The 72,089-nt window shown below is 37.7% G+C and overlaps 1 pseudogene; it reads right to left on the reverse strand.

The window, feature by feature from the left end:
• Positions 1-4,427: 4,427 nt before the first annotated feature.
• On the reverse strand, positions 4,428-58,649 carry LOC101334788 (acyl-protein thioesterase 2 pseudogene; annotated as a pseudogene).
• Between the last annotated feature and the right edge of the window lie 13,440 nt (positions 58,650-72,089).

Raw genomic sequence — 72,089 nt, forward strand, 5'->3', positions numbered from 1 at the left:
CCAATCAAACAAATGGGCAGAAGACCTAAATAGACATTTCTCCACAGAAGACATACAGATGGCCAAAAAGCACATGAAAAGATGCTCAGCATCACTAATTATTAGAGAAATGCAGATCAAAACTACAAGAAGGTATCACCTTATGCCAGTCAGAATGGCCATCATCAAAAATTCTACAAACAATAAATGCTAGAGAGGGTGTGGAGAAAAGGGAACCCTCTTACACTCTTGGTGGGAATGCAAATTGGTACAGCCACTATGGAAAACAGTATGGAGGTTCCTTAAAACACTAAAAATAGAGCTACCATATGACCTAGAAATACTACTCCTAGGCATGTATCTGGAGAAAACCATAATTCGAAAGGATGCATGCACCCTGATGTTCATTGCAGCTCTATTTACAACAGACAGGCCATGGAAGTAATCTAAATGTCCATCAACAGAGGAATGGATAAAGATGATATAGTACATATATACAATGGAATATTACTCAGCCATAAAAAGGAAAGAAATAGTGCCATTTGCAGAGATGTGGATAGACCTAGAGACTGTCATAAAAAGTAAGTCATAAAGAGAAAAATAAATATCATATAATATCACTTATATGTGGAATCTAGAAAAATGGTAGAGATGAATTTATTTGCACAGCAGAAATAGAGTCACAGTGGTAGAGATCACACTTATGGTTATCAAGGGGGGAAGCAGGGGTGGGATGAACTGGGAGATTGGAATTGACATATATACACTAGTATGCATAAAATAGATAACTAATGAGAACCTACTGTATAGTACAGGGAAGTCAGGGCTCTGTGGTGACCTAAATGGGAAGGAAATTGAAAAAAGAGTGGATATATGTATATGTATGACTGATTCACTCTGCTGTACAGCGAGAAACTAACACAACAGTGAAAAGCAACTATACTCCAATAAAAATTAATTTTCAAAAAAATAATTTTAAAAAATGAGACTCTTCAACTTTGTCTAGTACTCCCTATCCTCAATCAATGTCAAAAGAAATTCTTCAGCTTCCAGATAGAGAGGTATCTGGAAAAAAGTATCCCTGCTTTATTACTTTTCATAGCATTTATCACCTACTAACATATCACGTAGTTTATTTATCTATTTGCTGTCCATCTCTTCCCATGAGAACTTAGGCAGAGATTTTATTTTTCTGCTCTCTTTACTCTTCTATCTCCAATCCCTACAGCAGTACCTAAGACACACTAAAGAGTCAATAAATATCAATATTTGTTGAATGAGTAAGTAAATGAGTGAATCTTGAAATCAATGATAGCTATGAGCTAGGGGAGTAAAATAGTCTCTTGGAGATTCACAAAGTTCATCAGTAAATTAAATTCTCTGAGGCAATGCTGTTTTTAAAAAGCCATTTCATTTTGATGAACACTTTGTTTCCCAAAGTTAGTTGACTATGGCACGTTATTTTCCCATGTAACATCAAAAATAGAATTAATATCCTATGTAAAATATTTTAGAAAAAAGGAAATACTCTAAAAATCACATTAAATTCTGTAATTAATTTTTTAAAAAATATTGTACGCTTTGGGTCCTTTTCACTCTTTCTTTCCCCTCTATCCTCTTGCTATTTTCTTCTTTACCTAGGTCTTTTTGGTTCTAGTACAATATAGTATTACTCCAAGACACAGGAGTGATGGCATCTGGCACTCCAGGCAAAAGATATAAATTGTAAACACATTTAAGCTAATTTTAAAAGTATGTAAACAAAAAATAAACTTACAATAACACTGATACATCTAAAACTTCCATGCTAAGTGTATTCTATGCTAAATCTTATAAGTTAGTCAAGGTCCACCAGGAAAATAGAAACCATTTTAAATTTTTATAACAGAGAATATGTAATGCAAAAATGTTACACAGGTGATTGAGAAACCAAAGGACAGTGAGGCAGCCCAGAGACGAGAGGCAGCAAGAAGCCCCTGCGACACTGTGGGCTGCAGGTAAACCCCAGGAGTCCAGGAGCCAACCATACCTGGCAGAAGGGGGACCCGCCACAAAAAAGATTCAGCCAGTGCCAGAGACACTGCCCAAAGAAGAGATGGGGGCATATTCTTCCTTCTTCACCCCCATTTGAGCTTCCACTAGTGCCTCCCACTAGCTGAATGTGTTGACATGGGAGCCTGGGAAACTCACCCTGCAGGAGTCAGCCCCTCCACTACATAGACTAGGAAGAGTGGGGAGAGGCAAAAAGTCCCAGGATCGGCTCAGCTGATAGAGGGCATTTACTATACCCAACACATAAACACTTGCCTTGATTTTCTGTTATGACAGTAAGTCCAACCAAAGATTAAAAACAAAAAGAGAATCACATTAAATTCAACTCACCCCCAAAGTCATATGACTAATTTTAATATTCAATTACAAGTCTATCAGCATCTCTTTGCAATCAAGTAGATATAAATTCTCAACAGCATTATGTAGAAGCAATTATTGGTAAAATGTTTTAATCACATGTGTCAACACAACTAGTACCCTACCATAGAAATTTAAATTTCCATACATGTATTCTAAAAAAGCTAGGATCCAATACTGTCGTAATAGATATTACTTTAATAATAAAGTTTTAGTTTCTTTCTATAATATACAATTACTTTTAGTCATTGTGGCAATACAGATGATTGAATCTTGGCTTTTCTTTCTTTTTTTTTTTTTTTTTACTTCAAACTGGCTAAAAGTGCTTCATATGGAATTCTCATGAACCATATGTAACCCACTGGCAACAGACCATTAGCTGGAGCAAAATGACTAAAATACAGCAATTGAAAAACATGTTAAAGAAAACAAACTGAAAACAATTTTATTGAAAGATACCCTAGATGTGGATATTTTGTTTTCAAAATATAGCTTAGCTGAGAAATAGCAAGCAGTCGTCTTGCACCAATAAAAGACTAAGATGGCTTTCATGCTATGGTGGTTGCTATGAAAATTTGTGCTGTAGTCTACAGGTAGAGCCGCAAACCATCACAGCAAAGAATGGCTGTAATTATTATCCAGAGTGATCACAGTTTCATTGCATTCTTGAACTTAAATCACATGTATCTCCAAAAGAAATTCAATGTGGATTAAAATGAAAGTACAATGTAATGGAACTGAACCATTAGCCCAGAATTAAAGATAGGTTAATAGTGAAAGGTTGAAAAATAAAACATTCATGAAATTTACTGAAGACAATTAAGCCTGAGCTTCCTAGGATCTGAAACAAAGAGTTGTATAGCTCTCAATGTCCAATAAAAAGAAATGTATATACTCTTGATGAAAAGGGCTGTAGAGTTTCAGACACATTTTCAGCTTTGCTCAGATTAGACAGTGACAGCATCGCACTGAACTCTGACACAAAAAAGTTGGCCTGATCTCAATCAAAGTGCTGAAGGCCTATGCAATAAATTCAAGGGATACTGACCCAATTCCTTACTTAAAGATTCAGTGATCTGTCTGAGTATTAATCATCATAATCTTATCAAATTCCCATTTTAATTCATTCCTTGTGGGTTTTGAAAAATTTCTGATTGTATGTCTAGATTTTTTTTTTTTAATTATGTTTTTGCTTCCAGGAGAGCAAAATGATTATTTTTGGGTCTTTGGAAAGCTGTCATGACAACGCTTTCGGTAAAAATCAAGCTGTGCATGATTAGAAACAACTTAATAATTCAAGAATTTAAAATGGGTAATTTTGCACTGGAAAACAGAATTGGAAATCCCAATCATTTTGGTACTCAGTTTCATTTTGGTAGAATGAGCTCCTTTGTAAGGCTTAACATGGAAATAGATCACTATTGCCATCTCCTGGCAAATAAACCACATGACCACCATTTCAGTCTTTTTGAACAGCCATATATTGGGGGAAGGCAAGATTACCTCTTAAATAGGCAATAAAGTATTGAATATTTATTGTAAGACCATCACTGGATTTTTATTCTTTACTCCTGTAAGACCCTTACAAAAATCCATTAGTTGATAAATAGTAGCATTTGTTTTATGAGCTCTTTATACTGAACAGAAATTCTGCTTGTTATGACTTTTTAAATTAAATGCATACGATGGATCTACCTGTGATTGAAACAAGTATTAGAGCCACTTCGAAGAGAAAACCTAGAAAATATTTGCAAGGCATTGGGGAAAAGGAGCCAGGATTATACCACCGCATGCAGCCAAGAAAGTGACAGGTAGCTTTCTACCATGTAATAAAGCTGATGGAATGGATAACAGCTCTGACAGCATTAATCCATCTTTCTGCTGTAGGGGCTTTCACAGGAGATGAATGATACTCCCCCCTCCAACCTACCTTGTCATCTTGCTGTGTTTTTCTTCAATCTCTCTCTTGCTATTGTTCTTTAGAATCAGCTGTTGCTGATGCTTTGAACTCCCTTTTCTCCCTTCCTCACATCTGGACATCAGATCATCAGCTGCATCTGAGGCTGGTCCATATACTCCTTGCCTGAGATGCCAGCTGAGCCATTTATGAGTTCGGGGTCACTGAAGTCTGCAAGCTGTACTCCAGGGTGCCGGTGCAAACTCTTGCTGCAACTGAGTGAAAAAGGAGAATGAGATATGGCTTCAAGTCATTACCCTCCAGATCAGGATGTTACATCACACATGGTTCTGAGACTTGACATGTCATCCTCTCAAACTAATCATTTCTTCAAGGATGAACATGATGACTAACTTCCCCAAGATAGGTTGAAAGCATCGAGACGATTCACATTTTTTCAAAAACTCTTCTGAAGTCATTCCTTGGAGGAAGGAGAGAAATCCTTTGTTGCTGCTGTTGTTGTTATTGTTGCTTCACTTTTATCTCATTTTAACAGATATTTTACCTAACCTAAATTCCATTCCCTCTCACTAGCTCAAGATCACTAAACTTTTATACTAAAATAAAAAAGGAATGAATGTTTGGGACATCAGCCCAGATGTGAGCTTTGAAGCATGAAATCACTCCAGTTAAGCAGCTGGATGGTCCTGTATAAAAGTTTCACATTGCCTGCCTGCCTGCCTCATCCCTAGCTAAGCCAAATTCTTGAAGAACGAGCTGGGAGAACAAGAGGAGATGACCTTCTGTACCTATACTTAGATCACCTGATGAAGCCAGATACCGAGGGCAGATCAAAGGGAAAGACCCTTCAAAAACACTCCATTTCTGTATTTCAGCTGACCACTAGCCCAGAAACCTTCCCCCTTCAAAGTGAATCCCAGATAAATCTATGAGAAGAAAATTCTCATGGATAAGAAATGAATTTTGAATGGGGGAAAGGAGGTCAGGGTAAATAAATTATAGTAAAAATAAGAAGTTAAAATCACAAAATGAGAAGATCCAAACAGACATTTAAGTAAACAATCCAAGCAATAATGGCATTGAAAGTTCACATATATAGGCCATAATCATTTTATATAAATTAATGCATTCAGTTCTCACAACAATCCTATTATCTCCATGTAACAGTTCAGGAAATAGAGCACAGAGATTTGGAAACAAAGTCGTACAACCAATGAGAGCGGACTCGAGATTCCAGCCAAGGTAGTCTGGCTCTTAACCACCATGTTCTCTTATTGCTCTTAAACTTACTTATGCCTTTGGCTGGATCTTAGAAGTTTCAAAACTCTTTCTCTCTCCCCTCCCCCCCATGCCCTTTCAAAGGTTTAACTATTACAATGAATGGAATACGCAGTAATTTCCCCATTATACACTTAGATTAACCAAAGCTGTCTAAGGTCGGAGAACTGCCAAGTGGCAGAGCCAGGGAGTAAACCCAAATCTCGCCCTCTTCCCTGGACACCTCACTGCCTCCCAGCATGTGGTGGCCATGAAAATGCACTGCTCAGACCTCCTGCTGCAAGAACATGTTATTCTGACAGCCTCAGCTCTTTGCTCTGGATCCAGCACCACCATGTCTGCACCAAGGTCACACTTCTGAGTTGCCTTCCACAAAGACTGATCACAGCAGAGGTACTAGTGTAGGCTCCTTCCCATGGTGAAATAGGACTACTCTATTGGGAGCTGGCTTAAAGGCTCCCCACGATTCTGGTTGAAACTTCCTCTGAAGAGTCTTAGCATCCTCCTATGTAATCTTCTTTCCTTCCCCCTCTCCTTTACAAGCTAGAGCTTCTCTCAGATAAAAATAAACAAGAGGCTACAATACAAGGGCTTACAACCAATAACAAACAGACTATCTCAAAATGGAATTGATCAGGGCTTCCCTGGTGGCGCAGTGGTTGAGAGTCTGCCTGCCGATGCAGGGGACGTGGGTTCGTGGCCCGGTCCGGGAAGATCCCACATGCCACGGAGCGGCTGGGCCCGTGAGCCATGGCCGCTGAGCCTGCGCGTCCGGAGCCTGTGCTCCACAACGGGAGAGGCCACAACAGTGAGAGGCCCGCGTACCAAAAAAAAAAAAAAAAAAAAAATGGAATTGATCAGGAGTCCCCAGGCGAACTTCACATATTTCTATCAACCTTTAAATGATAATAAGACTAGGAAAAGAACACTAATATCCTTTCTCAAAGGAAAGAAGGTTAGAGTTCTCTGACTGTACACATCTTAGTATCCTGTAAGCTGGTTTAAATAAGAACTAGTAACATATTTTTCTCATGATAGTCTATGATTTATGATGACCTGAAGTACTTAGCTCTTCCTACTTATATCTTTCAAAACTTGTTCTCTTTTTGATGCTCTATTCTCTTATTTGCCAAATGGCTCATCTTGAATTTTCTTTCAGGATTACATGATCCTGTGAACTTAGTGGCAATTTCAATTCCCAGCCCCCAGAATGAGTAGCACATAGGAGAAATGGAAACACTAGAAATGTGCCTTGTGAAGCAGTACCATTAGGCTGATGAGTCACATTGGGAATCAAGGATGTAAAAGGCTCTTGTGAGTTAAGCTTCAATAGCACTGATCATGGCCATTGAATATACAAAGCATTTAAAATCAATATGACATCTTTATCAATCAACACAATTGTACTTGAATAGGATACAACTTTGTCATAAAGATCTGGTGCCATCACTACAGCATGGGTGCAGGTTAGCACTAGTTAGGAACTAGCCTCTGTGACAATGGAATAAAATGCTCTAATATATCTGTGCTCTGTTTCAATGACCTAGGCAGCAATAAATCGCTGGCTAAGTAATTGCAAAACCAAATTATGTGGTATTGAAGAAAAATACAAACACAAGGATATAAACAAAGTGTTATTTTGTTGGAAAAATTACCCTACCTAATTCATACTGCTAAAAATTCATCACATACTTGTGCAATTACACTACAGATGATGGCATTAGAGTAGATAATGATACAGTAGGAGAACGGCATGCTATGATGAACTATAGGGTGCTACACTAAGGGAAGATCAGTATGGTATACATCACATCACTGTGTCTGGAGTGATCAGTATGGTATACATCACATGGCCCTCACTTTCGTGAGCCATGGCCGCTGAGCCTGCGCATCCGGAGCCTGTGCTCCACAACGGAAGAGGCCACAGCAGTGAGAGGCCCGCGTACCGCAAAAAATAAAAAATAAAAAAATAATTGAAAATTATTTCTGCTGTCTTACTGTCAAAGTGAGACAGAAAAGCATAAAATTATCACAGGCATACTCCCCCCACCCATTTCTCATCCCTTTACATTGAAAGGCATTCTATCTACTCTTTATAGCACTCTGAGCATCTCTCTTTTTTCTAACATTCTTAAAAATAATTAACTCAAATCTACAACATTTTTTAATTCCTTAAAAATTCTATAAGAATCATTCCTCTGCATCTGCTGACCTGAATATAGCCTAATTTTCAGGCTACGCAATTAACTGTGTTCTTAACTTTTCTAATTTAGCTTTTCACCTTCCTTCCATGGACTAACTCCCTCTGTATAATTAGAGTTGAGCTTTTTCAAAAAGACAGGAGTTTTCAAAAGCATGAAAAGCTTCCACTGTTTTTCCCTTTGGGTACCTCCTACTGGTGAACTACGGTTTGCATATACATATATATGATTTTTTAATAAAATTCAATGTCTTCATCATGCTGAATTTTCTTCTTTTCCATTGACTCCTAACTGCTATCGTCTTAAAATTATCTCCATCAAGGCTATCCTTGAAATTCCTTTTTGTTTATGGAAATCAAGGTAAGAAGGATCCCTTTCCTATTGATATTTCTTCTTCCACATAGATGTTTCTTCTTCTAACAACCTCTTAAGAACAGGCCAGAAGTATTGTCAATCACCAGGAGGAGGCTGGAGAGGGAAGAGTTCCTATGAAAAAAGCCTTAGAGGGGTAGGATTTCAAGCGTTGATAGGCTAAATTTAAAAACATGTCATACAGTTCTTCATAACATTGTTTTCTGGCCTATGGCTGTGAGTTTGTATGACAAAGACCTCAAGACTGCAAAAACACTTCTTTTTCTCCAAAATGTCATACTTTGCTGCTCTTCCTTACACAAGTGGTTTTCAGTAAATGACACAAAGTATGAGGGCATGTAGACATATTACATCTCTAATAAAAACATTATCAAATTATCACTCTCTGAAAATTTGCTTTGACCTTTTTCAGATTACATATCATATGCTGAGATGACAGGTTGTCATTTCTGTTTCCAGTTGGGGTGGGATCTCCAGCAAAGCAGTCGTGTTGCTTTTATCTATCCACCCCCAGCACAGTTTGTTTATTAACGTCCTTTTCTGGCTCAAAATACAATGTTTGTATCAAGACTAATGCTTACTGTATTTACTTTTGGGGAAGAAATTTGGGGGTTAGAATGAATTTCAACACTTTTAATGGTCCCCTGTTGACCAAAAGTGAAATCCAAACTCTGTACAATGACGTGCAAAGCCTCTGAGGCTCTTGATGGTTTTCAGTTCTCCAAAATGTCATACTTTGCTGCTCTTCCTTACACAAGTGGTTTTCAGTAAATGACACAAAGTATGAGGGCATGTAGACATATTACATCTCTAATAAAAACATTATCAAATTATCACTCTCTGAAAATTTGCTTTGATCTTTTTCAGATTACATATCATATGCTGAGATGACAGGTTGTCATTTCTGTTTCCAATTGGGGTGGGATCTCCAGCAGAGCAGTCGTGTTGCTTTTATCTATCCACCCCCAGCACAGTTTGTTTATTAACGCCCTTTTCTGGCTCAAAATACAATGTTTGTATCAAGACTAATGCTTACTGTATTTACTTTTGGGGAAGAAATTTGGGGGTTAGAATGAATTTCAACACTTTTAATGGTCCCCTGTTGACCAAAAGTGAAATCCAAACTCCGTACAATGACGTGCAAACCCTCTGAGGCTCTTGATGGTTTTCAGTTTTATATTCTCATTTATTCCACAGTGACATCAGGGCTGCAGAACCCCGCACAAACACTCCAGCCACTCAAGAATACTTCTTGGTTCTTTTCACTTCACATCTTTTGTTCATGCCTGAAATGCCTTCTTTGCTTTTATGCTTGATGGATACCTAATCCACTTTTCCTTCCCAACTTAAAGCAAATGACCTCCCTTCTAAGGGTTCCTTGAAACTTCCTCAAAGTTATATTTGCTCCCTATTTGCAATACCATATATTTTGAATTTATTTTCACATCTAGCTTTTATCACATTTCATTATAATTGCTTATAGATTTCTATCTCCCCCGCATGTGCACGAGCTGTCTTGAAAACACAAACACTTGTCTGGTAGCTCCACCAAGGCAAATATTGTATTGTATTCTGTTCTGCAGTCTCTTCACTTTGTACAAAGCCTAAAAAGTGGTTTAAAAATTCTTTTGAATAAAATTACAGAGCAATTATTTTCAGGTTAGAATTTACTCTTCCCCTTACAACTGTATGCCATTGGTGAAATCGCTTAACCTCTCTGAACTTCAGTTTCCTCATCTATAAAAAGGAGAAAAACTCTTCATGATTGATGTGACTATTATATTAAATGTTTTCCATGGAGCACAGTGGAGAGTTCTTTCAAATGCGTTATGTTAACTATTCATATTATTAAGTATATAGCCAGAGGGGATTAATAAAAAGATGCTTATGTTATGGTTTCTTTGAAATGCTAGAGTGAATGAGAAAAAAGGATTCAGCTGTCTTAATGATTTAGTTATAGAGGACAATCTAATTTGCTCCCAATAGACTTTTTATTTTGGAAACAGCAACAAAAAGAAAAAAAAATTTAAAAAGTAGAATTATCTCAAGATACAATTGTATTTTTTCCCAAATACTGTAATGAGAAACAATATTAGGTGTCGCAGTTATACTTTAGCAGAGGATTTGTTTATATTCATCAAGTTTAAAACCTGACTATACTAATTTCATTAGCATCTTATTTTTGCTTGGTTCACTTAATGTTATTCAAATACTCTATTTGAAATGTATCTCCTGAGATGTTTTTCCCCTTGAAGATGAACTTACTTTAATGTTTGCACAGGGGCTCAAGTGTGGGTATAGTAGATAGTTAATGGGAATGAAAAACTGCAGTAGAGCATGAAGCAGAGAATAAGCGCCTGCTTATTTATATAAATGCCTCCATTCCATACTCAGAAGGTGTCTGTAGTGTAAGAACACTCCCATCAGACACCCACCCACAGTCCTCATTGCATAAAAGAGGCATAACAAATGCGGGGGAGGACACCCCAGTCAGGAAGCCAAACACCTCTATGCGTCCATCTATTAATCTATTTACTGATTACATCTAAAGGGAGTAGGAGCTTTAATTTAGAACTATGCTTTGGCTTGTTGAAGACCCTTCACATGAGCCATTTCATTTGGGAGTTACATGGGCTGGAGAAGAACTTGGTAGTTTGCCCTAAATCCCCAACCACCAGTGGAGGATGTGACTGAAGCTGACTAGCTGGATGGCTCTGGGTTTGCCCAACTTTGCAGACCCAGTCATTAGCGTAGTCAATATGCCCCGAGGTAAAAAGATCTTGACTCAAGCCCACTTTAGTAAGAAAGTCAAAGAAAACGTCATTCATTTAATTATTTCTCAGGGCAGTTAATATTCCAAGGGACTTCAGGTTCCAAGACAGGAATATTTTAGTATTGTGTTTGACTATGATAATTTACAGTTCATTGGGAGTAGGAAAACATCTCAGTAGAATTGGCTTTGCTTTCTTAAAAGATTCCTGCAAGAGGATCATCGTCTATGACTTACACAAGTATTGATCTGTGTGTACTCCGCAGAGACTCTTACAGTGATTTTAACATTGATCTTTGTTTCCTTACACTGCCATACCACGCACTCACAAAATCAGTGTTAGCACTGTGTAACCTAACTGTTGTCTTCTGTAATAGGTAACTAGATGGTTTACAGATTTGGCAGTCCAATCTCTCACTGCATATAAAAATATCTACTTGGGGCTTCCCTGGTGGCGCAGTGGTTGAGAGTCCGCCTGCCGATGCAGGGGACAAGGGTTTGTACCCCGGTCCGGGAAGATCCCACATGCCGCGGAGGGCTGGGCCCGTGAGCCGTGGCCGCTGAGCCTGCGCGTCCGGAGCCTGTGCTCCGCAATGGGAGAGGCCGCGGCGGTGAGAGGCCCGCGTACCGCAAAAAAAAAAAAAAAAAAAATCTACTTATCTACGTCTTTAACTATTAAAAGTAGTCTTAAACTCTTAATATGCTTGTGTTGCCTTTACCCAAAGTTAGATACTATCAGTTCTTTTCTACATGAGTTTCATCCTTTCCTATTTGGAAAAACGTTTTTTTTTTCTGTCTATGGTTTTTATATTCTACAAGCCGACATGGTTTTATTTATGCTGTGTTTTAGCCCAAAAGCCATCAAATATGTCAATTGTCTGTGGGAACACTGGACTTTAGGGTTTGCCTCTGCTGTACAAGTAGTCAAAGACTATCAAACAATGAACTGTGTAAGTTCAACCCAGACATGAACCAAACCTCTTCTATTCCACCCTCCTCTGCCCAGGTTACAGAAGGAAGTTCGATGTATGTGATCTGGATCTAGACTAGGTTTGTTTAGGATTTTCTGCTTGAGTCAAAGCTTACCTATCTTACTCCTCAGTCTTCACCAGCTCTTAATCAGACAGACCAGACCTTTAGCAGCCTGATGTCTTGGGATATGGGGCATACGGGTAGATAGAGGTAGTGTGATTTGTGGCTAATGTCCTTTTTTAGTGATCAAGAATTACGACTTATATAGATTGAATAACTTCTCCATGCAGTACTTCACACTCTGGAATAGGCTGGATGTTTGGAAGCCCTCACTAGCATTTTTAATAAAAGTGTCAGGTAGTGATACTGTTGACAAGAGCAACTGTACTGTATTTTATTTACAGTACAGTTTCCAATTATGCCCTGAAGATAATGAGACTGAACAAACAAGCCTTCACTGATTCACTGGCACTCAGAATTGTAGTCAGATGTATGTTGAATGATGTTTCTTTGGGAAGAAATGTGAGCAATTTTTATTTCAAGTAATAGGGAGATGGTAAATGGAAAGATCTTCAGACAGAGAAAGTGAGTTTAATAGCACCAGTATTATCGGCAATGTCTACACTTCCACTGTTGTTAATGTTTCACTGTTGTTTCCATTATATTGATAAACTGATATATTTACAGAATTAAAGTTCCTACACAAATGTTGCTGTAGGCTTAATCATAGCAAGCAGGGTGCCTATGCTAAAAAATGAAATAATTCAATAGGAGAGGCTCACTAAATTTCAAAGGAAAAATAAATTTACAGTAAGTTAAGTAAAACAAAAATTACCTTGACGTTTTCAAATTGTCTCTTAAAAAGAAAAAACGCTCACATAAATTCTTCACTGTTTACAAGGGTTAAGTACAGGAAGTCAGATTTAAATAAATTTTAAATAAGCACAGATAATCTTTTAAAGAGGTATCACAGAAACGCAAAAACAATGCAATTTAAAGCAAACGTTTAGTTTCTAATATAATTTCTTTCCAATATATTTATGCTTTTCATCTGACCTAGAGTAGAAAATTTACTTGTCATTTCACCTTTCTTTTTGCAGTTGGTTTTATTTTCTGCTTCTGACGCTTGTTTTTTCTTTCATATTCTGACATTAGATTTGGCAATTCATAGGCTAAAAGCAACAAAGAATGACTTCTCAACACATTGAAATTTTACAGAAGATCTTCTTGTTAGGCTTTACAAGCATTTTACAAAATAACTGTAAAATATACGATGGAAAAATAAATACAAAGTTTTTGCAAAGCAGGTTATATTTTGCAGTTTTCAAATGTCATTATATTTTTTTCTATTTCTTACAAGAGCAAAGTGGATGATCATCTCCCAAACATGGAAAATAAAGTGCGATCACTACTTCAAATGAATTATTTAGGACCTCTTATCTACCTTTCTGTTCAAGGGTAATTTGCAAAAGAGTCAAACAATATTAGCCAAATATAGTTTAATTAAGAGGATCAAAGTTGTTTTTTTCCTTCAAATATGCTGCATGAGTGTCAATATTATATGCCAAGTATAAATACTAATAAAATTTTTTTCTCACAAATACAGATCTTCAATAATAACTGTGTCATTATGTTATTAATAAGAGATGATAATTATTCAGTAATGTGATGTTTCTGGAACTGTTAGAAGTGTTTTGCATAGATTTACTCATTTCATCTTTACCACAGTCCCATGGGTAGGAACTGTTATCTCCAGCTTCCAGATTAGGAAACTTGGACACAGAAAATGTAAACATTTTGACAAAAGTCACAATATGACAAACTGAGATGAGAACTGAGTAGGTCCAACTCCAGAGGCAACACTCTTCATCATTATTTCTATAAAACTGCCCCTTTGTACACTTTGCATTTCATAGTCTTTTATATTAAGATTTAGTTCTCCCAAAGACAAATAATTTACAAGCAAAACTTGGAAATGTCTAATAATTAGCAAAAACACTAGCAGAAACTCTGTAAAAGGGGGAAATATCAGGTTTCACAAGCTAAAAAGCTGCCTCACATAGGAACTCTTTGCTAATATGCAACAGTCAAGTACCATTAAGCCCAGGCAAAATTCTAAAACAACCTGGACACTTCAGGGTAACATGACAGCAGGTTACAATGCCAGGCCATAATGGGTTCTTTCTTGCTATTATTTTCTACTTATTATTTAACTATAAATAGCAGGCAGTGACAACCCAATTATCACCACTAGAAGCAAAATTACAAGAGCACCAGAGGGGTAGAAGGCAAGTTCCTCCTGTCTACGAAACCTGCAATCTGCTACAGGGATAAAGCAGTGCTTTAAAAAATGGTACTGACAATGCCAGCTAGACAGCACAAGCGAGGAGCAAAAGGAATGGCTCCAGCCTTCACAGAAGAGAAAAAACGGTAATGTATTTGAAATGATTTTACTAAGCATCTCCTATATACCAGGCACTGCCTGTGCCCTGGGGTTACAGTGAGGTCAAAATAAGACCCCTAGCTAAATTCTAGTCAGGGAGGGAGGAAGATAGATAGATATAGATAGATAGATACATAGATAGATACATAGATAGCAAGATATGGTACAGCATAATAAAAGGATAAAGAATGACAAGGTGAGCTATTTTATTAGGGAGGTCAGGGAAGGCCTCTCTCAAGTTGTAACACAAAGTGGGATTTAAATAAAGATGGGAACAAGCCAGTTAAATTTCTTCAGTTAATGATTTCCAGGCAAAAGGAACAGAGAAAATAAAGTATCAGAGGCCAAAAAAAGGTCCAAAATGAAGTCCAAAGGTGGCCAGGGTTAGATAACATGATATAGGGACTTACAGGACATGGAGGGGTCTTTGCATTTTTGTCTAAGGGGGCGGGAAACTAGTAGAGGGCTTGGAGCAAAGGGCTGCCATGCATGACCTTGCCAGAGGCTCACTGTGGCTTTCAATGGAAACTAGACAATAAGAGCAAGAGTGAAGAAACAAATGAGAGACTACTCTTCAGTCCCAGGAGGAAGGATGGTTGTTCTGACCAGAGCGTTAGCAGCGGAAATGGCGGAGACGCTGAAACGTTCAAAATCGAGTCTCAAGCCAGCAGAATGTGCTGATCGACAGGGAAGACTGGACTAAGATAAAAAAGAAAACAGATATAGCAGTGATTTTAGAAAAGCCACAGTTTTTGCAAAACAACAGTGCTCATGCAATGAAAAATGGCAAAGTAAACCAGTCTGAGAGCACGCATTGCTGCAGCCTGACCAAGGGGTGCTGGATCACCTAGACCATCACAGAACTGTTCTTGACACATGCTGACCTAGACATAAGATTATATATGTTTGTACGCATGGGTATACATATGCATATGTTTACCCCTATATATAATCACATAGATTTAGTGACCCCATACATCATGCCTATTTTTTTAAAAGACTAACATGCCCTTTTCTTTAAAGAGCAAGTAAAAATAGTATCACGTATTCCAAAAATTTTAACCCCAAAAGCATTAATAAAAAAATAAATCTAAAATGTCAGCATCTCTTCTGATACACTTTCAATTTAGAGGTGTTACTTTAGAGTGATTCACCTTGAATCTCACTCTAGAAACGAGTTACTTGGCTCTGTCAAAAGAGGCAAACGCAGACCCATTAAACATGCATCAAGGGGCTTCCCTGGTGGCGCAGTGGTTGAGAATCTGCCTGCCAGTGCAGGGGACACGGGTTCAAGCCCTGGTTCTGGGAAGATCCCACATGCCGCGGAGCAACTAGGCCCATGAGCCACAACTACTGAGCCTGCGTGTCTGGAACCTGTGCTCCACAACAAGAGAGGCCGCGATAGTGAGAGGCCCGCGCACCGCGATGAAGAGTGGTCCCCGCTTGCCACAACTAGAGAACGCCCTTGCACAGAAATGAAGACCCAACACAGCCATAAATAAATAATAAATAAATTAAAATTACAACCTCCCTTTAAAAAACAACAACAACAACAAAACATGCATCAAAAGATTTATATTCACTCATTTATTCCCCAAATGTTTACTGTGGGCTAATGTACATCAAGTATTATACAAGGCAGTAGGGTTATGGAAATGGATAATCAGATCTCGGCCATGATCTAGTGGTCTCCATATCTGGAAGGAAAACGACCCTGAGTGCATAATTACAAGCCATGAGCTAGAAGCAGAGTGTGTTAAGGAAATGTTAGGTTCCACACCTAAGCACCTGGCATCAAAGGAGCTGGGCACTACCTGACAAATACATTTTAGCATGATACAGAGTTTTGTTTTTTCAGGTAACTGATTGTTAATTCTTGAGAGGAAGTCTTCCCAGTGATTTAAAATCCCCACGTGGACCTTAAACATTAACTACTTCAATATGTCTCTGGGAGTGAGAAAACAGTAAATAACCCTCAAATGGGTTTTCAGTTTTGCTTTTTGGTTGTTTTAACCCATAGCACAAAACTTGTGACACATCGGTACTCAAAAATATTTATTGAAGAGTAAATGAATGAATAATTGAGTCTATGTGTTTAGAGAAAGAAATGAAAGAGAGGATAGAATTTCCAAAGCAGAAAGAAAAACTAAGAGAAACTCAAAAGTAAGAAAACCTCTTAGCTCTATTTTCACATTTCCACCTCTTACACACACACCTTACATCTACATTCTCCATAAATTATCCAGCAGTCATTTCTATGATAGAACTATGTATCGTAAAACCAGAGATTGTGTCATGTTGCTTTTTAACACCTACGTGTGTAGAGGCTACAACCCACAACAGTGTTTTCAGTTATTTATTTAAATGCTACATTTCTTTGCCTTTAAAAGAGACTTCATTTTCCTTTATATCCATTGGTTGTAGAGACTGAAAATAGGAAACATTAAAAAATTAACAGCAAGAGAAAGCTAATTTTCTTATAAAAACACTTGCTTTACCACACCCCAGCCATACTCCCAAATCTCCACGTTTTCTTAGGGATACAATAGGTTCACAGAGCCTTTGCAGCATGGTGCAATGGTTTCCATGGATTTTTTTTTTTTTTAAGTTTAGTGAACAGTGTGCTTTCAAAGACATGTACTGTCAAGGCCTTTGGCAGAGTAAATTATGTATTTCTGAGATATAAAAAGTATTTTTGATGTTTTCTTTTTTCCCATTAGTTTAAAATATAGAAAATTACAGGGTTTAACCGACCCTATCACTCATCTAGAGTAAACAAATTTTCATACTTTGCCAGTTTGCTTCAAATATTCTGTTTACCGAACAATTGAAATATTGACATATGAAATTGAAATTTCCTTTCTTTTTTCTGCTATGGCCTTAACAAGTCCAGCCCCACTCCCCTTCAGCATTTCCCAAAGGCAAAATTTTGGCGTATTTCATTCCATTTCATATTTTTGGACTTATGCTACATATACTGTACCCACAAATAAAGTCTTTTCAAAATTATATGGTTCGCTTCTTATTGTATCAGTCAGCCATTTTTTTTAACTCAATGTCATATTTCTGAAATATATTCATGTTGATTCCTATAGATTCCCCTTCATTTTAACTGCCAATTATATCATGGGTCAAATTCTTAGGTCTTTTTTTTTTTTTTTTGGATTACCTATTCTGGTCCACTGATGTATTTTTTCCTGCACCAACACCATGTGATTTTAATTACGGTATAGTAGACATTGATATATGGTAAGGCTCCACCTCCTTCTTTTTCACAATTGTCTTGGCCATTCTTGATGCTTTCTTCTTTGTATGATCTTTGGAATCAGTTTTCTAGTTTAGAATTGTATTCAATTCAGAGATTTATTTGAGAAAGCTAACATATTTATGATACTGTATCTTATCTACTATAAATACGGTATACCTTTTCTGTTATTCAGGACTTCAGGTTCTGCATTAATGTTATTTAACTGTCTCCACACTTTTTAGCTAGATTTCTTTCCAGTTATCTAATTATCTTTGCTGTCCATATAAAGTGTCTTTTACATTTTTAAATGACTATTGTTGATGTAGCGGAATAATAAATATTTCTGTTTTGTTGATTGGCATGGTCAACAGAATCATGCCCCCCCACCCCAAGGATTTCCACATCTTAATTCCCAGAACCTGAGAATATGTTCGGTTACACAGCAAAGGGGAATTAAGATTGCATATCAAATTAAGATGATAGTTAGCTGACCTTGAGAAGGTGAGACAGTGAGATTGTGCTGGACTATCCCAGTAGGTCCATTGTAACACAAGGGTCTTTATAAGAGGAGGAAGATGACAAAAGTGTCAGAGTTAGGGAGAAACTTGAAGATGCTATGCTGCTGGCTTTGAAGATAGAGGAAGAGCTCATGGGCCAAGGAATGCTGGCTGCCTTTAGGAGTGGAAAAAGCAAGGAGACAGATTCTCCCCTAGAGCTTACAGAAGGGATGTAGCCCTCCAGAGACCCATTTCAGATGTCTCATCTCCAGAACGGTAAAATAATGAATTAATGTTAAGCTACTAAGTTTGTGATAATTTGCTATAGCAGCAATAGGAAACCTATATAATTTGTATCTTGTAAATGTGCTAAACTATTATTAACTCTAACAGTTTTTTTGTGACATTTACCTTGGATTTTACATGTCTAAAAACATACTGAATACAAATAATCATAATTTTATCTTTTCCTTTCTAATACTAATACCTCATTTTTAATATATTTGTCTTGCTACATTGACTAGAACACCCAGCACAATACTGGAAATAGTAATACTAGGCACCTCAATTATTGCTACCTTGATAGAAATGATGTTATTTTCTGAGTTATATGATGTTGCCTGATTGGCTGATGCCATTTGTAAGGTAAGGAAAATCCCTACTTAGTCTTTGTTTTCTAGCAGTTAAAAAATTTCTTACTCAGCATCTCCTGTTTGACATTTAATAGTCACCTCAAACTTAATGTGCCTAAATTTGTCTTATTTCCTCCCTAAATCTTCTCCTTTCCTAACTTCCCCATCTCAATTAATGGCACTGTCATTCACACAGGTACAAACTGAGGAGTGATTCCAAACTCCTCTCTTTCTTGCATTTCTCATATCCAAGTTACTGGCAAATCCAATGAGTCCTAACTTTAAAACCATAATACAATTAGCCACTTTCACCTCCCCAGCTCATACTAACTCAGACAAGCCACAGCCATCTCTCATCTGGACTACAATACCTCCGTTAATGCTCTTTTGCCCCAAGAGTCCATTTTACCAGCAGGCATAATGACCTTTGAAAAATGTAAATTATCTGATGTCATTCCTGTGCTCAAATTTCTCCATTGGCCTTCCATCAGATTCAAAATTCAATCTAAATCCTTACCATAACCTCTAAGATTCTATGTGACCTGACATCTCCTACTACACTCTATGCCTCTCCACCTGCCCCAGACACATTGCTTTCTCTGATATTTCTTAAGCATATCAAGCTGTTCCAAGTTTAAAGTTTTTATACTTGATGTTTCGTTTGCCTGAAACCCTCCTCCTTCAGATTTTCTCATGGATTATTTCCTCTGTTCATTCAGGTGTCAGGCCATATGCTATCTCTTCAAAAAGGCAGTCCTTGACCAAACTATCTAAAATACCTAAAGTAGCACACACATTCATGCAAAATGCACACAGCCATAGTTATTTACTCCTTTATTTTTCTACATAGAACTTATTGCTACCCACCAACATTATACATGCAAGTAGTTTGTGTTTTGTTGTCTTGACCACTGTAATGTAGGATCCATGAGGGCAGAGATTTTCTATTTTATTTATCACAGCATCCCCAGTGCCTGGAAAAGTATCCATCATAATGGGTAAATTATGCTAAAGAAATAGTTGTTTAAAACATGTTGAATTGATGCTAAAGCAATATTTGGTTAAAACATGTTGCATTTACTCAAATATTTTACCTGTATCTAAAATATAATCATGGCTGTCAATCTGTCAATTGTCTGTCAGTGTGGTGAATTACATGTATATGGTCTATCATTGTCATTGTCAGTTTTTGTAAGTTTTCTGTTTTTGCTTAAAAAGAATCTGTAAACATTTTTGTCTTTTTTTTTTATTGGAGTATAATTGTTTTACAATGTTGTGTTAGTTTCTGCTGCACAGTGAAGTGAATCAGCTATATGGATACATATATCCCCTTCCTCTTGGACCTCCCTCCTCGCCCACATCCCACCCATCTAGGTCATCACAGAGCACCAAGCTGAGCTCCCTGAGCTATACAGCAGGTTCCCACTAGCTATCCATTCTACACATGGTAGCATATCTATGTCAAACCCAATCTCCCAATTCATCCCACCCTCCCCTTCGCCCACTGTGTCCACACAACCATTCTCTACACATCCATTCTCTGCCTTTCTATTCCTGCCCTGCAAATAGGAAGAATCTGTAAATATTTTTTAGATCTAACATATCAAATTAATCAGTTGTATCTATATCATCCAAGTAGTTTAAATGCTTACTAATTTTGTGTGCCTGATCCATTTAGTTTTTTGAAAGATATGTTAATATGTTCCATTGAGATTGTATTTGTAGATCTTTTGCTTTTGACATATAAATCCAGGAGAATCGTGTGCAAGTTTTGAACTGTAGTATCTTATATTTTTTTCCTTTCATTATTTTGTAAAATTTCTCTCCGATCCTAATAATGTTTTTTTCTCTTAAATTTTATCTCATTAATATTGCTAGACCAGGTATATTTAAGTTAGAATTTTACAGTATATTTATTTCTTTCATTTATAATTTTTCTGTACTACTTTAAGTGTTCCTCAGAAGCTACATTTCTCTGAATTTTATTTCAGTATAATATGATTAGTCTTTATATATAAAAATTTAGTATATTAACATGTCATATAATTACTGGTTAAGTGTGGAATTATTTTTTCAAGCATTTTTATTTACCATTCTTTTTCTTTTTATCTTTTCATTTTTTACCATTTGTTACCAATTTTTTCTTAGATCCCTTTATCTCACATACATGTAACTTCCCCAAACACGCTAAGAAAAAATGTGAGTTTTCAAAATGTTTTAGTTTTCTCTTAAATGTTTAGTATTAACATTGACTTTATACAGTTCCAACAAAGTCTAGTTACTCAGTATATTCTTTCTCCTCCTAAACAACAGATAATTAATATACTTAGCTACCTTCCAACTCCTCTGCAATCATTCTTTAAGACTTAGAGTTATATTTTTTTCTTGCCCTTAATAGACTTACCAACATCATTTACCACTATTTTTGTCAATGAGTATTTATAGCATCACATTTCTTTCTCTGAATTCATTTCTTTTTTGCTGAAAAACATCTCTTAGTAATGTTTCTGCAAGAATTTTTCAATTATAAATGCTCAGCTTTTGTACTTCTGAAAATACCTTATTTCTTCCTCACTCTTGAATGATAATCTACCTGGCTAGGATAATTTCCTCCTGAATGAATGCAAATAATTCAAAAATTCTCTGAAAAAACAATCTTTAAATGACTGAAAATGCTCAAAGTGATAAAAGAAGAAAAAATATCCATAAAGAACACAAATTATGAAACAAACACACATATGGATCAAAACTAGATGCAGATTCTTTTAAAGTCAATTATTAATTTTGGAAATGAAAATAGCAACATTAAATTATGGGGTGCATGCTAATTTGGCCAAACACAGACAAAATGACATAAATGGAACACTGTACTAAGGGATTGATCCAGAGGACTACAAAGGGATATACAGAAAACAGATGAAAAATCTGAAAGATAAGGGAAGAAGCACCAGGGAAAGATTCAGAAGTTTCAGAATACCCCTAATATAAGTTTCAGAAGTGGAGGGTACAGGGAATAAGGGAGAGACTCTATCTGAGAAGGTAATGTCTGACCATTCAGAATTTAAGAAGGAAACATACATGTTGAATTTGTGACTCTGTCATGGAGTTGATTTCCTCTTGTGCTTTGGAATCTTATTCTTCAAGCTTATGTTTTTGGGGTATTTCTTAGAAAGTTTAATGTTGTGGTGGTCATTTTTGGTTTTTTACGTATGTGTTGATTAGTTTCCCTCTCCTGAGTTCCAATGGCTGAGTCTGGTTTTACAATTGTGTCTAAACAGCTCACAGGTATCTACTCCAGAAACAAGTCTTAAAATGAATGCTTGGGCCTTTTTTCCCTGAGGTTCCCACAGACAGAGTTTCTGAGTCAGTGGGCCCTTTGGTCTAGGTCTCAATATGCCTCTGTTTCCCTTCCTTCCCTTGCTCTAGGCAGCAGCTCAATACCAGGTGCAGTCAGATTTAGCCCTCAAAACTTTAAAAATTGCTGTGCATAAGTGTATCTTGCCTCAGATTAATGCCATTGACATGACTGCAAGCCTTATGGGAGCCAGTCTGGTCCTTGTGAACACACAGCACTGAACCCCAGCCACCTTTGCTTGCTTCCTCATCCAGAGCCTGCTTCCTAGAACCTGGTCCTAGAAGTCTGTAGGTTAAGCCTCTACATACTGCACCGTGTTTCTGTTTGGTGTGTGAATCACAAAATCATCTTGAGGCAATGTTAATTCTGATTTTTTAAAAAGCTTTCTAATACCTTAGACTAACCTATTTTCCTGCAAAATGGGTAATTAAAATTAAAAAATGGATTCCTACATTGTCTTACTTTCTATGACTGTGGTGATAGAAAAAGTTATTCTCTAAACAAAAATTTACTTTACCAAATCAAATATGAATTAATAGTGTCCATTTCTGCTACACATGACATGTCCTCAGTAAGTGGCCTCCCCGCCAGTATGGTTGCCACTACTGCTCACAAGTAGAATTCCACGCTCAACATGAGTGAGTTGTGATAGTTCTCAAACACACTATGCCAGCATACATACTAGTTACGGTGATTTTGTTGTTTAATTAAATAGTATGTGCACTGATTAAATATAAGTGCCAAAATGGTTTATTTCTCTGAAAATTTAGTTGAAAAGTTTCAAAAAGCTTGGATATCTAAAGTTGCTAAATAAAAATGCTATGGAATTATATGTGGGTGAGCCAATGCAGAGAACTAAGGAAAACTAATAAAAACCTAGAAGATTTCTTTGCAAGTGTTAAATCATGTACTACTCTAGAAAACTAAACCTGGAAATTAAAGATTGAATTCTGTATATGGTTTATGCTACAAAAAATAAACAGAAATCTAGTCAATAGGTCTATACTCTAAGAAAAAAATTTAGCTCTACTTAAAAGTAGTGTAAATGAATGTGCATTTATACGTTTTCAGCCAAAATAAAATATTTACCATGAGCTTGTATTACTTTCATGGTTCTCTGCTTTAGCCAACTTTTTTGATTATCCAAGGAGATGCCAGTCGCAATAAATTTTATTGTATTTCTGTTACCATCAGAAAAGCACTGGGAGGAAAATAAATTGGAGGACTTTGCTTCTTTATGAAGACAAAAATGAGATGAAAAATTATCTAATTTGCAAACAAAATGTTCTTTTCTTATATCATTTCTATGCTCAGTTATGTAAATGGAGAAACGACAGGCTGTCAGTAATGTGTTTTTTGTGACAAAGTGTGTTTGGGGATTAGTCTTAGTTTGAAACTGTGTGATGTGGGACCAGGCAACATGAACTCAGGAAAGAACAAACCACTCTACTGGCTTGAGAAATCAGGACATAAAAGCAAGTGTCAGTCCTCTAAGCAAGCACTACACTGCAGGTGCTGGCTCGTTGCTTCAGGTTAGCCTTTGCAGGGCTTTTGGAGAATGTCCTCATGATTATTTATTACCTTAGAAACAATCCACACTGAATTTAGTCTTTAGGAGAATCTAGTCTTTAGGAGATTTCATCAAATTAAAATAAAATAGAAAGGAATTTTTTTTTTTTTTTTTTTTGCGGTACGCGGGCCTCTCACTGTTGTGGCCTCTCCCGCTGTGGAACACAGGCTCCAGACGTGCAGGCTCAGTGGCCATGGCTCACGGGCCCAGCCACTCCACGGCATGTGGGATCCTCCCGGACCGGGGCACGAACCCGAGTCCCCTGCATCGGCAGGTGGACTCCCAACAACTGTGCCACCAGGGAATCCCAAAAGGAAATTCTTAATAATTTTTTTTAGGTAGGACTAAAATCTATATAAGCAAAACAAATTTGATTTTGTTATAAAAAGTTGCCATGTATAAGACTACTAGTTTCAGAGATTTGCTTTCATTTGTAAAATAACTGAATCTAAAGACATAGAATAATAAAATTTAAAGCCTAAAATCACCAGGCTCATTCAACCACTTCATTTCTACATGAAAATAAGACCTGTTATGAGAACTTTTGCAGGCTTTCCCTAAGTAGAAAATAATTCAATATTTTTTTTACTTGCAAACACAGATGCAGAAACACAGATGCTGATTAACCCTTCAAAAGAGCCTCTTCTAATGACTACAGTGCCCGATAGGAGGAAAGTTGAGGGAATGAGGAAGGAGGAGACAAGACAGGCAACCTCTAGTTTTGATTCTTTTTTGTGCTGTATAGACAGAAACATTTCTTGGGACCATGAGACCAGGGTTGCAGTTTATTACATTTCTGGAGCTCTTTTTAATTTGATTTTATGACCTCTCCAATCAATGCACGACAATATGCTATACAATATCAAGTGTCAGCAACAATGTGGAGAAACTGAGACGCTAATTTGCTGCTGGTGGGAAAGCAAATTGGTACAACTACTAATAAAAAGTAAAGTTGAAGATATAATATGCTCTTTGTTCCAGTAATCACACTCCTAGGTACAGATCCTAGAGAAACTTTCCCATGTGTTGCTGCAACACTTACACCTTCACACACACACACAAAATGGAATTAACTTAAAAATCTAACATCAAGAGAATGAATAAACAAATTCTGATCTAGTCACACTAGGGGACCCTATACTGTAGCTAAAATGATTGAACTAGAAGTTGAAAAAGAGTATTTACAGCATGAATAATTTTTAAGAAGATTGAAAACATACACACACGTATATATTTTGCTTATCCAAATATATATTGTGTGTATATTACATAGAAATATATTTATTTTAAATATATAATACACATTATGTTACATAATTATGTGTAAGCATAAATTTACATAGAAATAAAAAAAACCACATTTAGGATAATGATTATTTCAATAGAGGGAGGAAAATAAAGTGTTCAGGAATGAGTACACGGGAGTTTAAACCGTATCTGAGTTTAAACCGCATCACATTGCTTTAAAAGTGTAAAAGACACACTAAAATAAATTTGGCATGCTTATATGATTTAGCAAAAGTTTATAATGGGTTCTTTTACTATGTTATTTCTTTACTTTTCCCTATAGCTGAAATACAGTTGATCCTTGAATAATGAGGGGGTGGGGCACCGCCCCTCCATGCTGTTGAAAATCCATGTTTAATTTATTGCTAGTCCTCCCTGTATGCAGTTCCTCCATATCCAAGGTTGTGCATCCTCAGATTCAGTCAATCAGACCTCAGTACTGTAGTATTTATTATTGCAAAACAATCCAGGTATAGGTGGACTCACACAGGTCAAACTCTTGTGGTTCAAGGATCAACTGTACTTCATAATCATAAAATACAGTCACTGCATATTTTTCCTAAGTTGAATATTTAGCAAACTTCAATACCTAAATATGCACAGAAACAATAAAACAAACTAAATGACCAAGAGTCATTGTGTCAAGTACCCATTTTTCCAGAGAGTGTATGATTCTACACAGGAAGTAAGGTCCCATACTACAACATTGTCTTTAATGGTGCATTTAATATTTTTTTTTACATTTTAACCAATATCAGGTACATACTTCAAATATTGATTGCTTGCTGAATCTTTTGATGAATGAAAGATATTCCAGAGTCAGTGCAAAGAAATGTAGGGGTCTTTGTGTAGAGACAAAAAATAAAGGGAGGTTTTCCATTCATGATTTCCCGTGTTGTAAGGTAGGTAGCTTTAATAATACCAGAAAATAAAAATTCTATGTTAGAATCTAGAAAATGTGAAGGTACTAAAGCTAGGCTGTAAGTCTCCTCCCACTGCTTCTTTCAGAAGACCAGAGAGAAGGCACCCACCAACTGATTAAGTTTTTTCAGAGTTTACTGTGGGTATCTCAGGTTGTTTGGGTCATTTTGATTTATGACTTGAAGAAAATTAAACTCATTCTAGGGAGACTTTAATCTGCTATAGAGGATCATGAAGACTAAACGATATTTCCCTAGCAATGGTTGTTTTTCTCCTCACTTTTTCTAATACTATTTCTTTTTTATTTGGGAAAATTTTAATATCAACATTTCAATTAAACTTTAATACTCCCTGCACTAATCTAAAGTGGGAGAATCTCAACTATGCTACTGACCATATTATCTCCTTACTTGGTGTAGAATAGGTTTATTTACATTTTTTTCTATCCCTGCCTCAAATTTAACTGTAATCCACAAAGGGAGAGATATAAATGCCTCCATAATACTGTATTTCTCATATACATGATTTTAGCTTTTTTCAAGTGCTACGTTTACATAATTCCTAAGATTACGTTCACAAGAACAAAACCATTTTTCAAGCCCTGAAGATTCTGTTTTAACAGCTCAGGGGGAAGTGTGTTTTCAAAAGTATCAATGTGGAGGAGTTAATGATAAATTACATAAAGGGAATAAAACTAGTTTCAGAGATAAGATGAATAGCAAGCCTTCACCTCCCAGATGTAACACCTATCCACTGCATAAGCAGATGGACAAGAACTGTGTCTATTTAGATAACAGGCGTGAGTGACACTCAGGTCTTTGGGACCCTCCATCCAGTCTTAGTCTTTCTGAGGTTATAATGTTTCCTTGCTGGATCAAAAGAAGCTGAACTCAGCTACATGGGGACAGCTCTCCTGAGCATTTCTCCTTTTTGACATAGAGCCTTTTGATTCAAGGAGAATCAATGGTACCGTGCACAGGCTTAAGTTAGTTTTTGAACTTTAGCTCTATTTTTCACAAGGCTAAATTTCACTCTAAGTCTGAGGCAAAAAGGAGCCTACTCCTTTTCTGCTGAGTTGTGCTTTCGGGTTTATTCCCAATTCCCTGGAGTGTACCACTAAAATTAAAGCAGCATTGGAAGATTCCATATAAGTACCATCTTCCCTGTCCTTAGGGTCACGGCTATTACTAAATCTATAAAACTAAGACTTTGTACAAGTACCTAAATTGTTGTTTTTGTTATTATTTAGAAAAAGTTGATGCTGCCATGGCAGTCAAAATGTGTGTTACTAAACTGAGTGGAGAGTCAAAGAAATCAACTGAATATTTAAAAGCACTTACTATGTGTTATAGCACTCAATTTTCATGCAAATATTGCAAAATGTTATCTTTTTGTGCAGAGCCCTGTTAAATAATTTGGTTAAGGAACACACTTTGCAATATAAAATGTCGATTAAGCATCCAACGATTTCCAACTATAAAACACTAATTTTTTTCCATTCTGTTATCCTTTGTGCAGCATTGGGGTTTTAACTATTGAGAGAAGAAGCAAAAGAATTACATTCCTTTTCATACATCAATAAAATATGCTTACCAATGTACTAAACTTAAGGAAAGTTTTAAGACAGCATTCCATTCATCCTCAAGAAGGTTTACAACCTAGTTCAAATGAACAAGGTACAGCAACTATGGTGTAGTATTGGTAACAGACTTACTCTGGGATTGAAAACAACTCTAAAAGTTGGGTTGATTAAACACCGTGGTTTGAACAAATTGCAGAGCCAACAAGGCACCCAGGATTTGGAGAGCTGAGATCCCAAGCTCCTGCAAACAGGGAGTCTCAGAGAAATGAGCTCCATATCCTGTATGCAATTTCCCCTCAAGGTATTTGCCAGTTCCCAGCTGTGCACATGCAGTATGAAATGCCAAGATCAAGCAGAAAGTAGCTGCTACAGGGCTATAAAAATAAGCAGAGGTTTCTGTAATTTCACAATTCTTAGAAGACAAATATTGTAGTTCAAGGTTCACCAAGGAGGAGGGGAACTGACTAAAACCCTGGTTGTCTATTAAAATCCCTGAAAGATTCTGCCGCAGGAATAAAGGGAGTCCACTCTCTGTAATGGATAGAATAAGAAGAAAAGAATATATAAAAAGTATGTCTTCTGACCACAATAAAATTGATCAAGAAATAAATAACAAAAAGATAACTAGATCATTTTAAATGAATAAAATGTAAATATCATCTGGGCCAAAGAAAAATTTAAATTGATAATTAGAAAATATTTGGAAAATATGACATATTTCCACTTATTAAATGCTGTGTTTATGTAGCCTTACCTATATAAATTTTGAAAAGAAGTAAGGCTGAATATCAATTACCTAAACTTCCACCTCAAGGAGCAAAAAAATATTTTTAAAAAGAGCAGAAATCAATGAAACAAAACAAGACATAAAATGGAAAAAAATTAACAAATGTAAGAATTGATTGCTAAAAATGAATAAAAGTAAGAAGTTCCTAAGCAAACAAAAGAAGCAAAAAGAGAGAGAACACAAATTACCAATATAAAGAACGACAGAGGACACATTACTACAGGTTCCACAAAAATTAAAAAGGGATGGCTGAGGGGAGTTTCAAGATGGCAGAAGAGTAAGACGTGGAGATCATCTTCCTCCCCACAAATACATCAGAAATACATCTACACGTGGAACAACTCCTACAGAACACCTACTGAATGCTGGCAGAAGACCTCAGACCTCCCAAAAGGCAAGAAACCCCCCACGTACCAGGGTAGGGCAAAAGAAAAAAGAAAAACAGAGACAAAAGAATAGGGATGGTACCTGCACCAGTGGGAGGGAGCTGTGAAGGAGGAAAGGTTTCCACACACTAGGAAGCCCCTTCACGTGCGGAGACTGCAGGGGGCGGAGGGGGGAATGTTCGGAGCCACGGAGGAGAGCACAGCAACAGGGGTGCGGGGGGCAAAGCAGAGAGATTTCCGCATGGAGGATCAGTGCCGACCGGCACTCACCAGCCCGAGAGGCTTGTCTGCTCACCCGCCGGGGCACGCGGGGCTGGGAGCTGAGGCTCGGGCTTCGGAGGTCAGACCCCAGGGAGAAGACTGGGGTTGGTGGCGTGAACACAGCCTGAAGGGGCTAGTGCGCCACGGCTAGGTGGGAGGGAGTCCATGAGAAGTCTGGAGCTGCCGAAGAGGCAAGAGACTTTTTCTTGCCTCTTTGTTTCCTGGAGTGAGAGGAGGGGGGATTAAGAGAGCTGTTTAAAGGAGCTCCAGAGACGCGTGCGAGGCACGGCTATCAGCGCGGACCACAGAGGTGGGCATGAGAAGCTAAGGCTGCTGCTGCCGCCACCAAAAAGCCTGTGTGCGAGCACAGGTTACTATCCACACCTCCCCTCCCAGGAGCCTATGCAGCCCGCCACTGCCAGGGTCCCGGGATCCAGGGACAACGCCCCCGGGAGAATGCACGGTGCGCCTCAGGGTGGTGCAACGTCACGAGGGCCTCTGACGTCGCAGGCTCGCCCCGCATCCTCACCCCTCCCTCCCCCCGGCCTGAGCGAGCCAGAGCCCCCGAATCAGCTGCTCCTTTAACCCCATCCTGTCTGAGCGAAGAACAGACACCCTCAGGAGACCTACATGCAAGAGAGACGGAGCCAAATCCAAAGCTGAACCCCAGAAGCTGTGCGAACAAAGAAGAGAAAGGGAAAATTCTCCCAGCAGCCTCAGAAGCAGCGGATTAAAGCTCCACAGTCAACTTGATGTACCCTGCATCTGTGGAATACCTGAATAGACAGTGAATCATCCCAAATTGAGGAGGTGGACTTCGGGAGTAACTATATATATATATATATATATATACACACACATATATATATATATATTTCCCTTTTTCTCTTTTTGTGAGGGTGTATGTGTATGCTTCCCTGTGTGATGCTGTCTGTATAGCTTTCCTTTTACCATTTGCCCTAGGATTCTGTCTGTCTGGTTTTTGTTTCTTTTCTTTTTTAGTATAGTTTTCAGGGCTTGTTATCATTGGTGGATTTGTTTTGGTTTCGTTGCTCTCTTCCTTTTTTTTTTTTTTTACTACTTTTAAAGAAATGTTTTTTAATAATTATTTTTTATTTTAATAACTTTACATTATTTTACTTTATTATCTGCTTCTTTCTTTCTTTCTTTTTTTTCTCCCTTTTATTCTGAGCCATGTGGATGACAGGCTCTTGGTGCTCCAGCCAGGCGTCACGGCTGTGCCTCTGAGGTGGAAGAGCCAAATTCAGGACACTGGTCTACAAGAGACCTCCCAGCTCCATGTAATATCAAACAGTGAAAATCTCCCAGTGATCTCCATCTCAACGCCAAGACCCAGCTTCACTCAAGGACCAGCAAGTTACAGTGCTGGACATCCTGGACACCAAATAACTAGCAAGTCAGGAACACAACACCATCCATCAGCAGAGAGGCTGCCTAAAATCATAATAAGGCCACAGACACCCCAAAACACACCACCAGATGTGGACCTGCCCACCAGAAAGACAAATTCCAGCTTCATCCACCAGAACAAAGGCACTAGTCCCCTCCACCAGCAAGCCTACAAAACCCACTGAACCAATGTTAGCCACTGGGAACAGACACCAAAAAAAACGATAACTACAAACCTGCAGCCTGTGAAAAGGAGACCCCAAACACAGTAAGTTAAGCAAAATGAGAAGACAGAGAAAACACAGCAGGTGAAGGAGCAAGGTAAAAACCCACCAGACCTAACAAATGAAGAGGAAATAGGCAGTCTACCTAAAAAAGAATTCAGAATAATGATAGTAAAGAGGATGCAAGATCTTGGAACTAGAATGGAGAAAATACAAGAAACGTTTAACAAGGACATAGAAGAACTAAAGAGCAAACAAACAGTGATGAACAACACAATAAATGAAATTAACTATTCTCTAGAAGGGATCAATAGCAGAATAACTGAGGCAGAAGAACGGATAAGTGACCTGGAAGATAAAATAGTGGAAATAACTCTGCACAGCAGAATAAAGTAAAAAGAATGAAAAGAATTGAGGACAGTCTCAGAGACCTCTGGGACAACATTAAATGCATCAACATTCGAATTATAGAGATCCTAGAAGAAGAGAAAAAGAAAGGGACTGAGAAAATATTTGAAGAGATTATAGTTGAAAACGTCCCTAATATGGGAAAGGAAATAGTTAATCAAGCCCAGGAAGCACAGAGAGTCCCATACAGGATAAATCCAAGGAGAAACATGCCAAGACACATATTAATCAAACTATCAAAAATTAAATACAAACAAAAAATATTAAAAGCAGCAAGGGAAAAATAAAAAATAACACAGAAGAGAATCCCCATAAGGTTAACAGCTGATGTTTCAGCAGAAGCTCTGCAAGCCAGAAGGGAGTGGCAGGACATATTTAAAGTGATGAAGAAGAAAAACCTACAACCAAGATTACTCTACCCAGCAAGGATCTCATTCTGATTTGATGGAGAAATCAAAAGCTTTACAGACAAGCAAAAGCTAAGAGAATTCAGCACCACCAAACCAGCTTTACAACAAATGCTAAAGGAACTTCTCTAGGCAGGAAACACAAGACAAGGAAAAGACCTACAATAACAAACCCAAAACAATTAAGAAAATGTAACAGGAACATACATATCGATAATTACCTTAAATGTAAATGGATTAAATGCTCCAACCAAAGGAACTAGACTGGCTGAATTGATACAAAAACCACACCCATATATATGCTGTCTACAAGAGACCCACTTCAGACCTAGGGACACACACAGACTGAAACTGAGGGGATGGAAAAAGATATTCCATGCAAATGGAAATCAAAAGAAAGCTGGAGTAGCAATTCTCATAGCAGACAACATGGACTTTAGAATAAAGACTATTACAAGATACAAAGAAGGACACTACATAATGATCAAGGGATCAATCTAAGAAGAAGACATAACAATTGCAAATTTTTATGAACCCAACATAGGAGCACCTCAATACATAAGGCAAATAGTACCAGCCAAAAAAGGGGAAATCGACAGTAACACAATCAGAGTGGGGGACTTTAACACCCCACTTTCACCAATGGACAGATCATCCAAAATGAAAATAAATAAGGAAACACAAGCATTAAATGATACATTAAACAAGGTAGACTTAATTGATATATATAGGACACTCCATCCAAAAAAAACAGAATACACTTTCTTCTCAAGTGCTCATGGAACATTCTCCAGGATAGATCATATCTTGTGACACAAATCAAGCCTTGGTAAATTTAAGAAAATTGAAATTGTATCAACTATTGCTTCTGACCACAGCACTATAAGACTAGATATCAATTATAGGAAAAAATCTGTAAAAAATACAAACACAGGGGCTTCCCTGGTGGCACAGTGGTCGAGAGTCCACCTGCCAATGCAGGGGACATGGGTTCGTGCCCCAGTCTGGGAAGATCCCACATGCTGCAGAGCAGCTGGGCCCGTGAGCCATGGCTGCCGAGCCTGCTCATCCGGAGCCTGTGCTCCGCAATGGGGGAGTCCACAACAATGAGAGGCCCGCATACCGCAAAAAAAAAAAAAAAAAAAGACAAACGAACGGACACATGGAGGCTAAACAATACACTACTTAATAACTAAGAGATCACTGAAGAAATTAAAGAGAAATTAAAAAATACTTAGAAGTAAATGACAATGAAAACACGATGACCCAAAACCTATGGGATGCAGCAAAAGCAGTTCTAAGAGGGAACTTTATAGCAATACAATCCTACCTTAAGTAACAAGAAATTTCTCAAACAAATAACCTAAACTTACACCTAAAGCAATTAGACAAAGAAAAAGAAAAAAAAAACAAAGTTAGCAGAAGGAAAGAAATCATAAAGATCAGATCAGAAATAAACGAAAAAGAAATGAAGCAAAGATCAATATAAATATATATAGCAAAGATCAATAAAACTAAAACCTGGTTCTCTGAGAAGATAAACAAAATTGATAAACCATTAGCCAGATTTCATCAAGAAAAAGAGAGAGGACTCACATCAATAAAATTAGAAATGAAAAAGGAGAAGTAATAACTGATACTGCAGAAATACAAAGAATCATGAGAGATTACTACAGGCAACCATATGCCAATAAAATGGTCAACCTGGAAGAAATGGAAAAATTCTTAGAAATGCATCAGTTCTGAGACTGAACCAGGAAGAAATAGAAAATATGAACAGACCAATCACAAGCACAGAAATTGAAACTGTGATTAAAAATCTTCCAACAAACAAAAGCCCAGGAACAGATGGCTTCAAAGGCGAATTCTATCAAACATTTAGAGAAGAGTTAACACCTATCCTTCTCAAACTCCTCCAAAATATAGCAGAGGGAGGAACACTCCCAAACTCATTCTACGAGGTCACCATCACCATGATACCAAAACCAGATAAAGATGTCACAAAGAAAGAAAACAGGCCAATATCACTGATGAACATAGATGCAAAAATCCTCAACAAAATACTAGCAAACAGAATCCAACAGCACATTAAAAGGGTCATATACCATGATCAAGTAGGGTTTATCCCAGTAATGCAAGGATTCTTCAATATACGCATATCAATCAATGTGACACACCATATTAACAAACTGAAGGAGAAAAAACATATGATCATCTCAATAGATGCAGAGAAAGCTTTCGACAAAATTGAACACCTATGTATGATAAAAAACCCTGCAGAAAGTAGCCATAGAGGGAACTTTCCTCAACATAATAAAGGCCATAGATAACAAACCCACCGCCAACATCATCCTCAATGGTGAAAAACTGAAACCATTTCCACTAAGACCAGGAACAAGAAATGTTTCCCCAGTCTCACCACTATTATTCAACATAGTTTTGGAAGTTTTAGCCAGAGCAAGCAGAGAAGAAAAATAAATAAAAGGAATGCAAATGAGAAAAGAAGAAGTAAAGCTGTCACTGTTTGCAGATGACATGACACTATACATAGAGAATCCTAAAGATGCTACCAGAAAACTACTAGAGCTAATCAATGAATTTGGTAAAGTAGCAGGATACAAAATTAATGCACAGAAATCTCTTGCATTCCTACACCCTAATGATGAAAAATCTGAAAGTGAAATTAAGAAAACACTCCCATCTACCATTGCAACAAAAAAAATATCTAGGAATAAACCTACCTAAGGAGACAAAGGACCTGTATGCAGAAAATTATAAGACACTGATGAAAGAAATTAAAGATGATACCAATAGATGGAGAGATTCACCATGTTCTTGGATTAGAAGAACTAACATTGTGAAAATGACTATACTACCCAAAGCAATCTACAGATTCAGTGCCAGCCCTATCAAGCTACCACAGGCATTTTTCATAGAACTAGAATAAAAAACTTCACAATTTGTATGGAAACAGAATAGTCCCCAAATAGCCAAAGCAATCTTGAGAAAGAGAAACGGAGCTGGAGGAATCAGGCTCCCTGACTTCGGACTATACTACAAAACTACAGTAATCAAGACAGTATGGTACTGGCACAAAAAACAGAAATATAGATCAATGGAACAGGATAGAAAGCCCAGAGATCAATCCACACACATATGGTCACCTTATCTTTGATAAAGGAGGCAAGAATATACAGTGGAGAAAAGACAGCATCTTCAATAAGTGGTGCTAGGAAAACTGGACAGCTACGTGTAAAAGAATGAAATTAGATCACTCCCTAACACCATACACAAAAATACACTCAAAATGGATTAGAGACCTAAATGTAAGACCGGACACTATAAAGCTCTTAGAGGAAAACATAGCAGAACACTCTATGACATAAATCACAGGAAGATCCTTTTTGACCCACCTCCTAGAGAAGTGGAAATAAAAACAAATTAAACAAATGGGACCTAATGAAACTTCAAAGTTTTGCACAGTAAAGGAAACCATAAACAATACAAAAAGACAACCCTCAGAATGGGAGAAAACATTTGCAAATGAAGCAACTGACAAAGGATTAATCTCCAAAATTTACAAGCAGCTCATGCAGCTCAATATTAAAAAACAAACAACCCAATCCAAAAATGGGCAGAAGACCGAAATAGACATTTCTCCAAAGAAGATATACAGAGTGCCAACAAACACATGAAAGAATGCTTAACATCATTAATCATTAGAGAAATGCAAATCAAAACTACAATGCGATATCATCTCACACCGGTCAGAATGGCCATCATCAAAAAATCTACAAACAATAAATGCTGGAGAGGGTGTGGAGAAAAGGGAACCCTCTTGCACTGTTGGTGGGAATGTAAATTGATACAGCCACTATGGAGAACAGTATGGAGGTTCCTTAAAAAACTAAAAGTAGAACTACCATATGACCCAGCAATCCCACTACTGGGCATATACCCTGAGAAAACCATAATTCAAAAAGTCATGTACCAAAATGTTCATCGCAGCTCTATTTACAATATCCAGGACATGGAAGCAACTTAAGTGTCCATCAACAGATGAATGGATAAAGAAGATGTGGCATATATATACAATGGAATATTACTCAGCCATAAAAAGAAACAAAACTGAGTTATTTGTAGTGAAGTGGATGGACCTAGAGTCTGTCATACAGAGTGAAGTGAGAAAGAGAAAAACAAATACTGTATGCTAACACGTATATATGGAATCTAAAAAAACAAAAAAAGGTCACGAAGAACCTAGGGACAAGACGGGAATAAAGACACAGACCTACTAGGGAATGGACTTGAGGATGTGGTGAGGGGGAAGGGTAAGCTAGGACAAAGTGAGAGAGTGGCATGGACCTATATACACTACCAAACGTAAAATAGATTGCTAGTGGGAAGTAGCCACATAGCACAGGGAGATCAGCTCGGTACTTTGTGGCCACCTAGAGGGGTGGAATAGGGAGGGTGGGAGGGAGGGATATGCAAGAGGGAAGAGATACGGGGACATATGGATATGTATAACTGATTCACTTTGTTATAAAGCAGAAACTAACACACCATTGTAAAGCAATTATACTCCAATGAAGATGTTTAAAAAAAAAAAGGGGATGGCCAACAAGCACATGAAAAGATGCTCAACATAGCTAATCATCAGAGAAATGCAAATCAAAACTATGGTGAGATATCACCTCAACCTGTCAGAATGTCTATCATCAAAAAGAACACAAATAACAAACGTTGGAAAGGGTGTGGAGAGAAGAGAACCCTCGTACACTGTTGGTGGGAATGCTAATTGGTGCAGCCACTGTGGGAATCAGTATGGAGGTTTTTCAAAAAACTAAAAAATATACCCAGCAATTCTACTTCTAAGTGTATATCCAAAAAAAAAAAACTCAAAAACACTATTTTGAAAAGATACATGCACCTCAATGTTCATAACAGCATTATTTATAATAGCCAAGATATGGAAGCAACCTGTGTCCATCAACAGATGAATGGATAAAGAAGGTGTGGTACATGTATACAATGGAATACTACTCAGCCATAAACAAGGAATGAAATTTTGCCATTTGAAGCAACATGGATGGACTTGGAGAGCATTATGCTAAGTGAAGTAAGTCAGACAGAGAAAGACAAATACTGTATGCTTTCACTTACATGTGGAATCTAAAAAAATATAATAAACTAGTGAATGTAACAAAAAAGAAGCAGACTCACAGATAGAGAGAACAAACTAGGGGTTACCTATGGCAGGGGGGGTAATATAGGGGTGAGAGATTGGGAGGCACAAACTATTGGATATAAGATAGGCTCAATGACGTACTGTACAACCCAGAAATATAGCCAATATTTTGTAATAACAGTAAATGGGAAGTAACCTTTAAAGTTATATAAATATTAAATTTGTAAAAATAAATAAAAGTAAATATTACAAGGGTAGTATGCTCATATGGCAAGAATCATGAAACTGGAAGTTTAAGGATCTCCTTACTAAGGTAAAGAGCATGAAGGATTTGCAATTCAAAGATTTCTTAAGGCAAATGCCAAGCTTCCATGGTGCCTGTGTATGTGATGATTAAAAGGGGTAGGGGAGATAAATAATAAATCACTTTACCTCAAAAAATATAAAATGGTAATAAAAGTGTACTTTGAAAAACTGTCATAAAGTATGATATTGAGATTAAATGGACAAATTTCAAGGAGAAATAGAAAGTCTGATTAGTTCTATATCTTATAATAAGATTTAATCTGTATTATAGCAACTTCTCAGAAAGATAACTACAGGTCCATATAACATTACTGGTAAATTCTGTCAAGCATGGAAGAAATAAGACCAATTTGATACAAAACATTCTAGAAATTAAAAAAGATAAAACATTTCCAATTTCTTCTGGGAGGCCACCTTAACCTTAAGAATATAAAAGAAAATCACAGAACAATGACAGATACTGATGCAAAATTGCTAAACTAAACATAACAAATTAAGCTCCAATTTACAATGTTGAAGAAGTTTCCCTCTGTAACTAGTTTACTGAGAGATTTTACCAGCGATGTATGTTGGAGACTGCATGTTTCTTTCTTTCTGCATTTCTTGAAATGATCATAGGAATTTTCATTTTTAGTCTATTAACGTGGTGGATTACTGTTATGGATTTGTGAATGTAAAAGCAATACAACATTCCTGGGATAAAACACATTCAGTCATGATGTATTATCCTCTTTATATATTGTTGGATTCTATTTGCTGAAATTTTGTTAAGAATGTTTGCATCTATGTGTCTGAAGACAATTCTCCATGGGTTTTTCTAGACACCTCCTGAGTTCCTCTCTGCAGCTCTCTTCTCTCTTGTACTCTACCTTGTGATCTCTAGCTTCCTTAGCTTCCCCAGATTCCTGCCTCTGCCTCTTCGTTTTAGGAAGATCATCAAGTTCTTCCTGGGTTCCCCCTCCTTGTGCAGAAACCTGGAAATGCTCCAGACATTAAGCTGGGGCAAGCATAGTGCTCACCTGATTTGTTTTCAGTCTCTCAAGAATGGATCAGTGTCTTTTACTGACTGAAGATCAATGTTTTGAGATGCATTGTTTTGTATATTTTGTCTGTTTTTTTTTTTTTTTAGTTGTTTCAGGTGGGAAGATAAATCCAATTCCTGCTACCCATATTGTACTGAAGTAGAATTAGACTTTTATTCCATATTTAATTTTATTCTTCAATAAATCTCCCAAGCTCCCTCTCTCAGCTAAAGGTATCACCATCCACACAGTGGCTCACACCAGAAAGTTGGTGTTATCCTTGATTCTTCCCATTTGTTCACTTGTACAATCCAAGCCAGTCTTACCAAGTCTTCTCCAAAATATACCAATAATATATTGACTATTTGCCACTGACATTGCCACCACCTCTAGATCAAGTCACAGGTAGGTATGTGAATTTGCATAATATGACCTCTGAAAGGCATCAGTTTTCCAGAATCCATAAAGGAACTTTGATTGATAGTATCAGAGAACTTCCAAAATACAAGGTGAATATAGGAGGTTCTACATTTATGCTGGTCTATATGACAGTGAAAACAAACTTCATTAAGAGTAGGAAAAAAAGGAATCCAAATTTTGATAGAAAGGGGGCAAGAGGAAAATCAACCATACCTTCTTCTCAATGTATTATTATGAACTGAACAGAACTATTTGCAAGTATCTAGCTACCAAGAATATTAGCTAAAAATATTCCCTCCCACTCCATCCTCAGTCCCATACATTGAGGGGAAAACAGCTGGGAAACAGGAGCAAGAATGCTCCTTAACATTCTTCTTAAGTACAGAGAAATCATTCTGCTATATATAGAATCCCTGTTTATAGTTGACAGTTCATAGGCATATGCAAATTACTCAATATGCTATTCATTATTCATCCACTCATTCATAAAACATCTTTGGGTACCTACTATGTTCCAGGATCTTGAGTTCTAGGATTATAATTATGAATAAGACACAGTCATTGTTCTCAAGTACTTCATCTTCTAATAAACGAAAGTAGACTTATGAATACAAAAACAAAAAAACCATCTCTGGAAAGCTAATTTTTAAGTGACAACACTTTTTTCTTTTACTTTATACACAATCTCAAACTTCAAGATTGAAGGTTGAGGACATGAGCAATTATTTCCACCAAGATCTTGTGCTTAGTGCAAAAGAACTCTAAGAACAACATTTTAGCCACTTACACAATCAAAATGGTTAAAGTATCACTTATTACTTCTTCAGCTATCTTGTACTTTGGCCTGTGAGCTCCTACTCTGCTGGAGATAGCAGCTTTTCTCTTTTGGTGATGTGTATGGGAAAGGGCTAATGACCTTGTTCATTTGGGGCAAAATTATTTAATGTAAATACGTGTTAAAGAAAACTACATTTTAACATATTCTGGGTGTTTGTATTTTGTTTGGTAGTTTTAATTTTCTGAACTGGTAGATATCTTCATGATAATATCTTAAAAAATCAGAGTACCAGTATCAGGTCTTATGCTAAAGATTTAACTTACAGTATCAAGTAGGATTGTATTTAATGGCAAAAATCAAAGACTAGTACTGACACAAATAAGTTAGAAAACTATTTGTTTAAAACACAAATTCTGAAGGTAGGCTGTTTGGGGTTGTACAAGCTGCAAAAATGTCAAAGAGGGGCACTGTTCCTTCTGTCTTTTTATTCCAGTTTAAAATTTTGGCTTTCACCCACAGGATGTTAAGACAGCCTCTGTACTTCTATTAATCAAAACCATTTTTGATATTCCACATAGGAATCATGGAGTAGAGCAAATGAGATGTCAGGTGAGTTTGCGCATTATATAAACTTCCTGGCAACATTACCCAAAGTCTTTCTCTTATATCGTTGGCTAAACTGGAGTCACAGTTGTAAAAGACGGACATACTTGTAAAAGGACATACTTGTAAAAGTCATACTTGTAAAAGAAACTTGAAGGACCAAGACAGCCAGGGAACATCCCTACTTCTATCACCAGGGAAAACACAAGAGACTGGGATGTCGGAAGACTCCACACACATTACCTCACTGGATCCTTATACAAACTTAGTGAAGTATGTACAGAGCACCTACATTGGCGCTATGGATTTTCAAGTGTTATAATATTGTTCTCATTACTTTCTGATTTTACAAAGAGCAGCATCAAGAAGAATGCCTTAAATATTAAACTTTTAGTTGTGCGTGGCAACAGGAAGCAAAGAATAGAAGCAGGCAAGGCTATTTTACCACAGGAAACATGAAGGAGCTTCTGCCTGATTTTGCTTTGAGAAGCAGATATGAGAGGAGCAGGAACGAGGCATGATGACTAAATATAATATGCTGCCCTGAATGGGATCATGGAACAGGAAAAGGTCATTAGGTAAAAACTAAGAAAATCTAAATAAAGTGTGGACTTTACTTGATACGAATGTATCAGTATTGGCCTATTAAGTTGTATCCAGGGTACCATACCAGTGTCAGATATTAACACCAGAGGAAACTGGGTGTGGAGTATATGGTAACTATTAATTTTTCTGTAAATCAAAAGCTGTTCTAAAAGTAAAGTTTATTTAAAAGAAAGAAATCAGTGCAATACCTAAAATTGTCTACTTGAATTCTTAGAAGAAGAATAGCATGATTGAAAGAGTTATCAATGATGGACATTTATACATTTTCCAAACTTCAAATTCATATATATACATATAGGAATGCACAGATTAGTCTCTGCACACTACCGATTTAGAAATTCTATAAGTTCATATGAAAGCACATCATATTCCATAACCAGGAAAAGACATTGAACATAGCAGCAAGGCATTTCGTTGCACCGTGATTCCAATTAAATAAAAATTAAAGGCTTAAAAGCAATTACAAAGGGTTTTAGAGTCTCCACAAAGAAAGTCATGTAATTTTTATTTAATTATGTAGATGCTTTAGTTTGATTAATAAAAAGATAATAAATTAGATTTAAGTACTCAAGGAAAGGCCAAGCCTCACCTGGTCCCTTGTTGTCAACTGTATGTCTACCTCATGGCATAGTCTATTTAAAAGTGTATTAAAACACTTACTTTTGTTAAATTAATATAAAGTGCTCTAAAATTAATGTCTTGACACTTTGTGTCAATACTGTAAGTAATACTCAAAATATGACCACTTTCTCTATATTAAGACAATGGAACAAAAATGGGAAAAATATATATACATAGGGATGACTCTATTTTTGCACCACATTGAACTGATTAAGAGTACCACTTGGTTTCAGACAGACCTAGGAACTCACCTGGCTCTGTCGCTCACCAAGTCTCAGTTTTCTCACCTATTAGATATAACAAGATTACCTAAATAATCAGGGTGCTGTGAGAATAAATGAGTGAATTCTGTAAAGTATCAGGCATATAGTCTCATCTTTGTGACAGGAATTGACAACTGCACTTCTCTTCACAAGTAATCCAGGTCACATGTCTTTACTGTGTTAGTGAAAGGGCCTTACTTCCATTAACACAGTAAAGAAAGCAAAGACTTGCTTCGCTTAGCACATTCGTAGGGCAGGGCCTAGAGCTCAATCCTTTAGCACTGAGTTGGCAGCAGGCATCCAGCGCAGAGCCCTGCTGCAGGATTGGCATGTAAATAGGACAGCCTTTTCCTTCCAAGAGTTTTACAGCAGCAGAAGGCTTATGAAGCTCTTAAGCAGAAACCTGGAGAAGACTGGAGAAGGACAGTCTTAAATCCAAGGTGAAGCAATTGTGTGGGATCAGTAAGGAGAGAAGCCATCGGAAGTACCAAGTGCCCTAGTGGCTCCTTTGCAAATGATTCCGGCTTGGAACATCTGTTCTAATTTTTCTGCTTTGGTCCACATCTTAGTAGGCAATTCAGATTTGCACACAAGTAACTGTAATTCTAGCCAATTAGTCTGGCAGATTTATTGCTCTGGGGCTAAGAAGATTTACCCATTTTGTGGTCAGACACATGAATCCCAATGCTTTTTCATGTAATAGCTATACCCTTGGGATCTTCAAAATCAGTTTTTTCATTTATGAAAAGAAAGTAATAACTTCTACCAAATGTTTGTCATGATGACAAAATAAAAGAGATAAATATAAGGAATGCATCACATTTATAATAAATAATAAATAAGGAGATTTATTATTATAATGATCATCAGCAAACTGTAGTAAAAATGGGAAGCCTGCTGGAGAAGGAACAGGCAACAGAGAGAAGATTCTTGGGAAGAGAATTTCACATAGCTGAAATCTCCAGGAAAGGAGCAGCATCAGAAGTGTCACATATACTGTAAGAATGGCAGATGGTTGGTAATATCAGAGTGCATGGCTGAAGCTGAGAAAGGAGGCAGCTAGTACGAGTTCAGTTTGGAAAGATAAGGTCAAGAGCCATGCCATAAATTTCACTGCCTGACACATCACTGGGGTCATCATTTCAAATGTCAGGGATCCTATGATAGAAAAAGATATAACCATAGCCGAATGCCTATTGAGTATGCAATAAAAATTAGCCTTTGATTTCTTTTTTTAACTTTTGCTTGCGCAGTTTGCCTCTTTCTTCGCTAAAGTTTCATTTTGGTGTGATGGAAATAATCCAAAATTAGATGATGGTGATGGTTGGCCAACTCAGCAAATATACTAAAAACCATTGCGTTAGACACTTTAAATGGGTGAAACTTTGATATTTAAATTAAATCTCAACAAAGCTGTAAAGACATGGAGTAAAAAAAATAACTTCTTGTTAACTGAGATTTCTGGGAAGCAGTAGAGAATAACAAAAAATGAGAACTTTATAATCTGAGAAACCAGGATATACATTTTGATAGCCATTTACAGCTGAGTGACACTTACAGCTCTGTCACTTGACAGTGGCAAGTTATTTGACCATTCTGGGACCATTTTTCTCATCGTTGCAATGAGGGTTAGTGCTCTTCTGGCAGTGGGGCTGCTAGGACTGCATGAGAATATAAATGTAGATGTGCCGGCCCAGTCCATGACAGCCGTTCAGTAAACAACAGCTATCATTTTAATTTTATTATTATTTGTAAAACAACAGCACTCATCTATTAAGGCTAATGCAAAGCAGCGTGACAAACTTTTATGGTTTTGAGTGTAGAAACCATAAACTGGAGCACGTCAGCTTTGGTCAGGTCAGAGCTTGCAGTCTGGCCCTGGGGCCATTGTCCAAGCCTTGCCCCCCAGTAACAGCTCCTGTTACTCCTACTCAGACCTGCATATATACAAGCATTCAAACAAAATCATTTCTTGAATAATTCAGCCAGGGGTGTGACACTGGGCAAAACCTTGTTATTTTCACTCCCTCTACGGCAAATTTGATATTTCTCACAGAAAATATACCTGACAGACTTGCTTTCCAGGTCAGCAGAGACTTCCGTACTCATACAGACTCTGCTGCCTTGCATTATTTACTTAAGGAAGTGAGGCAAAGGAAGAGCAGCTAAATTCAGAAACTGAAAATTCCCATGAAGAACAAAAGCTAGCCACTAAATTCACAGGGCCTACATGCTACAGGAAAAAAAAAAATGCCAATTACTGATGAACTTGAAGAAACTTGCAAAATTCTGTCAAAATAAAGCCTGAGATTTTGATTAATTGCTGTATTTCATTTTACTCTATAGGTTTGGCTTTTTATAATAAACACACAAAAATCACCATAATGCAGCAAAAATATTTAAAATTTTAGTATGGCTCTGGTGATATTTTGAAAGGTGTTCAAACTATAAATTATGAGTGTTTCTTGCATAGCTGTCATTTTCATAGAGGTCCTCTACTCCACCCCACACCACCTAGTGGATAAGTTATTGTTATCACCATTTTCACCCACTTTTTGTTAAAGAGGAATCAGACTCAAAGAGGAAAAGTAACTTACCTAAAGTCACACAGCTAATAAGTGACAGAGACAAGACTCCAGCTCAAATCTTCTGATTGGTGCTATTTTCCCAGAATAATCTCTAGAGGTACTGAGATTTCACATCACATGTCCACTGAATCTCAATATATGGGATTATAAAATTTAAATATGAGGGAAAATCTATGTAAAAAGAGCAAAATAAGCCTGAATAATTACTCTCCCTTTCCCTTAACTAACAAAATAGCAAACAAACAAGCAAAAGAATATTTTTTTAAAAAAAACTACCTGGCAGCAGCCAAAAAGTGAACACTGTTTATGCCCGCAAACTTCAAAACTCCTAGTCAAAGAAGGAAAGATAAGATTTTACACAGAGGGAAGAGGCCCCGTACAAAACAGTGTGGCAAAATTCCTGAGAACTCTCGGGAAATCTCTCAAATACAAAGAAAGAAACTGCGAGAGTAGTGTTTTTGTTCCAATCCTGACTGAGGAGTAATGGAAACACTTATTGGGGAAAACAGGTAAATGAGGAAAATGAACAAAAGGACTGACGGACAGAAATAAAGCCTCTCCAACCACATGCGGACCTGGAAAAATGGGCTGAAATCTACACGTTCCCCATGGGAACGGAAATTCCAACTTCCCAACCAAAAGGAGTGAAATGTCATACAATACACTTCATAGACTCAGAAAAGTGTAGACCAAGTAAATCTACATGTTCCCCATGGGAATGGAAATTCCAACTTCCCAACCAAAAGGAGTGAAATGTCATACAATACACTTCATAGACTTTCAGAAAAGTGTAGACCAAGTAAATCTACATGTTCCCCATGGGAATGGAAATTCCAACTTCCCAACCAAAAGGAGTGAAATGTCATACAATACATTTCATAGACTTTCAGAAAAGTGTAGACCAAGTAAATCTGGGTACCTCTGCATTTGAGTTCCCCTCTCCCTCTGACAATTCTCCAGGCTATGAGAAAATAGCCTATGAAAGGCCCAGTCTTCACACTGTTGCTGAAGGAGAAAAGACACAATTCTCAAAGTCGGTGAGACACTACACCAGACTGAATTAAAGCCTTGCACAGAACCACCCAAGCGAAAGCAAGATGACAGAACTGATATGGCAACTGAACAAAGGTACTGCAGTAAAAAGAAAAGGAAAATCTTTTGTATGATAAAAATCTAACCTAGAAAGAAACATATCCCCTCAGCAAAGAGAAGAAAAATCATCACGCTATAGAACAAATTTTTGAGTATCAACTGAACCAACAGGAACTAAAAACTGATCTTGTGTCATGTTTAGAATAAGATTTTTTTAAACGGTGTGAGGGATTACTGACCTACATGTATGATATTGAGTATATTTATTAAAAAATGATATATTGAAAAATTAATATTCCAGACAAAGAGACACGTGCTAATTATAGCAATAGCATGATGTATTTAAACAAAAAGGAGAAAGAAAAAAGAAAAGACACAGGGGTTTACAGAGATTAAGTAGCATATTCAGGTGTGTGAAGCTAGTAAATATCACAGCCAGGATATCTCCCCAAAAAGTGTTAGGGTATTTATAGAATTGCTTCCAAACTGATGTAAGAATTTAAAGACTAAGTGTATCTACCTACTCCATAATCCCTTCTCATGGATAGTTCAAACTAACAACTTCAAAAACTTAAAAAACAAAGTAGGACCCATTGGCTGGGTTTTGTGGACAAAGAAAAAAAAAAGTAGACATTGATTCAAATTGCCATATTTCATTTTCTCCCGTAGGTCAAACAGAAAGATACTTTCATTATCCAGGTGTTCACTCTCTAGCATGAAGGAGCTGGCCAACTGACCGTCATGAACCCAACCCAGCAGCTCTTGAGCCTCCACTTTTGTCTACTTTGCTGGTTCTTACAGGGGGTGTAATTGGACTCATGTTGGGTCTGGAGACATCATCTTAACAACCAAGAGGTATAACCCTAACCCCTGGCCAGGATCCAGATTCTTATAATCCTCTGCCTACACCAAGCAGATCTGCTTCAATCTGTTCTCTGTTCTCCAAGCTATATCTACCTATCTGTGCACTCACCAGGATAGATTAGTCTCTGCTGTGATAATTTTTAAAGAATCACTCTCTGTATATCTCCTCTGGGTATTGGTGGGCATTTCTGACTTCTGCTGTCCTCACTTTGCCAGACTGATGACATCTTTCCCATCTAGAAAACCACAACAGCAGTAGCAGTGGACTGGAGCGTGGCGCATCAACAGTTAAATGTTTCCACCAAGATGTGGCACATAGGATGACTTCCTGAGCAGAGCAAGTCAACTCAGTGGCCTAATTTCAAGGACAAAGAGAAGTATAATCTCCCATATGCCAAATACCAGAGCAGAACCAAGTATCGAGTATTAGAAGTAAGATCTTCTGCCATCAAAATCATTAACTGAGTTCTGCTTAAGTCCTAAATAGAGGTGTGGGAGTATACTATCATTAACTTAGCTATCTTAAGTAAAAAAAAAAATTAATTCATACCGTCAAGTATTGCTAAACTGTACAAAGTTACATTTGACTTACTGCCAACTTTAAACTAAAGCATGTGTTATCCTAGAACACAATCAGAGTCATTTTTATGCCTTCATCAAGAAGATGAAATTGTAATGACATTATGGTAGCTACTCTCCATATAAAGACCAACACCTTGCTTCCTTTTTTTCTTGGTCTCTCCCAGATAACATCACCACAAAGAGGAATTTCTAAAATTGAAACAGTTGAGATGAGACACCTAAAGTCCAAAGCAAGCACAGGTGAAAGAGCCACTTTCTTCCTGTGCGACTTTCCCTGAGGGTTTTGGTCTCTCTGGTAGCGCAGCTGTTATCCACACAGTGGGATGTTGTTGGGATAAGTGACGGTGATAGAAAAAGGAAAACTGTATCCCATGCTTTTGAGCACAATATTGCTGTAGCTCAGGAACTTGGGCCAAGTGAACAGGGAAAGTATCCAAAATTGGCCAAGAAAGTGTTTCTTTCAAGGTACTTTATCCATGACAGTTGTTGTGGTAGTTAATTTTATGTTCAACTTGACTGGGCCGCGGGGTACCCAAATATTTGCTCAACATTATTCTGGGCATGTCAGTGACAGTATTTCTGGATGAGATTAACATTTGGATTGGTAGACTGAGTAAAGCAGCTTGCCCTCCCTGAAGTTGGTGGCTCTCATACAATCAACTGAAGGCCTGAATGGAACAAAAATGTGGCCCTCCCACAAGAAAGGGGGAACTCCTCCTGCCTGTTTGAGTTGGGACATGGGTCTTCTCACGCCTTTATACTTGAGCTGAAATATTGGTTCCTCCTGGGTCTTGAGCCTGCCAGCTTTTGGACTAGAACTTGTACCATTAGCTTGCCTGGCTCTCAGGCCTTTGATCATGGACTGGACTCACACCACTGGTTCTCCTGGATCTCCAGGTTGCCAACTGCAAATATTGAGATTCCTCAGCCTCCTTAATCATGTGATCCAATTCCTTATCATAAATCTCTTTCTATATACACGCATGCCATTCGTTCTGTTTCTCTAAAGAACCCTGACTAATACAGTTGTCAATTGTTTTCTAATCAGCTGATGTTTCCAATGGCTGGGTTATCTAACATAATAACAAAGTAAGACGTGTGCACCACTGTTTAAACCAGTTCTTCTCAAACATTGCTGTGCATATACATGCCTGGGGATCTTGTCAAAATGCAGATTCTGACTCACGGGACTGAGGTGGGGCCCGAGACTCTGCATTTCTGATGAGATCCCAGATGATGCCAACGCCAGTGCTACAGATCCATGTACCTACTTTGAGCAGCAAAGATGTCAAAACTCCATCTCTACTTCCAAGGAAAGCGACTAGACTTCTACAGGCCTAGCAACCTCTGCTGCATTACTGCCAGTCCTAGGCCCTTTCCTACATCAAGGCAAAGCTGTAGTTAAAAGTACAAATCAGGGGTCATCTGTGAGGGAAATGAATGTCCCTCACAGTAGCTGGTTTCTATTTCCACTGTCAGCAAGCCACAAATTGGTATCTGTCTGTGCATGAAGGAGAAAAATGGAAATGGATAAAAACAAAAGCACTTCCCCTTCAGCAGAAACAATCCACTCTTCCAAATATTATTTTCTGGCTACATAACTGTGACAGGCGGAACTTCGTCCTCTAAGTGGAACTAAGTCCACACTGCAATACTTTGCTTCCTTAGAACATTGCCCTATCAATGCATTCTCTTGACAAGTACCTGAGCTTGTTTGCCTATCTCGGCATAACAGAGAAATGTGCATTTCTGAGCTACTTTTCATGGTGTCAAGCCTATTTATTGATAAGAAAAATTATGCCATATATTAAAATGTCATTTAGCCAGTTTTGGAAAGAAAAGCCTTCATTTGTGTTAATTCAAATATGCTCTCAATACCCATGTTAGAGATTACAGAAAACAAAATGTCAACTCCATTTTCCATTTAGTTTTAAGTTAAAAATTTGCAATAACGTGTCCTGACTTGACAAAAGCACTTGTTTAAGCAGTAAATGCTACCATATGTTTACCCAGCAGACACCAGGCTAATGAAACAGGAAAATTTCACCACGAATGACAAGAGTCAGGTGCAACGAAAAAAATACATTCTGTTTTATCCAGATTTCTAAACAGTCAGCCTCATGATTGGAGGTAGCAGCCCAGGTTAGAAGACTTTGCGTTTCATCAGACCCATAACCTATTCTTTGGACTGCCCACTATTTTAAACTGTTTTGTGACAGAAAATATCACGCAGGTGTGAAACAAGAGAGTTAAAAGGTGCTTTCACTCACTTTACATTATGAATTCCACCCAGTGAAACTGTTCACTTCTGCTCTTTCCCTTTAACATCATCGTGACTTTCTCATTTCCTCGGCTGCGTTGGTAGGTGTTTTGACACTTGACACTTGTAAAGGGAGCAAAAAAAGCAGAATTTTCTATATAGACATTTCTCTGTTTTCTACTACTGCGAAAGAACTCTTCTGAAAAATCAGATGTTCTGACTAGAGAATTTTCATACATGTGGTAGTAATACATTTAAATAGGTGTACCACTAAATCTAGTCTGTGTACAATGTAACATTCTTTGTTGATCTAAAAGACTCTTAACATTCATGACAGATGTTTGGAAGTACTGGTTAATAGTGCAGTCTAGCTGATTAAGTGCAACAAGACATTTTTACTGAGTGCCAAGGCAATAATGGTACCCAGTTGCTAGATTGCTAAAATAAAGTGAGTTATTGGCCCACATAGGTATTATCTAACACCTGGATCATGCTGTTTCTCATACATAGAAAAATCATTAGTCTAATGAGTTAAGGTTGCTTGACACCTTATATACACAGGCTCATGCATTTAGGTAAATTACCTCAAAGATCTGGAGACTGTCTTCAGTGTGTTAAAGTTTCCAGTGTCTTCAGTAGAACAAGAAAATGCATCTGCATCTAATAAAGTAAAGAATTCTGGTGCCATGAAGTGAGTAATGGAAAACATTTTAACCCCAGCATTACACTCCACCCTCTGTCCTACATTGTTACATGAGAATCACGAACACTAACCCATTCTGTCACCCATCCCTCCCCTCCCAGCATCCCCATTGTACTCTGCAGTAAAATATAATTGATTTTAATAATCAATTATAAAAAATATAATTGATTTTTCAGCAAAAATATAATTGATTTTAATAATCAGGTTTTTGTAACTATTTAATGAAAATAGCATTTTACACCAGTTTTCATTAGTAACAATGTATGAGCTCATAAAAGTGAACTAACATGTACTGAATGGCCACTATGTGTCTCCACTCAGGTAGACACTTTATATACATTACATGCAGGATCTCACTTAACAACCACTGAAAATCTGTAGGGTAGTTATTAATTCCATTTTCCAGACAAGAAAACGGAGCCTCTGAGAGTACTATGTCCCTGGTCACATAACTGGTTATCAATAGAGCTAAAATAGGAACCCGAGAGATTCTCATAATTATTTCTGTCCTATCGTATTCTCACATACATATGGTAAATTAACTAAAATAAAGTATAATGTAACCTACCCTAAACAGTTTGCTTGGTTTACACTGCAAAGTCCATAAATTTAACTGTGTAAAATTTGTTACAAATACACAGATTGGATCAGTGTGGCAGGCTTTCCTTCCTGGCATTCCAATCTACTCAAATTGAGTTGAAATGTTACTTTGACAATTACTAACGTAATTACCACCACTTCCCTGGTGGTCCAGTGGTAAAGAATCTGCCTTCCAAAGCAGGGAACGTGGGTTCAATCACTGGTCGGGGAGCTAAGATTCCACATGCTGTGGGGCAACTAAACCCTCACGCCACAACTACTGATCTCTTGCGTCTCAACTAGAGAGCCCGCATGCCATGAACTACCGAGCCCACGTGCTTTGGACCCCGTGCGCCACAACTAGAGAGAGAAAACCCGCCTGCTGCAACTAGAGAGAAGCCCGTGTGCCACAATGAAGAGCCCGCACCGCATTCCGCATGCCTCAACTAAGACCTGATGCAGTCAAATAATAATAATAATAATAAAGAAAACAAATAAATTTTTAAAAATTACTTAACATAGTATGAAATAAAATGTAACATTTTCATAAGTTTTACTCCTTAAACAGAAAACTGCAAAATATAGAACTCCAACTCCCTGCGACATATAAGGCTGTACTGTGTTTTTAGATATACTTAGTGGAGTATTTTGAGGATTTAAATAGCACTGCCCAAAGCAATTGAAACTGATCCTAACATACCATAGTTATGTTAGTAACTAGTTGGGTACTTCCATGTAAATGATGCAGTTGGTTGGCACAGATTTCCTTTGCAAATGTCTTCCTTCAGATCCTATAGACAGCTGAATATTTCTCCAGATTAAAGTAAACAAATTGTAATGCCTTTCCTTTTGTTTCACCCCAGATGGATTCTCCCAAAAGAACAAAATCCAAAACAAAAAACAATAGTACCTCCTGAACTCTTGTTAAAAATATGAGTTTTAACACCATTAGCAAAAAGTGACTTTGAGAAGCAGTTGAGCCTTTGTGGCTCCTAAGCATTTTCCCTCTTTCGTTCTTTTCCTATTGTTATTTGTTTTCTTTCAGCCTTTGGTTCACCTGCTACCATCCCAGGAGTTACCCTCTCCTTTGGTTGCTATGTTAGAGACAATTTTTTATTTATTATTCCTTCATTAAATCAGATATTTATGAATGTACAATAACGTATATGTTTTAAGCTAGCTTTTCCCAGTATAAGTTAAAAATGTGCATGGGCACAAGCCACCGACACACTGCTACACATGGGAATCCTTGAGATTTCTCTCATGTTTGAATGGTTTGTAAAGTGATCTATGGTGGCTATTGTAGAAATGAGGACCTAAGGATCACCACCTGCAACAATGAAGAAGAGGTGAATCGGCTGGGGATTATTCATGTGTATAGTCAATCCGTGAAAACCAGCAATTGCTGACAGTCTCAAGAAATAAGAATTAGTCTAATGGTAGTCAGGCAACGGACAATGAAAATTAAACAGAGTCTTTGGGGAAGTGGTTTAATATGCTCTACCCATCCTTCAAATCCTGCCTTGTTTTTGTGGGAATCTATGCTAAGGGGGAAACAGTACATTTCTGTAACTGAACAGGACCCTATGAGGTCTTCCCCAGACAGAACCCCCCTCTCCCCCACCCAGTATCCTCTGCTTTAGCTCCTCTCTGAAGTACCTAGATAACAGTATCTTATGCATATTTTCTGAGTTTTTTCAGATGCTAAAAACTACCACCAAGTGGAAGAAATTAACTACTTGATGATCTTGTGCATGGAGCCACGAGACTTTCTGGTGCCTAAGGATTGATAAAGTTAACTACCCTGTTATCTCAACATCAACCAGAGGATTGTGCACTAGCTGATCACATACCCAGGGACATCCCTCCCTCACCTGGCCTTTAAAAACGCTTTGCTGAAACCCTTAGGTGAGTCCAGGGTTTGGGGGCACAAGCTACTCGTTCTCCTTGCATGGCCCTGCAAGAAAACATTTCTTGGCTCCAATCTCTGATGTTTGGGTTTGTCTGGCCTCTCTGTGCACTCGAGCACACAAACTTGCATTCAGTAACATTTCCACATGTATACCCTTGCGGTTTCTCATACCTGAACATCTATTGGGATTGAAATACTCCATTCAGTAATGAGAAGGTAAATATGAATGACATATGACTTTTATCCTCAAGAAGTTCAAAATCTATTGGCCAAAAATGGGAAGATCTTAAACATAGGATGATAATGTTTCTGAGGGAATTTTTCTTTCTTTTTCTGTCTGTGTTGTGCTTTAGAACTAGCCCAACTCATAAAACTACTTGTCGGTTTTCCAGGATCATGCAGATACCAAAGCTAATATCTCAGTATTGATGATATGTTTCTGTAGAGATTTACAGTTCCTTTCCACAAACAATGCCCCATTTGATCTCACAGCAGGCATGGAAAGTAAGTAAAGCAGCAGTCATCCACATTCAAGAAACAAGTCAGAGAAATGAAGTAACTTCTTCAAGGTCACATAATTAAACTATGAAAGTCAGGACTCAAACTATTTCAGGTTTGTTGGTCTAATGTTGTTTTCATTCTTTCTTCTGATACATACCAATTCTTTGAAAATTTTCTTCAATTTTAGATTAGAATCAATAATTAGATCTAAGAAGCTAATAGTTAGATTTAAGATTGATACAGAAAATAACCATGTATAGACCACACATTTCCCATTATTCTAGCTTTCTCTAGTCTCAATTTTCCTAATCACTTTGAGAGCAGTAGAATGGTACGGCAGTATTGAACAATGATAAACTGGAAGAGGAAATGTATTTACTGAATTAGAAAAGGAAAATCAGTAGGAAAATGTTTTACATGTGCTAAGAAGCCTTATTTAAAAGAAGGGGTTAATTTGGACATAAATAACTGGAGGTGTTTAAGGTTGTGCTGAAATTACCCTAGTAAGACAAGGGAGAGGAGGCTATGAAATGTTTGTAGGAATGGAGTGAACTGAGAAAACAGGTGGAGCCAGGCTAAGTGAGTAGAGGATTTTCCTTGTCCAGAACCCAGACGATACAGTTTCCCCTCAGCATTGGCATGCTTAAACCTCCCCCTCCACATGATAAATATGTTATAATAATAAAATAAAGAGTAAATAAAGCAGAGCAATGCTTAGCCTTGCTAGCTCCACTGTAGGGAAGGATTAAGGAGAAAGTGGTGCCGAAGACAAGGGATGACATCATACAACTGTAAGAGATTTCTTCTTTTCTGTGCCAGCACGTTTGTTAAATCCCTAGACACCACAGGTCAACTGGATCTCCTACTGGCTTTCAGTTGATATATTAAGCTCAGGGTTTGGGGCATCCACATTGTTCTTCCTACTTCTTCTACAGGATTGTCACTGGGAAGAACCTCAGGACTGGGAGAAGTTTGGACAGCTTCATGGGTTTGTCACGGGTTATGAGCAATTGTGACGGCAGCTACCTGCAGGTATCTCCCTGGATCTGTTGCCCCCAAGTGCACTCACAGGGTGAAAGGGATTATAAGGCAGAGTTGACAAGGACGCCTCAAGTTGAATATCGCCCCTATACTGTAGAAACATGTGTCAACTGCCTTTCCAGGCCACGTTTGTGTTTGTCTAGTGGTCCAGAGTCTGTAATGGAAACCATCACAGAGGTGTTTAAATTATCTACAGAAACTCCTGTGACATTGATTTTACCCTTTCTGTGAGCCAGAGTTCAGCAACAAAAACCTTTGCATGAAAGAGCTGGAAAAAAATGTCAGAACTCGAAATGTCTCCTGGTCAATGCCCTATTTCCTTAGCACAGAGGGACAGCTTTGCCTTTGTCTATTACCAGATCCGTCCTTCAATTTGAAGCCATCTGTTCCATGAACTTCTGAGACTTGGGCCAAAGGAACTTTAAACCAAGAAACCATTTCACCAAATGTCAGTCAGAGAGTCTGGCATCTGGCTGAAACCTAAAATCTCAGAACGTGAGGTTTCAGAAGACTGAAGCCTTCTCTGGAATTTCACAAAGTGTGGTGTGCACTTAAAATTTTATATTTATTTTCTGTTTCTGATTAAAAAATAATTTGATGTTCATTATAGTTTAAAATATAAAGAATCAGAAAAAGAGTAAAAATGATTCATGATCACACCACACATATAACTATTACCATGTTGTTATATTTCCTCGTCTCCTTTTATATCTTGTTCGTTTTAAACACTTAGCATCATATTCTTTATACTGCTGTGTATATCTTCTCCTCCCTATGTATTTCCTATGTCCCTTAATAGTGAATTAAAATGTTAATCTATCATAGGGCAGTGCTATATTAATCAATTCTAAAATGATATAGATTCCAGTTTTGAAGAGTATCTTAGAAAATGTCTTTGTTCATATAACACTTCGTGCATCTTTGATTTCTGCCTTAATTTTTTTTCTAGAATCACAATGACTATGACAATGATCAATGAATATGTATAAAGTTCTGAAACGTTTGCCATATTGACTTCTAGAAAATTGGTACTCTCTCAAAGCAGAGTATGTGGAGAAGGGGCTCTGTCTCATTGTATCCTGTCAACAGAATACCCCAGGTAACTGAAAAAATATCCAAATATTATTATTTTGAATTTTCATTGCTGAAATCAATCATCTTTCTGTTTCTCTCTCCCTCGCAGTCTGGTCTCTTAAATGCTGCTTTCTTACAACGGATAATGAACATAAATTCTGTGAAGCCCTGTTCCACAGCCTGCCCTAACCTGGTCCATCTAGGTCTCATCGGAGGAGTTTGTCCAGATCTCCTCTGCCCACTGCCTGGTATTTCAGCACTTCTCAGGAGGGGGAGGTGCACGCATGTCAGTGCTTGGTGACACTCTTAATCTGATCACGTCGAAAGCATATACAACCAAAATTTCTCAACATTTCTACCATCTTGTAGTTCTCAGTTGTTGCAAGTTTCCTCCTAATTAAAAAAAAAAAAAAGTCCTATACATATCTTCATTTGTACTACTTTTGGTATTTTTATACTTTTCATTTGTACTTTATTCCACCTTGAAGGATTCAAGTTGTGGTGTTTTCGTTTTGATAGATCAATCAGTACTTTCTCCCCAGCCGCCCCGCCCCCGCATACAAAGCAAAAAGCAAATTCAGCTTCCCCTGAGGTCTTGCCCCATGAGCACCCCTTCCTTCCTCTGGAGACCTCTCCTTCCCAGAGGAATCCTCTCTTCCAGACATCTACTCTAACCCAGGTATATTCTCAGCTAACCATGACATAATCCCCCGAAGTGTTAGATGTCAACCTATGAATTCTCTGAATCGCTCATGCTGTGCTTCCTTTCACTTAAAGGTTTTAAGAGAAATTAAAGAAAGATAGCAGCTTTCCAAGATCTAAAAGAATAAAGCTTTAAGGATAAGTAATGGGGAAAACACTTTGGATCGGAGAGCCTTATTTGGCGCTCCCTCAGAACTTGCTTCCCATTGCTGTCTTTTGAAAGACTGTTATTTTGCCCTGAAGTGTAAATTTGAATCCCAAGTATATCTTCAATTTTCTTAGGCCCTCAGTTCCATAATTATTTCGTTTTTACAAAGTATCTTCTTTCCGCATAATGGCTAACATTTGCAGTTCTGCTTCCTCCAATTGCTTTCAATTTGTGAGGAAGTTCACTGCCTACTAAATTGGGCCTGCTCTATGAACTTTGCCGTAAGCTCAAGCTCATAGCATTTTAAAACAAGAAGGGACCTTAATGGGATCAGATGAACTGCAAAGACCTGAGATTCTGAGAAATTAGTCAATTTACAAGACAATGCAGGTGATTGATGCCCTCCAACACTCAAGCCAATGCTTCTTATTACAATCATATCATTTGCTGTGTTGTTATTATTGAAAACTTCCTGTGAGATATATCTTAAAACCTCTTCAAGTGCATTTTATTTCACTTCTATTATTATCATAGCCTCACATTAACCTTTTCCTTTGTAACCAATCCTTCCTAAAAACTCACCCAGCTCCTGTGAAAAGGAATAGTTCCTAGATCGAAAATAAAAGCTACAAACACACAGGTGCAACTGCAGATGAGTCAAAAAGCTGGCGTGCTGCTGCTGCAATCCTCCTCATCACAATTACATTTTCTCTTCATCATGTGTTGTGCACCTGCTTCTAAGGGATGGGCTTCCAGGAACGCAAATGATTCTTCATCTGAATCCACATTTATTCAGCTTAATGAGCTATATGTATATGCTAACCTCTGAAACATCATACCTCAAAGAGGCGTGAGAATATATATATATATATACCAATATATATTCATTATACATATGTATATATATTTCAATAAAAAGCAAAAGTAGGAAACGGCAGGAAAAACCTAATAGTTCAGTAGTGTGGTATACAATATGATGGCACGCTTGTTTCTCCTTTGAGCAGAGAGAATAGAGACGTTCAAAACCAAGAGTAGCTTTCCTCTTGGGTTAAGATTTTTTCTTGTATAAGGCACAGGCTTTTAGTCTTAGCAGGTTTTCTCGGGACTAAAAAATGAAACACGATCATTGTCTTTTATGACAAATAATTCCTGTCCTGTTTGACTAAGCAAGGAAACAACATCTTAAGACCAGGATCACAAATGGAGGAAAGCTAAGCTGCTTAAGAGGAAAGGTCTTGCTTGCGGCAGCAAGCCAAAGCATGAGACCTGTGCAGATCCGATGCCCACACCCTCACCTAAGTAAGAGTGGGACTATCTTGGTCTTCAGAATGTTGGCAAGGCAGGAGGGTGTCCCACGTTTAATAGGGACTGACAGGTAAATGATTTCCACTCCTCCAAGGCATGGGAGGCTGTCTGGTTCTCATTGTCATGGCTTCCACCCTTAAAGAGCTGAAGTTGGGACAATCATGGTCTGACCTCACTGCATCTTTCACAAAGAGACAACTGTGCTGAGTCTTTTTATAGGTTACTGTGTTTACACAAGGTCAGTTCATTTAACTTGAGGGATTCGTTTGGAAGATTTAATTAAGAAATTTGTAAATCAGTAATTTGATAATCTTTGCCTGACTTAGAATAAGGCTAACTCTGACATAGTATATGCGTGTCTTAAAGCAAGACTAATTCTTTTTTTTAACCTTTATTAAACTGATTGAAATAGATTACTCAGAAAGCAAATTCTGAACCTCGGTGTACTGAACCTAGACAGACTGAACCCTATTTTATGAAATTACATCTTTTACATCATTAAGGAATACATTAAGAAATATAATATGTAAATTATAATCGAGGGATTTGGGAAGATAAAGCACTTTCAATTTACTGAGACTCATTTAAAGACAGAGGCAAAATGGGTTCGAGTTTAGTTCTTCATACCACAAAGATCACTTACATCAATAGAACTCAGAAGTTTATAAACTGGTTCACCTATGCTATTTTCTTTGACTCTGCCAAATATCCTGTAAGTCATCTACAGAAGGCATTTTTATTTCAATTTTAAAACTATAAAAACTAAGGCCAGGGAGGTTCTGTGCCCTCCGGATGTAAAGCCAATTGACATACAGTGATTTTAACTTACATTGAAGCTTATTGCTTCTAAAGGCAATTCAAGTTTAAAAAAAACAAAAAAACAAAAAACCATCTTATCCCATTTCCAATTACTTCCCAAGTTGTTGGTGCATTTTCACGTATATGTATCTCCTTTATTTGATATAAATGCTTACAGAGCTGAGCTGGGAATATGTCTTACTCATCTTCATGTCTTCTCTGCGCCACAGCCTGGTAACTTGCATATATTGGGGGTCAGGGCAGCCCACCTCAAATTGTGCCTCAGTGGCACATTGATTATTTTGAATTAGAGTTACATGGGAAACAGCCACTGCAAGAAGGGAACTCTAATCTTCCTCTGTTCCCTTGAAATAAATCTCCCATGTGAAAGGTACCTTCGCTGTACCAGGAGGTAAAGATACAGCCTCATCACTAGAGACAGGGAATTCAGGACCAAGAAGCCTGTATAAACAAACCCTGATACTTCTTCACTAATTTACTACCCCTAGCCCAAACTCTGCTTAGATTCTTCACTAAACAAGCACCCAAGCCTAAGTTTCTGTGTCTTGTCAGTTCCTCACAAATTTATTGTTTCTGTCTAAAAAGTATAAAAGCTGACTGCTTTGGCTACTTCTTAAGTCTCATTTCCATGAGACCTCCATATGTACAAATTAAATTTTTTTTTCTCTTGTTCATCTGTCTTGTGTCAATTTAACTATTAGACCAGCCAAAAGAAGCAAGAAGGGAAGGGGGAAATTCCCACCTTCCTGACACACACATTAACTAATCTTGATAAGTTGGACTGCACCTTTAACAGGGTCCCAAACCGTACGGGAACCCTGGGGTCCAGGTCCCCATGACACTGAAGGGTGGTCAGGTCCTTGGCACTGCCGTTGGCTGCCTGGGGGAAGGCCCGGTAGGGGCAGAGGCAGCCAACAGCACAAGGCCACAGTGCCAGCCAGAGGGCGGGGGCAGGTGAGGGCTGTGAAGAGGGACAGGGCTCCACCCTGTGCAAAGCCTCCCAGGACGATCCGATTGGCAGGGATCCCATTCTTCATCTCATGCTCAATCAAGGCCTTGATGGTCTCTGCTGCCTTCTTAATGCCAGCCTCGTCCTCTGGGGCATCTGGACTCAGCCCCATCAAGTCAAACCAGGAGGGCCTCACCATCTTCATGTTGAGTGTCGCAGGGGTCCGAGGCGCAAGGGGACAGGGGTACTTGACGTAAGGGAGCCGGAGGGTGGAGAGGGCGTCAGCGCAGCTGTGCCCTGTGTCTCCAAGGCCATGTAAAAAAATAACCGCAGCTGTTTCTTGCTCAGCTCCAGACACAGTGGCAGCATCCGAGCAGGGGCACAGACATGGTGTTACCACACATACACTGCAGGGCTCCACGGCTGGGGCCTCCACTCCTGGGGGTTTCAAGACCTCTCCGGAGATCCTCCTCTTTCTTCCGCCCAGACACACACTCTTCCCACTCTGCCGCCCTGCCTGAACTGAACAGATATTTTATCTTCACCTTCAAAGCTGAGCAAACAACCAAGGACTAACAGACAGCTGAAGAAAGCTTCTTTTGTGAAAGAAAAATAGCAGGAAAACAAAGAAACAAAACCTAGAGGAGCCAGATTATACAAAGAAGAAAATGTTCAAAACCTGCCATTAATATCATAAGAGAAATTTGATTCATGAAACAAGAGCTTCCTGGTTTCAAAATTGCTACAAAGCTCCAGAAATCACCACAGTGTAGTAATGATATAGCATAGACAAAATCCATTCATTCTGAGAAAAAGGTCAGGCAATCCCAATTGAAGAATATTCTACAAAATATCTGATCAATAAACCTCGGAACTGCTAAGGTCAAAAAAACAAAGGAAAGTCTGAGAAACTGTCACAGAGCAGAGGAGGCTAAGGACACATGATAACTAAATGTAATGTGATATCCAGGATGGGACCCTTCTGCTGACAAAGGACATTAGGAAGAAAGTAGTAAATTCTGGATAAATTGTAGAGTGTAGTTTTTAGTAATATACTAATGTTGGCTCCTTAGTTTTGACCAATGTACCATGGTAACATAAGATATTAGCAACAGAGGAAACTCAGTGAGGAGTATACAGGAACTCTCTGTACTGTCTTTGCAATTTTTTTTTCTGTGGATCTAAAACTATTCTAAAATAAAATGTTTATGGGAAAAAAAATGAATGTCTGACATGATATTCACCTAATGTTGAAAATGGTTATTTCTTGGGGGGCCGGAGGTTGGCATCTTATACATTTTTCTTCCTTTTTCTTTTTTAAAATATTTTTTACTTTCATTTATATTCTTCTCTTTATTGTATAAATTCTTTATAATAATCATGTATTTTTTCAAAACCATAACCTAGTTTTCCTTAAAAACAAAACTCAACTGTTATGATGCCCAGGTTTCTGGCTTGGAATACTAGATGGCTGGTGTTTACCATGGCTGACTATTACTGCACTAATACTATAAAACTAACCACTGCAAACTCAGTGGCCTACACTGAACATTTATTTTTCTGGGGCTTCATAAATTAGCTCTGATTGTGTAGGCTGAGCTCCAGACAGCAGATTAGGTGCAAGTCAACTCCCTGTGTCTCTCATTCTCCTTGGACCAGTATCTAACCATTAGTTTTGCTCATGGCAACTGGACAAGACCACAGGAGAATGAGAAGAAACACATCATTCTTCTCAAAGCCTTGACCCCAAACTGACCATTTTCACTTCACCAACCTCCCACTGGCCTTCACAAGTCACATGGCCAAGCTCAGCACTGATCAGGGAGGGAAACATATTCTACCCTCTTTAGTAGGGTAGTACCGCAAAGTCACGTGGAAAAGAACATGGATGCATTATAGAAAAGCCACGGGAAATTAAGTGCAGCGACTCCATCTACCTTAGTAGTGTAATTTAATGAGAGGAGAACAGTCATTCCCTACCTATGTTTTTATACAAAACAGGCATCAAACAACTGATTTTGTCCCTTATATGAGATCAAGGGTAGGAACCTGGGTAGTCAGCACCCCTAGAAGAATTAGCCCACTCCCAGAGCAGGTCCCCCCATCTCTTCCTCTGGGAGTGGTGATGAGCGTTCAGATTCTTCCACCCCCTCCCCTTACAACAGAGCTTTAGGAGCAGCAGAACCAATATTGACACTGCTCCACCACGAAGCTTCCCATTAACAAGGATTTTTAAATTTTTAAGTAACTGTGGCTCTCTCCACATAGGCCCGCATCCCTTCTTTCCCTTCCTTTTCCAAACATAACTCTTTTCACTTTACAAAGGTATTTGCCTAGGATTTTCATCTCAAGACAATAACTAAACTCTCTAAATGCTGATTAACCAATCAAACTCAACCTCAGTCACTTCCCAACCATGCCACTCTGGGAACATCAGTGAACATCTCTAAGCCTCTATTTCCCATTCTGTAAAAAGAAGCAGGTAACACATGCCCTTCCTTTCTCAAATGGTTATTTTGAGAATGGATAAATTAATTCACTGGTAAGCACTTTAGAATCTCTCAATTGCTCTACAGCTACCTTATGTTCTTATTTAAAAATTAATTTGAGTCAGTCTACATGTTCTAAGAATTATTACAAAAACTTGATGATCTGATCAAAGGGTTAAAGAGAGGTAGGTTTTTTTTTTCTTCTCTTGTCAAATATAATGAAGTGCAGAATTCGGTCTCATCAATTTCTTTTGCCTTCTTCTGACAGCTAACGCCACTGGCAGACATCCAGTAGGAAAAAGTTTTCAGGCTTTGCCCAAAGGAAGCCTGTGATGTTATTCCTAGGGTAAATTATTCAGCTTCTAGTAAGTTGCTGTGGAAATTAATATACAGCAGCATATTGCTAATAACTTAAATTTAATGTTTTATTGTTTTACATCTAACCTTATGTTTTTATTTATTAATAGGTATTTTGCATTTTAAATAAAGAAATGTCTTTCATTTTCATTATTCATTTAGTGTTAGTTAAACTGAAGGTTAGATGTGACAGGAGTGAAATTTTCTAAGTAATAATAGTGTGGGTAAAACAGTCCATTAATATCACTGCATTAACTCCACAATTGGATGTTTGTTACAATCTAGCTATGTGGCTCTGCTATGGATTAGTTTTGTGTACAAAACTGTAGCTTTAATTAAATCAAAGAAGTTGCTAGTTATGCTTTATTTATGGACTTTTTATGCGAGAATAAAACAAAAATAAGTTTCAGTACTAATAAAATATAAAAACTACATTTCTTTCATCTGTAATTTATATGTTGGTAACTGTAATAAGAAGGCATTAGTATTTTTCAATGCCTAGATAATGATGAATAGCTACTTGATTTTTTTTTTAACTCGAAAACAAAAAAGTAAATAAAACTATTAATGGCAAATGTAACACTGGATGATTTGCATAATATATATCTTGCTAAATAGAACTTGTGCCATTCACATATGAGTGGTGCAGATGGGGGTCGGCCTGTTTGATATTTTTAGGGAAAAAAAGAAAAAATTGTTCCCCAAGGGTATTAATTCTGTTATTGAACTCTTGAAAATAACAACCTCCATAGCCCAAACACAGCAATTAAAGGAATCAGCAGAGATAGAAACTAAGGCAGAACAAAAGACCCAAAAGGAGAAGGGTGAGCCCAGTGGGATAAGAGAGAGCTCAGATGAAGACAGGTTTTTCATGACTCTTGCCACAATTACAATAGGCCACTGACATGAAGCCACAGAATGCAACCACTAAGCAATTACTGAGGTGTATATGTGTACATCTACATTTCCCTTCCAGTTGTCAGCTTCACAAACGTTTTGTCTGCAAGAAAAGAAAAAACACAGAGAGAAAATGTAACTGCAATGTAGGGTAGAAAAATTGAGAACTAAGTTTGGACAGTTAGATTACCAGTGTAAATACGGGCTCTACCAACCTGCTAGCTCTGTGGCCTTCCACAGGTCACACACCTTCTCTGCTTCAGCCTTGCAAGTAAACAAGGGTTTATTACTACCAGAGTTCTGTGGGTTGTTACAGGATTAAAAGATAGAATACATTGAAGCACTTTTTAGTAAAGGGGCAAAATAAGATCCTAAATATTATTATTTCAGTTTCAGTATTTGACTTATTTGAGCATCGTTACCTCTAGACAATTCAAATGTTTTGTGGGCACATACATATCACTGGTCAAATGTATGTTTTGACAATGTCTGTGTGGTTTGGATTAATACAGGCAGGATTTTATAAGTAAAAATTTCCACTTTGAGATATAGGTAATCTGGTTTCTAAGTTGCTTACATCCCGTGAGTAACTGCCGAATTTTTTATTTTTGGTTCAGTCAGCACAGTCTCTCTAACGTATTAATTTGTTCTTCTCTCTGGCCATTTACAACCCAGTATAAGTGTCTGTTCTGCACAAGAGCCATAAAGAATAACACGAAATCTTGCACAAAATCTTGCATGTCTGGCCAAACGGCTGGTTTGGCTAAAGTCATTGACATGAAGTAACCCATCTGAGAGAGCATTTAATTGAACGACAAATGTGAAATACAGGAATTAGTATTAGCTCAAAAGAAAAAAATTGCTTCTGCTCTTTTTGGTTTAGATTATCCAGATGATCTCAGTCAATTCTTGGTTTGGCAAGTAGAGCTAGGACAAATAAATACTGAAATATCCTGGAATACTCCTGACATGTTGTATACTGATCCATTACCATGGGCGTTTCCTCAGAAGTCATTGGGATTACTGCCTGGATTGCAAAATTGCAGTTTGATTTATGCTATCCAGTTCATTTAATCCCCACTTGCATGAGTAATTGCATTGTAATTCCCACATGGTTACACACAACCCACCAGCCTGGAGTTTGAAGCAGACAAGTAATTCCATTTAACAGCTGTTAAAATAGGGGAATCCACAGGTAGCTCTCATTCAAATGTTAATTGCTCTCAGTGCTTCACTCATAAACCCACCCTGAAGTCAGGTACTTTAGGCTCTATTGAGAGGAGATATAAAAGGAAGATGAGTTACAGACATCCTGACAGAAAAGGAGGATGGATTCAGTCTTGGGTCTGAATGTGCCTTGGCCCTGGAACCAATATCGTCATGGAAATCAAACAGTGAAGGATGTTTGTGAGGCAGTAGTTGTTTCCCAGATGGTAAAGAGTTTGCAAAAAGACTCCTAGGGCCCAATGGTGAGTCAGTCAGAAAACATTTGCAAATTCAGGTTGTAAAAAGAGGCTGGAAGGAGTCAATTGACAAATTGCCAAACTATAAAACTATACTGAGTCTGTTGACAGTTCTTTTGGAATACACTAAATGACGAGTGGATTTGGAACTAAGTAAATGAACGTGGCAATTTTATTGGAGCTGACCATTTTGAATGTTGCATAGACAATCACTTTGTACATGGTTTTTCAGCAAAGTGCCTGGGACACTAGATTATCTTTTACCAGCAACTCTTTAGAGAAATGAGGAGTCTAAGTGGGGGAAAAAAATCAATAGCATGATTTGGAGTGAGTCAGTTTGCCACTTTGGACCTCAGTTTCTTCCTCTGTAAAATGAAATGATTAAACTAAATGGGTCTCTGAGGTCCCACCAAGGTTCAATTCTTGGGTTTCCAGTATTTGACTATCTCTAGGGTCACTAAAAAAACAAAACAAGGGGCTTCCCTGGTGGTGCAGTGATTGAGAGTCCGCCTGCCGATGCAGGGGACACAGGTTCGTGCCCCGGTCTGGGCAGATCCCACATGCCGCGGAGCGGCTGGGCCCATAAGCCATGGCCGCTGAGCCTGCCGTCCGGAGCCTGTGCCCGGCAACGGGAGAGGCCACAACAGTAAGAGGCCCGAGTACCGCAAAAAAAAAACAACACAGGAATAAGTATTCTTATTCAGATACAATAAAAATGCTAAGCTCTAACTGAATAGGCTAGGGAAACAACCATGATTATCTGCAGGTATATTAGGTCTCAGCAAACAAAGGTACAATTAGAGTCAAATGGGGTGATCCAAGAGGAAAAATGGGGACTTTCTGCGGCTGACTTGCCTCAGAATTCTTAATTCCTTTTGTCTATTCAAACTCAACTGTCCAAATTTTAATTTTTTGGTCATTTAATTACATTTATTAAGTATTAGTAAGTACTATCTGCCAAATACTCTTGAGATGCGAAAATACACACCAAAAACTAATGGCTAATAATTATAGATTTAATTCAGTTTTTCATGTAAATGCACAAGATTTCACTCACATTTCCACTTTCATATTATGTTGTAGGCACTTCTAGAGGACAGACAATGCGTGTAAACAATTATTTTTATAGTCACTCTATGAACGTCCTTTGTTGATGGGGGTGACACTGATGATAAAGAATTTCATCCCAAGAATTTTCCTATCTTTTGGAACTTGAATAGCTGGAGATTTGAGGAATTCAGTTACACTTATGAAAGTCATCTTGAATCTAGAGACAGGTGTGTGTGTGTGTGTGTGTGTGTGTGTGTGTGTGTATTCTTCATCAATTTAAAAAGATAATTTTCCAGTAATGGCAACTGATTTTGATGTACTGTGTGAGTTTATAAAAATCTTATTTCATTTATAACATTCATGGATTATTGTTATTTTTAATTATTTTTTAAATAATTGCATGCATATGAAAATAGCAAACATATATACATACAGAAAATGTGGGCTTGCCTCCTTCAAAAAAATGTATAGACTTCAGAATATAGATACATAGATCGATAGATATAATATCCATCTCATTGGTTTCTAATTCTTCTAATATTTTTTCTTTCTCAATTTGCTTCCCTTCCATTCATTTGTTCTATTAGCTACTCTTACTTACTGCTCCTCTCTTCACCCATAGTTTTTGTCATCACACTATTCTAAAAGATTTTCTCAATTTCTGCAAGTTCATCCTCTGGTCATTTCTTGGAGCTACACTGCCAAGATAAAATGAGGTGCCCAAATTTGGATAAGAGGTCAATCTTAGAAGCTCTGTCATAAATGACTGCAAGAAGCCAAAGTGCTAACACACATTCCACTGATTCTTGCTCCTGTCTCCTCCATATAACTTTATATTGCTACAAATTACTCCTCACATGCATTAGAGAGTCCCCAGGAGATATTCCACACGTGCTCACAAACCAGTCCAAACTCACTTGATGCCTCTGCTGCTCCACTGGGCCCCATAGTTCTTTCTGGGAACCACCATGCCCTTCCCTCCAATGTGAATTCCCTCGTTAGTACGGCTACTAGTACTAGTATCTTCTGCCACCATCAGTGGTGCTCTGGGACCCAGGAGATGCCAAAGCCACATGGTTTTCTATTACCGCATTTCTCAAAATAGCCAGTCCACAATCTCTCTGTTACCAAGAGTAAGGAGGTCCTGCCAGAATGTAAATGAACACTCTTCTTCCTTCATCAAGAATGTCTTGCTATCAAAAAAAGAAAAATGTCAGCTGAAGTAAACAGTGTGCTCACTGACATGGTTGATTTAGGTTCTGATTCAAGCTCCTTATGTCATCATGGACCAATTTATAGACTGGCTCCAGTCCCCAGACCACACTTTGCATATCTCTGCTCTATTATGCAGTGAGGAAGAACAAGGCGTCTCCCTACTGTGATCTTCAACACTTTACAGGGTATCTGAGCAGTAATGCTGATGCCCCAGGGCTTGGAGAGTTTCCAGGTGAAAGAGCTCTTTTACATTTATTCAAATGAGAGTCACACTTGAGCCCTGCGAGAGGCAACACAGGACTGGTGTCGAAACTCATACTCTCCTCACAATCAGCACCCTCCTCCAGTCGCTAAGGTCTTTTGCTTAGCAAGCTCCTCATGCCAGATTCTTTCCTCCCTTAACGATGAGTTCTCTTCCAAGAGGCTCCTTGAGTTTCATGTAAATGGGCCTCTTCCAGGTCTATCCCACCAGATCACCAGACATGTCTCATGCAACTTGACACACAAGCTTGTAAGCCGAGTGGAACTCAAGCTTGATTCATTCTCAAGGTCACTATTCATTTGTTCACCATTTGTTGAGCAGTATGTGCTAAGTAGCACATGGGGTACAGGGGCGGTTAGGGCATGGTATTTACCAGAAGGGACCTGGAAAATAAGTTCAGATAAGGTATGTATACAAATGCATACAATATTACATGAATTCCAATAAGTATAATGAGACAAGTATAAAATGTTTATAGAAGACAGATGTGACGTGATAAAAGCAGAAAAATATTTGAGTAAGAAGCTACATTTAAGCTAAGTTTTAAAGCATGTTTATGATTTATGATTAGGGAGAAGGGTTAATGGAGAAGCAGCAGTAAGGCGACTGTGAGACTAAAACTGGATGTTTTCATTTGTGTTATCCTGGACTCACTCCACGCCATGCAAAAGGAATGCGGTGATATTGTTCACATTCTGATCTTTACTGACTGCATAAAATAATAATAGCAAATGGTACAAAGGTACTGATGTATCCACTACAATTTTTATCATAATCTTAGCTTATACAATATAAACATTAAAGAAGGAAAGAATATGATTTCTGGTGTTTTGTCAGACCAGTGCTTTGAGGATGTGAATAAAAGGACAATGATGAATCTAAATGGTTTGAAAGCTAATTTCATAGCAGCTATATTTGTGCAAGATGGTGATTATTATCTTGGGAGGCCTTATGATTATTTGAAAGCACTTCTCCTTAAGTTAGAGAAAACTTTTATACTATCAGTAATTTCCTTGCATTTTTTCCCTACTGAACTTTAATAGCTTCCTGTGCTCCCAGTTAGATTGATTTGGATCTCATTAGCGCATAGTCTAAAAGCTTTTGTTTATAAAAATGAATAATTTGATGAAGAAGGGCAATTAGGAGTTGTTTCTTTCAAAGCAATTTCAGTCAATTTAATGCAAACCACTAGGTGTATTTGATTCCATTTTGAGACTCCTGCTTCCTATTATGTTTCACGTGAACTCAATTTCTCATTGATCCCTGAAAAAAAAACAATAACTCACCAAAACCACTACCTCCCATTTCTTGTGGTAAGATGTTTACACATATGAAAACACGAAAAGCAGCTTTTCTCACATCATTTAATAAAAGATAGTGGTTTCCCAGGGGCAGCTAACACCCTATGAGTCCCAAGGACTCAACACCAGGGAATATTCTGTCCTAGGCTTGCCTCTTAAAAGAAATGCCATTCTTAAAAAAAATTTAATATATACAGATCCTTCATGGTTAGTACAGGGAAGGAAAATCATTGGAGGGATATCTGAACTACATGGGTCTGCTGTCCCCAAGATCTCCTTTTCCCTTGGGGACTCATTAATTTCCACTGCGGTTATCCTCGGGCAGGATGAAGAGCCCCTTCACGGGGCTCATACCGTGCTCCTTTTGCACTGCCGAGGCAGTCTGACACACTTAAATAAGACTCATGGGAGGTCACGGAATAACAAAAGGAAACCCAATGTGGAGAATATTGGCTTTAGATCACCTGACTTGTAAGGCATAGCTGACTCAATATGGTCTCAGGCCATGTGTATCCTTGTATGGCCTCAAGAAAAGAGGCATCTTGTCTAAATCCCTCTCTTCCCAGTAAAATGGTGAAGATATAGAAAGACCCCATCTTTCACTGATCAGCAAGAAGGTATAGTCATCAGATGCCTTAAAGTCGAACCTGAGTGAGTTTAATCCTTCCCTTTCATGCAACAGCACAGCAGTGCTCAAACTGCAGTGACCACAAGTGTCACTAGAGAGATGAGTGAACATGAGAATCTACACAAAATTTGATTCTGTAGAACTACGGTGGTACCCAGATAATTGTATTTTAACAGGTATCCCAGGAGATTTTAATGCAAGTTCTTTGAGTCACACATTGATAAACTCTATACTAGAGACCTTGCTATGACTTTTCCAGATATTTATTTTCTGGTTACTGTCTCTGGGAATGACCTCCAGGGAAGGCCAAACCTTATCCCTAAGTCTCAGCACGGTCTAAGTTTCAATAGGCTTAACTGAGCATAAAGATCCTTTCAGAATGGTACTCAATTACATTTATATGAGACAGACGTAGGATAATACAGGTTCTTCTATATAGGACCTGCCACTACCTTTCACTGGGACCTTGAAAAAGGCATTTACCTACGTCCCTAAAATGAAAAGGTTTGGCTAGATCTATAGTGCAGGTATTTACTCCAACATACAAAACACATTTATTGAGTGCCTACTATGTGCTAGGCACTAAAGTTTCCAACTCGTTTCTTCAGTGGGGACCTTTCAAATTCTACAACTTCTACACACCACCTTCTCCACATGATTGCTAATAGATTTCACGTTCTATCAAAGTAGAAGAAAGTATCGTCAAATCGCTATTATGGTTTCAGGAACACTTTAAAATAACTCCATTTGATACTATTCAAAATAGCATTTAAATTGGTTTGAAAACTAGTGAGAAAGAGTACATATGAGATATTTTACTTCAGCTAAAGAAAACGATTGGTGTCCATATGGAATTACAGACTTCACACCACAACCCTGAGATTCCCCTGAGATCCACAGCCTGTAGCATGGAAACCACACAACTAGAGGCTCTTCAAGGATTTCAAAGATCCCTAAATTCCAACTTACTGATACTCTAAGACTGAGATTATTAATAGGAAATATATTGGTAAGTTCAGAGTTGTTAATTAAATATTAATTAAATTCTTAATTTAAAATTAAAGTATATAACCCAATTTCCTTCTTATTTCTTCTTTCAGAATGTCACAAGCTGGCTGAGAATGGACTAAAATTCTCAAGATGCAAACCACTCAGTTGTAAGAAGAGGCATTTATGACAAGAGTACATAGAACCATGAAATTAGCTTGACCAGTTTTATTTTAATTTACCTTAGGCCATACTAATTGATTGTTTTTTGATTGGCTTATGCCTATAATACCAAGCCTAACTGCATTAAAAGTATTAGAGTGGCATTCTAAGTGCCCTTCTATTTTCACGATTATTTCTGGGAACTACAGACAAGAAGCCAAGTGGCCCAGTATCATCTTCATTACAATTTGGTCAGCCTCAACCTTGGGGGAGCAATTTTGTCTATATCAGCATAGAGACTAACAATCTGCACAAGTTAGTCAATTCAGTTAGAAATATATTAAACTATGTTTAAATTTATTTTTATAATAATGTAAGCAAACACCCAGATGGAATCACTTAGTGTTTTGTTTTGTTTTTTTTTAACTGAATGTGTTAGGTGTAAATCTGACCGCCGTTTTGTGGTCTCCTTATGAGCCCTGAGCACCTGTCATTCAATGGGCTGATCCTGACGCCCATCAGAGTGTCTGCACATAGCAGATGCTTCACAAATTTGCATTAAATGAATGAATGAATGAACCCAATAAAGGTAAATGAATGCTTTTTCTCTGTTTACTTTGTATCATTTAACAGATATATACATGCACTTTCTTTTTTTTAAGCCTTTACACTTCCTATGCTTTGGTCTTAAATATCATTTAGCAACCAGGAAATCTTAACATGCATTCCTGAAGTACCTATCTCGCTCATCAATGACTGTCTTACCTGCTGAAAGAATTCAGCTCCATACTCTCTACACACAAATGCAGGTCTCTTGAATTTTACTCCCACTAAACTGAACAGAAGGTCAATTTATTTAACAGCAATCCATTGAACACCAACAATTAAAGGTGCAATGAAGGACAAAATAGAGCATTCAGACTCAAGCCCTATCTGGAAGATCTTAAAATGTAGTGGGAGAGAAAGCACTTATACATAATAAATACCTAACAAACTGTTAATAAATGCTACAGAAAAAGTACAGGTAAAGTGTTACGAAAAGTAATTAAATCATCCTATAGTTACTCTTAACTGGACTTGCGTAAAGGCTCAGAGAAAATGCCTAAGAAATTCAAGCTAATTTCAATAGTCCTATTTCATCTGTTCTTTTGTGAGCAAAAGTTCCCACTGACCTTAATGTTAGGTGATTCACTATTTATTCACAAGTCTCTACTCTTTCATTATAAGACATAAGTATTTAATTAAGCGTTCATGCCCAAATCCAAGAATCTCAAACTTCTTTGCCTGAAATTGTAAGCCCTTAATTTTATACTCACCTATGTACCAAGATTCCTAATATAATAATTTGGATTTAAGCCACAACTGATATTCAAATGTTAGATGCAGTCTTGGTAAGTCCAATGTAATAGTGATTACTTTTCAGTAGTGTGCCAAACCTGTATTGTTTGTATCAGTAGTCGTCCGATCCGTTAATTTTAGGTGATAGCATCTGGAGACCTTTTATTCCAAAAGTTGAAACTTAGTTTGTAGCATTTAGAGGCAGGCCAATTACCTGATATAGCTTTTGGTTTTTTATTGTACTTTTATTTATTTATTTTTGGGGGGTGGTTTGGAGCTGTTTATTGACTCGTCATTAGCAGACCCACACCCATTTGGGGTAATAAGTGGTGTGGTCTTAATTCCTTTATTTGCTTTTTTAAACTGTACTTTTAAAATTTCAATCTCTATGTTACATTAGGAAGATGCAAAACAATTTATTTTTCTAAGCATCACCAGCGTTTTGCCGAGTAAGATAGATTTTTAAGGGGAAGAATTATTTGTGACATAAAATCCACTAAAATACACCTGTTACCCCTCAAGTTGAAAGATTAAAGGATTTAGATAAATATGTAGAGGTAAGAATAATACCAGAATCCAGCACCAGTGCCATTTTTGTGTAAAAATGACTGATAGTAATTTACATCTCACATTGGATACACAAAATGTTGTCAAGCCTGATTAATACTAAAACTGATGGTATCTTTTTCAGTTTAATAATGTGGATTCCAATTACTCTACCTGCTATGATTAAGGAGAGGCCACAAAACATATGATAATTACTAGATAAGATTGTGACAAACTTTTTTACTGGCCTGAATTTCTCCAAATTGCTAAGATGGTTTAAAACTATTTAATAATGCCCTGAATGCAAACAATGTATTTACCTGAGGTAGACTCAGTCTTTAGGAACCTGAAGTTTGGACAGTTTAGGGGATCCCAGGAGGGCCTGGGTAAAGAACACAAAATTACTAGCACAAAATCAAGTACAGCACCTTGAAAGGGTCCAGATCAAGAGAGAAAACCTGAAGCATAAGCATCCTCAGCTTCATGGTGATCCCCTCTGACCAAAATTTACAGTTTTTAACAATAGGTTTGGTTTTAAAACCTCGCCATACAGAGGCTCAGTTCTCCTAGATAATAATAATATAATTATTATTATAACAATAATAACATGATTATTCCTATGAATTGTGCCTGATGATTTCTACAGTCTTTTTTGCCAGATGCTGCTGGTAGTCTAACATAACTGATATTCTATGTAGAGTTTATCCTGCTGGTAGATAGCAGGCTTAAACTTCAGAAGAGATGACTTGCATTGTTAAATTATTATATCCTTTCTTTCTATCTGAAAAAACAAAGTTACAAAATTGTACAGATAACCGTATGTTTCAGAGAAGCCTTAGATTTTTATTATTATTGAAATTAACTTAACAAATATCAATTCAAGCTTTGATCTCTAGATACTTTGATCAATAAAACAAAAAATTATAATTATGCATGCATTTGGCCTTTCTTTAAATCTAGCTGGCCTAAGTCTCCAAAAGATTTTTTATAGATTGAAACTAGAATTTCCCAAGTGGATTGATTTCTTCAAGAAAATTAAAGCAGTGCAGAAAAGAAGAAAGTTATTGAATAAATTGTCTTGGTTTTTAATCAAAGATAGATAACTGTTTTCCTACTTTTAGTTCTAGAGAATAAGGAAGAAGGCCTTGT

This window comes from Tursiops truncatus, chromosome 4 (genome assembly GCF_011762595.2).
Source record: "Tursiops truncatus isolate mTurTru1 chromosome 4, mTurTru1.mat.Y, whole genome shotgun sequence".
In the NCBI taxonomy this organism is placed as follows: domain Eukaryota; kingdom Metazoa; phylum Chordata; class Mammalia; order Artiodactyla; family Delphinidae; genus Tursiops; species Tursiops truncatus.